Genomic DNA, 72,089 nt, shown 5'->3' with positions numbered 1-72,089 from the left:
ACGTTCACATTGTGCATGTAGCTGGGTGTATTTTTACACCTGTGTGATGTATCCTTTATGATTATACCTCTTTTTATTTTCTATTCTATTGGTGCACATGTGCATTAGTTGAGGTTTCTTTTACATTACAAAAATGATCCGTGTTCATGTGGTTCTCTCCTGTGCCCTGTCCCCTGTGCCAGAGTTTCTCAGGGGTAGACATCCAGGAGTGGGAGTTCTGGGTCATAGGGTATGTGGATATTCGCATTTATGAGACAATGCAAAATTGTTTTCCAAAGTGGGTGCTACCATTCCATAGTCCCACCACTGTTTATAAAACTTTGTGTCTTCCTTAGGGTTTTTGGGCAGGGAGTGACCTAACAAATTGGCTAAAAGAGACTTAAATTGGGAAATCCAATAAGAAGGCTATTAAAGTAGTCCAAGTTTAAATTCAGATCCTAATTTAGAGGGTAAACAATGGCCTTGGTGGACCAATTATTTTGGTCATTGTATTTGGTTATTAAGGGAGAAGAAAACATTAAAAATAATTCCAGCATTATTTTTCTGAGCCAGAATTCATTTATTCACACAGTTAAAATATATGGAGAATGGACTATGTGTCAAGGGCTATGTTAAGCAAGAGGAATGTAAAGATGAAATACAGAGACCGTTTTTACAATTAGGGAGAAACATCAAGTTACCGACAGCTACAGTTCAGTGTCATCAGCGAGATACAGAGGATTAGCACAAAGGTGCTTGGAGGTGCAGAGAAGGGTCACCTCATGTAGTCTGCTGGGGGCCTGCTGGAGGAGGGGATAGCTGAGCATCCCAATTTGGAGAAGCAGGAGTTACCCAGGAGAAGAAACAGTAGAAAAGGTCTTTTTAGGCCAAGAATACAAATGAGGGAACAGCAAGGACGAGTAATGAGTCTGCTGCTGCATCTGAGAGGATGCAATTGCTTCTTTGTGGCCAACGCCTGGTTGGGGGGTAGGGAGATGCTTTATTTTACCTTATTTTATAGAAAGATTGTAGCAGTAGGCACGAGCTGGATCATGCCACGCTGAGGAGTGCAGACCTTTTGATGAGACCGTGAGAAGCCTTTAGGGTTCTCGCTCAGTACCCACACCCAGCTCTCTAGGCAGCTCACCTGCCTTTACTTCTGAATGTGCCTCATCGGCTGACACTTGCAGCTTATGTCTAGTTACATTCTCTAGTTTCTACTGCCAAAGGGATCACAGAAAAGCCTTCCTGGCTGAGGCACAAACTGCTTCATTCCTCAAGGTCTTTGCACCTCCAGGAGCTATACTCCTGGCCGTACTCACCCTGTGTCTAGTTTCCAACCAGCTCCTTAACTAGACCATCTGTGGCTTGTTGAGCCTGCCCACGTTGTGTCTAATGACCGTGGAACTCATCATTCACACTCGGCCTCTTTTGAGAGTGAATTGAGGTGCTTCTAGTAGTTATTCTGGGCAAGAAGGATAAACCAGGGTTGCCTCTGGGGAAAGAGGTGACGTGTGGTCACCCCGGATTTATCTATTGTGCTTTATCTTGTCTTTTGTGTTTGTGTCCTACAAGCAACTTGCCACGCTTCTGACCCTCCAACTCTGTCTTAATAGCTAGATTTTGTACATTTCCCCAGCTGGGCAAATTCTTTGCCCTCGATTCTTCTGTTCTTCTTGGATTGCATTAGATCTTGTTGATCTAATGTCCTTTAAGTCTCTGGGCTCTGCTATCACCTGGTCCTGGCTATCAGACTGGGAGACTGTGGCCAAACCTGGATCGTGAATGTGGTCCTGACAATGTAAATGCCCTCACAAAAGTGGGTGACATTTTTGTATAACTTCCAGATCCAAGGCTCCCTATTTGCTACTTTAAATACCTTATCTCGTAACAAGGTTAGTAGTATTATATCCACTTGGATGCTCAGGGAGGTTAAACAATTGTCCTAAAACCCCTTTGCTAGTAAGGATATGGACCCAAAATTTATCCCACTCACACCCTTTGCACTCTAATGCCCACAGGGATTTGGTTTAAAAGGCAGCTAAGGTGACATAAGGGCATCCAATTCAATAGCAAAGATTGAATCAGGAGAACATGGCGCCAGGAGAGCCTGGGTTCTCTGACAAGTGCTCAGAGGCCCATCCAGTGGGGTGCGTGGAAGGGCATGGACAATCATCCAGACAGAGAGGCAGTTGTGGTCAACTTAGGTTGCACTCCCTCAAGGCTGGGTTTACAACAGACATTAGTGAACAAGTTTACCAAGGTGTAAGGCAACTTAATGTGAATATGAACAGTGTACCACTGGGAAGACATAGCTGAGTAAACAGGTGTGCAACCAAAATTTCCCCAGGCTTCACTATTGTCAGAAAAGACATTAATTATGTCAGATTCAAATCCCTCTGGTGAACTGGCCCCACCTCCTGCAGCACGCTGCCAGTTTCCTCCCCACCAGCCTTTTGGAGGCCCTCAGGGATTCTGCTCGGAGATACGTCTGCTCCCCTGGGACCTGCTGTCTTTCTGGCATGCATCTGCTAGGTGTTGTCGCAGGAGATTCTCCTGAGTGTCAACAACTCTGTGGGCTTCTTGCCAAGCACCACCATTGGTCCTGGAGTCTGATTTCAGAGTGGCCATAGGGGTCTAAAGGGCCCCCAGTGACCACGGCAGGAGCTCCCAGTACCAGCTCAACCAAAGCAGCCCCCTTGTGTCTGGTTCACGAGGGGTTTGTTTCTGGGCTGGATTTCATTAAAGGAGAGCCCAAACTTCTAACAGATGTTTGAAGACTATTCTGGGGCCTCCCTGGTGCCAGGATCCTGCTGTGTTCCAGGGAGAAGTGGGCGAGGGCTCATTTTCTGCTCGATGTAGAACTTTGTCACCCCAGGAACAAAGTCCTGCTGTTCAGACTCCGAATCTCACAAAACTTCTTGTTTAAATCGTTACTGCCGTTCTGGCTTCCAGCGTGTTAGGCCTGCCCCATGGGGTAGACGGGGAACAAACATACGCCTGGCTCTGACAGGGCCTCAGCTGCTGCTAACTGAAATCTAGGGCGAGCAGGAAAGGAACTTAGTAAAGAGTGTAAGATTTCCCAGGAGGCCAGAAACCAGGCTGGGAGGCTCCCCTCGCCTGACCACAGCCCAGGAACTCACTAGAGAGCTGCTCTCTTAGCTGCTCTGTCACCTCTGGTGGGCACATACTCACTGCCATGCTGGGTCTTGGCTGGTGCGTGACCTTGGCCCTCTCCGTCTGTAACTGGATTTACCTGCTGCCATTCTCACCGGAGTGGACCCCAGCTGGCTCTTGTTTCTCTGCAACGCCTACTTCTAATTAAAACCCTGCTCAGGTGTGTGCGATTATTGTGGCCTGTGTCACAGCCCAGCATCCTGGCTGCAAAGGAGGTGGGGAACCACAGTCTCCTTTATCTCCCACTCTTTAAAACCAAAGACTTCATCAGAATTGAACTCCCTGAGGCCTGTCACCACCAACTCACCAAACACACCCAGAATTGACCGAGGCCCGGCAGTGCAAACACCCGGGCTCAAGCGGAAATCCCCTCAGCGTAAACTTTGAAACAACCACCATCCCCACCCCAGAGTCTACACCCCCCAGGGCACGAGGAAAGGATGATCCTTAACTAACAGAGGGCACAGGCCTGTTCTCACGATGGTGAAAGTCCGGGTCAGCTACCCCACCACCAATCAGAAAGGCCATGAAGAGTCTGTTTTCTTTTATTGTTTATTCAATATTCAACACAGCTATTTATTGACTGGACCTAACGCTGCCAATAAAAGCAGTGAACAAAAAGTGTGCCTTGTCTATAAAGCACTTATATTCTAGATGAACAAGGAAGCAACCCATCACCGCCGTGATCTCACAGTGTGGGGCGTGATGAGGACCTTAGGCAGTCTGGGGGGACAGGGGCCGTGATGGTGGGTGGTCTGGGTAGGTGATCTCCGGGAAGAGATCTGAATGGTGGGATGGAGCAGTCTCAAGAGATTTGGGAAGAGAAGGCCTGAGACAAAAACACACCAGCGCTGGAACTGCAGGACGAGGTTGTGTGAGTGCAGCGGAGCGCAGCCCAGGAGGAAGCGAGAGGGGAAACGGGTCAGAATAAGGTCAGACTCGCAGGCCACTGTGAGGCGTCAGGCTTTTATCCTGTGGACGGCCTCGCGTCCACCATGAGAGTCCAGGCTTTTATTCTGTGGACGGCCTTGCATCCACGATGAGAGGCCAGGCTTTTATCCTATGGACGGCCTCATGTCCACCACGAGGCGTCAGGCTTTTATCCTGTGGACGACCTTGCGTCCAGCATGAGAGGCCAGGCTTTTATCCTATGGACAGCCTCACGTCCACCATGAGGCGTCAGGCTTTTATCCTGTGGATGGCCTCACGTCCACCATGAGGCGTCAGGCTTTTATCCTGTGGACGACCTTGCGTCCAGCATGAGAGGCCAGGCTTTTATCCTGTGGATGGCCTCGCGTTCACCACGAGAGGTCACACTTTTATCCTATGTGTGTCACAGGCCCCCAGGAGAGGCCATTCTTTTATTCCTTGGATGGCTTCGATGCCACCATGAGAGGCCAGGCTTTTATTCTCAGGATGCTGGGAAGCCATTGGGTGGTTTTAACTTGAGAGTGTGACCTGATGAGAATTACAGCTAAAAGTTTTCCCTGGGTGCAGGATATATGACAGATTATGGGGGGCCAAATCAGAGGACAGGAAGCCCCTGAGGAGGCTTTCCTGCATCCTAGTGGAGAAACGAGAGGCTTGGACTCGGTGGGGGTGTGGGGGCGAGGTCAGGCTAGACTTGGATCTGTGAAGCCTTGCTGATGCTTTGCCTGTGAAAACGAGAGACAGAAAGAATCCAGTGTGACTTTCCGGGGAACCAGTGTGTAGTTGACTGCTTTTTACAAAAGTGGGTATAAGGATATTTCCCATTCCATATGCTTTTCCAGAACTTCGCCCCTCCCCCATCAGGAGGTAGCATCTATGTCCTGTCCCCTTGAAACTGGGTGGTTTTTGTTACAGCTTTGGTTACTAGAATTTGGCAGAAGCGACGCATGTGGCTTCTGAGGTTAGGTCATAAAAAGTGATGCCACTGCCTGTCCTTCTCTCTGGATGCTCACCCTGGTGACCCAGCCACCACTGTGGGAAAGCCCAGGCCCCAGGCGGAGGGAGCAAAGGCCCCGCCCTCAGCCTCTGCTGAGCTCCCTGCCCACACCCACATGGATTTGCTGACCATGTGAGTGAGCCATCTGTGAGGTGTTCCCAGATGGATGCCTGCATCCTTTTCATTGCTGGACATGCTCCAGTCACTGATTTTCTCTGCACTGGTGTCTTAAACTATTAGTAAGAACAAAACAGCAGGCCATAGGTGGCCCTGAGCGCAGCCTCCGTTTTGCGTGATTCAGAGAAGCCTTCTCCCTGTTTGTTCTCATCAGACAGTACATCTTTGATAACTGATGTGAATCTGGCATCCTGCGCATCTACGTCTGTTCTTATTCCTCTGCTGCCCCCTAGGGGCCGCAAGCCGTATCGCCCCATTTCGATCCTTCGTGTGCCTGGCAAAAGCCAACCAGCCCTTAGGGCCTGGCAGCATCTGCTATTCTCGACGTTTCATACACTGACTCCTTTACTCCCGACTCTCTGAGATGGGTACCTATTTTAGCCTCCTTTTAGAGGTAAGACAACAGAGATACAAGAATCAAGTAACTTGTCCAAGGTCCTTCAATGGCCGACGCTGGACTTTGCACCAAGGCAATCTTGTGCTGGAGTCGATCCCTCTCGGTCAATGTGGCCAAGGAGACCCAATAGCATCCATGGAGGCTTGTTTACTTCCTTAACTTGTAAAAACAGATTTGCTCTGCAGCATGGGTTTTCCCTCCTCTGGTGATGGCACCAGCTGCCTCCCTGGTCTGCCCAGTGCTGGTCTTTCCCCGCAAATCTATTCTCCACGCCGTAACCAGAGGGACCTTTTAAAAAATGATCAGCAAATGCACAAGTGAAAGAGTGCTTTATCTTTTCACCTCTTCCCTCTACAGGAAAAACATAAGAACCAGTCTTATCAAAGGGTAGATCAGTCCGCTAAGCAGACGGGGCTCGAATATCCTAACACCTTGAACCGCAGTCTAACATGGAACCTATTAATCGTGGTTATAATACTTAATATGCAGGGTTTGTCTCTGAGTAACTGTAGCCTCTATCTTGTTCACCATCGCACTTAGCCTGTGAGGAAGCAAGCACATCTTCTCTACTGTACAAGAGAAGAATTCTCCGGTCCAAAATGGTGCTTGGCTTGGATGGGGTCGCACAACCAGGAGGGTGTGGGGTTGGCACTGTTACTTACAGTTGCACAGGGACTCCGGAGACCAAAGTGGTTTCCGCTTCTGGCTGAGATGCCTGCAGTGGAGCCCTTTAAAGCCAGTCTGAGACAGAGGTTAAGGTGTGAAACAGATCAAGCTGCTCAGGTTGAACAGGGGGCAGTAACTGTAGGGGTACGTGACTGGCCGTCTGCAAGGACTCTGGAGCACAGCTGAGAAGCCTCTGGGGCTCAGCTTCGGAAGTGTCCCCGGGAAGCACGTGGGCTGAAGACCCCTTTCTAGCTGTGGAGATAGGGGTTGGGAAGTTGCCATCCCACACCCACCATCAATATTTGTGCTTGTTCCCAGCATCCCCCAGTCCCTTTCTGTATCTCTGGACATTCTAGTTTTCTATGGAACATCAAAGAAAATAAAAATAAGAAATGTTGAAATTCACACCAAGTTACCTTAGGACCTCGCCCGGGAGTAGCTACAGAATGCAGGCCTCCCAGCCGGGGCCTCCAGCCCTGTTCCTCCAGTCCCCACTCTGTGCTGAGCACGAACAGACTCTCCTGGGCTGTAAGTCCCTTTGCGGGTGAATCAGGGTGGGGAGGGGTGGAAATGAGGAGGCAGCTTATTAAGTGTGTGCTCTGGGGGTCTTCTCTGGGATCAGAGTGTGCACCTGCTGACTTATCAGCTGATATATAAAGAAGACGCGAAAGAGGCAACAAGACACACAACACAGGTTCTTGACTCAGAATACTGCTTCTCGAGCTCCTGTCTTCTCAATCCTCATGACAGAGAGCAAAGTCACCGTTTCCAGCTTCACGGTGAATCTACATCTGGGGAGATGATTTTAGAAGATTCCCTATGACTAAGTAGATTTTTGTCTGCTTGTTTCTGTCATTTAAAAATGCCTACAGAGTGAACCTGATACAAACAACGCCGGCATGTAGGTACCAGAGAAAGTGGAACTTATTAAATAGTAGTATTAACATTATTTCCTCCTTTCTTCTTTAATTTGGTTATTTGGATTCCTCCCAAGTTTTTTTTTTTTTTAATTGTAGATCGGCTCCAGACCTGGGGGAGAAACACATGACTGTGATCACGTTGGCCCTGAGGTTTGAGCTCTTTCTGGATCCATCTGTTCTGACGGACACGAGTGATTTGTTCTTGCTCCATTCTGCAGTCCACTGCAAATGCATTCAGCTGCCAGGCCATTTCCTCCTCTTCCTTTTCTACTTGAGCTTTAAAATCCCATCGTTATAAATCTCACACCTCCTGGACTGCTGCTGTGGCTTGTTCCTTCTCTGCCTCCCAGCCCTGGGGGAGAAAAGTGACATCTCTTTACAATCACCCTCCACTCCCCCCCCCCCCCCCCCCGCCCCGCCGCCATCCCTGTTCCATGGTGACATCTGTAAGGAAATAACTCGGAAGAGGAAAAATACACATGTTCTGGGATTAACAGCGTAGCAGGCAGGTACTGACAGTCTCAGAAGATTTGAGACATTGAAGCAGCTGAAGCCACGGTCACTACCTTATGAGTGTGATGCCGTGAGGAAGTTCAAAAGTCTTAAGAAGCAATTGTGCTCTGTGTTCCACCACATTTCTGAATCTGCAGCTCGTCACTGGAAAGTCCGGTCCCCTTGAGCCATGAGGGTGGGCTGCAGTGGGCTGGTGGGTTTTCTCTAAAGACACTTCAGCTCCTCTCACAATGCCCTCTTCCTCCCAGCTACTGCACTTCATTTTTCTAGACCATAGGGTTCCGAGACACCTAGCCTGATTTAGAGGAAGTCCCTCAGGAGGTCACTGAGGCTGAGGAAGTTCAAACAGTAGGACCTAACTGGGAAGCTTTATAGAGAGAAGTCCAGACTTAGTTATCGATAGCAATAGGTGGATCCTTTCATTAACGTCAGCCAACCAATGGACTATAACACACCATGGTCTAAACTTTGAAAATTCTACTCTGTGCTTAATCAAGTTTTCTTCCATCTGGTTAAGTGTGACATAGTCTCCCATCCGGTGCATATCTGCTGTTCCTGTTGGTCACGTGAAGGCTTACCTCAAGACTGGAAGATAGGTCCAGAAAGTTCCAAACCACTCAGAGATGAGTCTCACATTTCCACGCTCATATATTTATGAATCTGTTGTTGGTCCTGTCTCAGCCAATTGGAAGGTGAAATGGAGAAATGTTATCAGCATTCGGGTCAGAAGGCTCACTACAGGGATGTGAGTTCCAGCTCTGGGGAAAGTACGAACAAGGAGACTCCAAGCCTAGAGAAACTACACTCCTGTTTAGATTGTGGAGTCCTTAGACATAAATTGATTTGAAAAATATGTATTTAGTAATTCCACGTGCCAAGGATGAGAGATTAGTTTTAAAGATGTAGAAGAATGACTTTATAACATGGATTAAGAAAGATACAGCTTTGTCCTCTCACTCTGCCTTTCCTCCGGAGGGGCAAGTTTGTGGCAAGTTAGCAAGGATGGCTCCAGAGTGGGACGGACAAACCCCTCCCTATTAAGGGCAGCCTGTGGCAGTTCCTTCTGGGGAACTGTTTAAGCAGTTGACTCCTGTTCTGTGTGGGATCTGCCCCTTTGCTGAATTTGGCTTGGTGGGCCAATCTTAATGTCCCAATTCATAAAATTGGAATAGTAATGCCTACCTTGTCGAGTCAGTGTGAAGATTAGACATGGTTAGGTGTGAGAAAGAGAGCTATGACCAGGATCCCAATCCCCTTTGTCTTAGGTTGGGTTCTCTAGAAGCAGAGCCTGAGACAGATTCAGGCCAGGTGACCCATCGAGAGAGTGTCCTTCAGAAAAAACCTATAACAGAGAGAGGGAGGCAAACCAAATTGCTCTCCCAGGAGACAGTCACAAATGAAGTCTAGTCTTGGCCTGACCAATGGGGCCTCTGCAGCAGCAATGGGGCAGCAGAGTTATCATGGTTTGAGGACAACTGGCCTTCTGTATTCTATGAGTCAGCCATGGGCGGCTGGGGAGCTGGGGGGCAGGTGATGGTAGTGTTGGTGCAGGTGACCTCCCAGGCATATCTAAGGGAAGGGACTTCTGTCAGCCAAGAACCACTCATGTCCTTTTAACCATGCTCCTCAAAGGAAAACTTCTAACCCTCGGGACTGTGTCCATGAGGACTCCACTCTGTCTCCAGTGTTCCCGCCTTTGGTATCCAGTTAGAAGGTACCTTTAGCTCTCCTTAGAGTACTGAGTGTATGAAACAGAAGCCGTGTGCTTCAGGATGCTGGCGCAGTGCCGGCAGACAGCAGGGACTCTGTAGATGCTTGCTTTTCTTTGTTAATCTGCAGTCTCTAAAATGCTCTCATTTTAGAGAATTGTTGGCAAAGTTCCCTCCATGCAAGTCATGCCAGAGGTGAAGACATGGAAGAGACTGGTTGAAGCACCTGGCCCATAGTCCATGCTCCATAAGTGTTGGTACCTTCCCTCCTTCCCTTTCGTTAGCTTTGTCTCAGCATCATTCGTGTGTTTTGAACTTTCTTAGCGTGTAGAAGAACTTATTTCAGTCACTCAATTATGATGGACATTGTTATCAACAATAATCACCGTAAATACTAAGATCCAAATAGGTTTGCAGTCATAATCATTTTGGAGGAATATATTTATAGAAAATAGCCAGATTTTTTCTTTTAAAAGAAATCTTTATTCTATTTCTGATTCTTTTAAAATGCATATAGTAGACACTATCACCCAATTTGGTACTTAAATATCTATATTTTTCTTTACTTTTTTTGAATGGTCCTAAGAATGAGGACTTTCTATCATATCCCTTGGCCATCCCCATACCTCCTGCCCCAGTCCCTAGTTCACCATCAGAAGCAAAGAAAGTGCTCAGTTAATACTTGTTATCTTGATCAAGCATAGTAGTGGGCAAATTAAGACATCCACGAATCAACTGAAAATAATCTCTTAAACAAGAAACCACACGAACAACTTCTGCTAGAATTTTGTGCCAGGAATTTAGCAATAACTAGTACTATTTTAAATGCTCATATCTTTCTGCCTAGTGATTGCACTTCTGTGCATGTCTCCTTAAAAAACTGGAATCCAGCCCTGTGTCCATCAAAAAGATTAGTTACATAGTTAGATTCGAGGGCCATGAAATAAGAATGAGATAGATCTATTTGTGCTGATGCAAAAAGTCCAAGATGCAAGTGAAAAACACACATATATATAACTATATATATAGTTGTATATATACACCTTAGACACATACATATATACTTCATATATATGTCTGTGTGTATATATACTATAAATATAAATTTTTGTATTTAGTTGTGAGCTAGAGATTAAACAATTAAACTTTGTTTCCTTCTGGATGAATCAACAATCGTAACACCATTTATGAAATAGAATGAATGTTCCCTATTGAATTGAAAGCGTTGGTTTTGTCACATATTGAGTCACCATAGATAACTGCGTTCTTTTCTGGATGCTACTGACTTGTCTCTTCCTTCAGCGTTGGACTAATCTGATCACAGTACCTTTGTAGACAGTTTTAATAGCTACATGGCAAGTATGCCACCCTGCCTCGCTCAATTTTCTTCTTCATAAAAATTTACAGGGAATCTCCTACATTTATTTTTATATTAATTTGCAACTTTTATTTGTTTTTTCAAAAACCAAAAATATTTTAATGCAGTTGTAAGTGCCTTAAATATTAGTTAATTTGGGCAGGATTGATACTTTTATACTAATGTCTTTCTGTTCACTCTCCCTGAGGATAGTCTTCTTAGAGGTTTCTATATTCCTATCTCCATTTGGGGGCAACAGGCTATTTCTTCTTTTGTTTTCTAACTAGTTAATGCTACTATAAATGAAGGTATTGATTTTCAGTTGTTTGTTTTATATCAAGTCACTTAATAAACTCTTATTTGTTCTGATTCTTTTTAGTGTGTTGTTGATTTTTCCTTCAAATTTGTTGGAAAATGTCTGTGGTTTCTCTTAACCTTGAGTTTGATACATAAAGGAGATAGTAAATGAAAAACTCTCTTGCAGTCAAGTTCAAATTAGTTTCACTCTTATTCTTTATCATCACCATTCCTAACATACCTTCCCAACCTCTGAGGGAAGAAGGAAAGCATGACGTGAGCACCTGTGTGGCTGGGTCCTCCTGCTCTCACTCTGTCCAGGACAATGTGACTACTAGACCCCTGAACGGGAACTTCCCACAGTCAGTAGAGGAAAAACCCCGGCAGCTGATGCATGGGGATCCACAGACGTGTAAATCCTCCATGTATCCTGCCAGGTGGATAGGAGCTGGCAAGGTAGGTTTATTTCATTTTTCTTTCAGTTTTCCAGGACTGGTTTAAGTAGTCAGATTTGGTCCCTGAAGGCCAGCCTCACTCTCCCCCATATTCCCCACTCCCCAGCTTCACTCAGGATTTTAGTGACCTGAGCCTGATGGTTGTCCAGTCTAGGAAACGTTTTCGCAAGACAGCAGTCTCTAAATAGGTCTTGCAAAAAGAGAGATGTAAATTTATTCAGGGTAGCTGGTTCAACAATTTTGTGAACTAATTTCAAAAGAAGGACCTTGATTTTATTTCTTACATGTTTTATCTAAGCTGGAAAGACAAAAGTAATCTCACTAATGGTATTTAGCCCAAGGAATGAGCTAGCCCATGGAGTTTTCTGTGATCATTCATGATACTGCTCTTCCCCAACCCCCATGCTGAACTTCTTGGCCGTTGTTCTCCTCAGCACATTGTAGTCACCATTTATCATTCTATCCATCATCCACAGAGGTTCCAGGGAGCTGTCAAGAATCACCCCCGCGACACCCTCCCCCCACCACCTCCAACAACAAATCTTGTAGAGGTGGAGTTATTTTATAAGTACTTAAAACAATACTGAAATGAATTCAAACGCCTCCATGAACTTCCTTTTTAAAGAAAAGAGAAATGGATGATAAACTTTTCTGCAGCTCTTCTCACACTATCCCCCTCCAGGCAAAGCCCCTGGGAATTTGGTCACACTGTTTCATCCCTCGCAGTGCCTAGAATTCTGCAGCACATCTTTCTGCTGGATATGCATGTTTTGGTTATTTGTAGGTTCTTTTCTATAAAAAAATCATCCTGGCGGTGACTCATGATGTCTGTATAACAACGCCTGTTTTGTTATTAAGCGTTTCGAGCTGAGAGACCTGGTGTTTCTCTGCTCCGTTGCCTCATCAGATGCTGACAGATGGGGGGCCTTCTTCACGGAGAGGTCCTGTTGTCTCAAGCAGACTCTTCAACAACAGGCCGTGGGAGTTCTAATGCCTGTTGGCCCAGAGTATAGGATTATAAATTTACCCTAATTTGGGGAAGATATTTTTCTTAATTATTGTTGGTACATGTTGTCACATTTTTTCAATTATAAAGGTAATAAGTCATCATTAAAGACATTTTTAAAAGATCAAGAAGAGAAAAGTAATGACTGCCCCATTATCCAAACACAAATCTCCATTGTACCATCTCTGCATCTGCACTGAATATATTTAGTTAGAAAAATACGGTTCATATCAGCAAAACAATGATATCTCAGAGTGGTTTTCTTTTGTGTTCCTATTACTAATAATGGATATGTTTTGTATGTTTATTGATTTGTTATAATAAAGACAATTATTTTTAATTTCCCTTTTGTATTTCATTAATTTTGTATTTATTTGTATTTCCCCCTTTTTTTTCCTGTGGAGTTTTTGGTCAATTAATACAGGCCCATAATACAGTAAAGATATTAATGTTTTTAGTATTTTCTGCACCTCCACAATTTGATGCCAGTCTCATGATTTTCAGAGTTTCTGTATTGAAGTTTTATATTTTCATACAGTGTAATCTTTAATTTTCTCTCATCTTCTATCATTTCTAAGTGTAGTAAATCCTCCTGCCTCTAGACATTTGATATTCATTTTACTCTTTTTTTTCAATTAATTTCTTTTGTTTGATATTTTATGTTTACTTCCTTATCTAAACTTTATTTTGGTGGGTGAAATGAAGTGAGGTTCTAAGTAGACTTTTTTCCAAATTGCTAACTGATAACTCAGACAGCACTTATTGACCAAACTCTCACTTTCTTATTGATTAATGGCATCTCCTTTATTGAATACTATGGTGCTACATATAATAGGTACTAGTTCTAAGCTCTACATTCTGTTTATTTTTAGCGTAGTAATAAATTGTTTTTATTTCAGAGGCTATAGAACAGATTATAATAAGTTATATCTGATAGGATTAGTGCAGTCTTAGTTTGTGTACTAGTTTCTGTATTTTCTCATCTCTATTACTGTCCTGATTTATTTTGGAACAGTTTACTCGTGTGTGTGTATGTGTGTCACTGAAATTTTGACAGGAATTATTTTGAATATATACGTTATTTTGAAAGAAGGAATATTTTTATAAAAGTCAAAGATGAAAACCACCTTTAATCTTTCAGCTTGAAAAATAGCTGTGATATATGCTAGTACTTTCTCAGAGTACACTGAAGGGTTTGGAAGTGGAAAATGCAAGCAGGTGGATTAATATGGTAAGTAACTGTTTAGGACGGCTGCATGGACACCCAGGTCAAGTTCCACAGCAAGATCCTATTTTGTCACTATTATCACCATCATAAGTTCATAATAAGCATAAAATGATCACATCATTTTTAACCACAACCGTGAGGTCGACAGGCTAAAATTCCTTACTGTTGAGGTGGTAAGATACGGGGCACCAGAGGCAGGAGCCTTCCTCGGTGTGGCATCAGGCTTCACGTGCTCCCTTATCCTTCCAGGCTTGCTTCCTTCTCCTGAAATGGCACTTTCTGCTTCTCCCCTTCATGAATTCTTGCCAATCCATCAAGATCCAGGGCATATGGAACTTTCTCTGTTGGTCTTCAAAGACCCTGGCGATGGTCTCTTCCTTCTCTTTAACCCCCAGAACTTTGTTGTCACCTCTCTGATGAGCTTGTCGCTTTGAATTGCAGCTACTTGCATATGATTCTTTCCTTCGCTAAACTGAGTCCTTGAGTGCAGCACCTGGGTTTTTCATCATTATAAACTGAGTGCTAAGTATTGAGGATAGACTTCAATGCATGTTTACTGAATGAAAATATAAACAAAGAAAACATTTCTATTTCACAAATGTTTCTATAGTAAAAATATTAAAAATTTTTTGGAAATTTTTGATGTGTTTCAAACATTCCGAAGCCATTTAATACAACGTGGTGAAACTCAAAAATATTAAAAACTGGTCGTGTGTGTGTGTGTACACGTGTTTTGTAGGCAGTAATTTCCTCCTAAGTTCTCAATACGACATGCGTGGGTTAGTTGGCTCATCATTTTTGTTTTCCAAATAATGCTCAGCTTTAGAAAATATCGATCTAAAGCACACAGCAGCCAGTAGGTAACCGATGACTGAAATGTCATCGCCAAGCTGGACTTTCCCAGGTGGAAGGCCTGTGTGCTAAATAGAAACTGCAGAGTCTGCCTGTGAAAACCTTGACACGTCAGCAGAGCTGACTTTAGATGTGGATGAGGCTGGCAATTCTCTACGTGGTGTTTACTTCCTCCAACAAAACCTTCCCTGTCCGCCTGCAAAGGGACCTAACACTCTACCATTGTGCCGCTCTTTGAGGAGTGTTAAACAGATTAAATCCTTATGATCTAGAACACTAAGTTATGCATGTGTTGGATCACGTGCATTTTTTAAACCACTCAGTACAAATGGCCACCCCGCCCCCAAGCATATTCCAAATCCTTTGTAAAAGGAAACTCTGTTGTGTATTCCACATCCACAACCTTGCCCACGAACATGGGCCTGATTCCATGCTCCCGGACGTGGGCTTGTTACCTTCAGGTGCTTCACATCTTGGGCTTGACCCTTGGTTCGAGTTACCAGGTTTACGTTTGTCTTGGCTCTTTTCTCAGCGTTTCTGGCTCTCCACCGCCTGGAAGCTTAAAGTTGTCTTCACCATTGTAGATAAACGTCATTTCTAATATCTTTAGGTCCTTGGAACGTATTGCCCTCTTGTGTCCAGTAGTGGATGGAGATTCTTCTGGCTTACTCTGGCACAAGGAGGAATTAAACCCTGCAAGGGGTCTCTGATCCCATCAGTCAGGGGGACAGTGACTGCGGGTGGCTGCTTCAAGGGAGACCAGCTCTTTGGAAAAATGTTAAATATTGTGTCATTCTGGCATCACAATCAAGTCAGGACCAAGCACATCACCTTGACAAACGCCATATTATTCTAGGGTCCTGCCGTTCACCATGACATTTTCTTTCTGACAATAAAACTGAGGGACATTTAATAAAAGGGTTTAGTGAACTCCACTGTACTTCAATGATCTCCACAGCCAAGCAGGGTTCCCCGCATTCCTCTGGGTGCCCTCTCCACCAAAACGTATTTTATCAAAAGACTTCCTTGTAAGAAGCCTGTGTAGAGCAGCTTGTCAGAAATGCTGCACTAAGAAATGACTAAGAAAATGACTGTTAGTGCATATTTGATTAGTTATTAATACTGGCTTGTTTATAATTTACAGAATACTTTACATCTTATGATTTCATCTCCCTGATTTTAACCTTACTCTACTAAAATATGTTCTCAACAAATAGGTTGTTAAAACCCAGTCAGATGATAAAATATCACTCCTCTGCACAAACCCTGTAACGACGTCCCAGGTATCCCACTCAGGTTACAAGTCCAAGCCCTTACCATGAGGTTGACAATTCTCTCAGTGGTATTCACTCTTCCCAAATCTTCCCTGTCTGCTTAGAAACGGGTCTAAATTCTCACCCTGTTTAGTTTGGGGTCATAGGAACCAATTAAGTCAGATGATCTGGAATCCATCTCTGGCCCTCATGGTCTAGCTCCCTCTACTTCTGAGATCTCATCCCGCTTCCCAGCTCTTCCCATCGAGCCATCCCAGCCTCCATACTCTCCTTCCAACAAGCACTCGTGGGATAAACCCCACCTGGTTCTGAGCTATTACCCTTCTTATATATTGTCACATTCAATTGCTAAAGTCTTGTTGAGAATGTTACATGTGTACTCAGAAGGGACGTTGGTCTTCAATTTTCATTACCATCTTTGTATGGTCTTGATGTCAGAGTAATGCTAGCTTCACAGAGTGAGTTGGGAAGTATTCCCTCCTCGCCAGTTTTCTAGAAGAGTTTGTTTAGAACAGGCATTACATCTTGCTTAAATGTTTGGTAGAATTCACCAGAGAAATCATCTGGTCCTAGAATTTTCTTTGTGGAAAGGATTTCATTCAACTTCTTTAACAGATTGCATTTAAAAAATAGATTTAATTTCTTAATAGATACAGGGCTATTCAACATCTATCTATTCTTTCTAGAAACAGCGAAGGTAGTTCATGCTATTCAAGAAATTTGTACATTTCATTCACGATTGTTGAGTTTATTGACATAAAGTTCATAATATTTCTTTATTTTTCTTTTAATGTTAATAGAATTTGTAGTGTCACTTCTCTCATTCCTGGCTTTGGTAATTTGTGTCTTCTCTCATTTTGTGGTCTCTCTTGTGAGAGGTTTATCAGTTTTATCAATTTTCTCAAGAACAAGTTTTTTATTTAGTTTATTTTCTGTAGTATTTTTCTATTTCATCGTTTTCCACTCTGATCTTTGTCATATATTTTCTTCTCCTTATTTTGGGGTTTATTTGCTCTTCTCTAGTTTCTTAAGGTAGAAGCTGAAGTCATTAATTCCAAACCTTTGTTCCTTTATAATATACATGTCTTAGTTCTATAAATTTAAATTGCATCTTACGAATTTTGGTATCTTGTGTTTTCAATTTCATTCAGTTTAAAACACTTTCTAATTCCTATTTTGATTTCTTCTCTGATCCATGGGTTGTTTAAAAGTGTCATTTAGTTTCCAAATATTTGGGGATTACCAGAGATGCGTTCTTCTTTATTTATTAAATTTATTTTCATTTAATTCGGTTGTGGTCCAAGAGCATACTTTGTATGATTTGAATCCTTTTAAATTTACTGAGAATTATATGACGGCCTGGAATACAGTCTTGAACACTATGGCTTCAGGGCCTCAGGGCCTTTGTACCTGCTGCCCGTCTGACTGGAATGTTCTTCCCCCAGATCGCCACATGGCTCGTTCCCTCAACAATTTCACATCTCTGTTCGAATATCATCATCTCTGTGAGGCCACCTGACCACCGAAGATGAAATGTGTGTACATGTCACACCAGACACTCTGCAGCCTCCTTTCTTGACTTGGTTCTCACTACGGTACTTATGACCTGTGTGAGTGTGTAATTAAACATCTTTCCTTCACTAGAGCATAAATTTGGTGAAGGCTGGAATCTTTGTCTCTTATACTCACTTATAAATTCCCAGCACCCGGGACAGTGCCAAGCACATAGTAGGCACTTTAAAATATTAAATGAAGTTGATTAAAAAACCACTAAACCTGTGAGATGGGTAGGAACTGGTAGAGTTGACTTAACTTGCTAGTGGGCTGGACCTGAGGTGTGAAGAAAAGAGGAATCTTAGGTGATTCCTGAGGTTTTGGCCTAAGCAACTGGTCAATGGTGGTGCCGCTTCCTGAAATGGGGGAGGTTGTGAAAGGAGTTGTTATGGACTCAATGGTCTCTCTCCCTGCCCTTCAATTCCTTTGTTGCAGCCCTAACCCCCAGTGTGACTGTATTTGGAGACAGGGCCTTTAAGGAGGTGATGAAGGTTAAATGAGGTCGTAAGAGTGAGTCTCTAACCCAATATGGCTGGTGTCCTTACAAGAAGAGAGAGACAGCAGGGATGCGAGCACATAGAGAAAAGGCACGTGAGGACCTAGCAGCCAAGGAGAGAGGCTTCAGGAGAAACCAACAGTGCCGGCACCTTGATCTTAGACTTCTCGCCTCCAAAACTGTGAGAAAATAAATTTCCGTTGTTTAAACCTCCCAGCCTCTGGTATTATAGCAGCCTTGGCAAACTAATGCAGAAGAGAAGAGGAGAGTGGTAAAAATCGAGAGTTCTCTGCTAGACATGCTGAGTTGGAAATGCCTGTTAGACTTCCAAGCAGAGAGGATGAATAGGCAGGTGGATGTATAAGCTGAAGCTCCGGGAAGGGGGTGAAGCTGGAGATATAATGGAAAGCCATCACCATAAAATGGATTTGTTATAGGGGAGCACATATGCCTTGAGCTTTGTGCTCCTGGAAGGAGCCTCCATCCGCACTACAGTCCTGACTCCTCACTGTGATTGTCAGTTTGGGAGAAAGAACCCAGCCTTCACGGTTCGTTAACTTTCTTGTGATATTTCGGGATGTCTGCCTTCAGAGAAGATACATTTTCTAACCCTCCATGCTGTGAGTTTTTCAGGAGTCAGCGTGCATTGGGAGAGGCCTGTGGTTGTCCAAATAGTCCTACAATTGAATGAGTTAGTCAGCAAAATATTAGCAAGTCCAGCTACCCTCTGCCCTCTGACTCAGCTATGTTCTCGAATATAAATATTTTAAAAATCCGCAATAAAGGTTATATTTTGATCTCTCTGTGACTCTATGTCTACCCTGCTGAACTTGAGGGTTCACTGGGTCAGGTCACCTGTCCAGTGGGTACCGAGAGAAAATCTTAGGGTCAAATACAGAAACCTGGGGCTTTCCCACATCAAGAGAGGAGAGAGAGGAGTCATCAAAGGAGACTGAGAAATTGAGGTCGGAGGAAAGCCAGGACAGTGTGATGGCTGCAAACCAAGTGAAGAAAGTATTTCAAAAAGGAAGGGACAGTCGTCTGTTTCAAGAGATGCTGGCAGGTTGACTTAAACAAAGGGTATATGAAGTTGGTGGTATGACCACCTCTCTTTCTGGTTAATTTTGTGGAAGGAAGAGAAGGGCCAGGATTCCAGCTGGCTTCCGTGGAGGCAGAGCACCAGCAGAGCCTCCCTCCCGCCTCAATCTTAGTTAAACGTCTCCCTCGAGAAGGGCGACCGGTCCTCCTGGTTTGCCTGCGAGTGAGATGTTTCTTGGGATGCAGGACATTTTGTGCTAAAATAGGGAAAGTCTGGAGCAAACTAGGAGGAGTTGGCCATCCTGTTCTCAAGCAACACTTACTCCCTACAACCCCCCCCCATAGACAGTGATCATAATCATATCACTGTGACTAATTATCTGGCACCACTCACGGTAAGCTACTCTGTTGACAATCGATGTATACCCTTCTTAGTAGTGAAGTGGACATGGATCAGGAGAAGGGAAAAAGTAAAGAGGAAAAGGGACTGACCCATCCAATCAGATAGGGGACCAGCAACAAGCCTGTGTGCAATTGTTTAAGGTGAAGATAACGATGTCCTGATGTAAGACAATGATAATGAGGTGGATGAGAGAGTGTGGGTTCCAGCTGGTGTGGTTCCTCATCAAGTGTTGGGGGATTTCTCCTTTGGGCCTGTAAGTAAATGGTAATCATTCATCAAAGTAGAGAATATAAGGAATATGAGGTTTGTGCGAGAAAACAATGAGTTTGGTTTTGAGCATGAAAAGTTTGGAGTGTCTGGAGGTCACGTAGAGAGCATAGCACAGCAGTTTTTAAGGGCGTGGACTTGAGCCTTCCTGCCTGGATTCAAATCTAGTCCATCCGCTATTGTCAGCTCTGTGGCTCTGAGCAGACTTAATCTACCACACCTCAGCCTTCTCATATGTGACATGAGCAGAGGGATGAGGTGATGGCGAGGAAGAGCCTCTGGCACGTAATAAGTGACAGCTACTCTTCCTAGACGGGAGGAGCTGGATGTTTGGAATGGGGCTAGTTAAAAGGACTGAGCTGGAAACATAGCAATATGGACACTGAGAAATGAAAAGCCCCAAACTCACATGAGCAGAGCAGGTGGGAGATTGAAGACTGTGTGTGTGTGTGTGTAGTGGTGGTGGTGGGAGGGCAGTTAGACATTATAGAAAGCTTTAATGGTGACTGTTAAGAAGATGATATGTTTGTATCATGGTAATATAAGAGGTATGGAGTTTCTTGTCTCAGTTTGCATTTGGGGTTTTTATCAGTTAGCTATTTCTTCATAACAAATCTTGCCAGAGTCTGATTTAAGAAATGACAATTTATCTGCTCAATAAGTTGCTGTGGTTTAGCAATTTGGGTGGGCCTCAGCTGGGTAGTCCTTTTGCTGGTCTTGCCTGGGGTCACTGAATGGCTGCAGTCATCTGGCAGCACAGCTGAGGCTGGTGGGCCTCACTCACGTGTCTGGAAGCTGGTTCTCCCTGTTGGCTGGAGTGGTCTCTCACCCTCGTGGAGGCTGGCCCAGGCTTCCCAATGTGGTGGTCTCAGGACAGCAAGAGCCTGACAGCAGAAGCTGAAAGGCCTTTTGAAGCTAAGGCTCTGAAGTCATATAATGTCCCTTCTGCTGCCTCTGCTGGTTAAGGCAAGTCACAGGGCCAGCTCTGATTTAAGGGGAAGGGAAATAGACTCTATGTCTTAATGGGAGGAGTGGCAAAGTAGCATTGCACAGAGGCACAAGAATCCGAAGAATTGTTGTAGCCATCTTTGTAAACTGTGAACAATGGTCTGACGGCACATTTCTCATGTCATTACTGAAGGCCCACTAAACAGGACCTCAGTGTCTAACAATCTCCCTACCCCCAGTTATGCCCAGAGTCAGCCTTGTGCATGATATGTGATGGGTATGGAAGGGTAGGAATGAGTAAGGGGGCAGGTTGGTCCAGAGTTTGTACTCTAATGTGAGTACAGACTGTCCCTTTATGAGAATAAGGGTAGCTGGCCAAGTGGACCAAGTGGTCAGAGGCACAGAACAAGAGAAGCGAGTATTCTGAGACCTGAGAGCTGGAGAGGAGAAGCCAAGGCAAAGCTATATGGTGGAGAAACTGAAGTTGAAACACAATGAGTAGACCCCCTAGAAACATAAATCCTCAGAAACCAGAATGGCGATAGTACCTGTGGCGTCCACCGCTCAGCTCTGCTTTCCAGTGGAGTGTGCTGTGCTGGCTTAGCAGGCCCAGAGGAAGGCAGGTACTTACTGTGGTGGTTGACAGGGAGCCTTGGTACCAAAGGACGGTGCTAGTCCTGATGATGCCCTGTTTTTGCTCTGAATTCCTCTGGAGCCATTGAGGTTGTTCCTCCTCCCTTTGTCACATGCCAATCACAGCCATTAGCTAACCAGAAAGTGAGAATAGTTCACGGTCTCAGTGAGGAGGGGACGTGTTTTCTGTTTGAGCTGCTGCTTCTGCTTCCTCCACCAGCTCTGCTTTACTCACCTTTATGCTCAGGTCCCGGGCAGGGCAGCACATGAGGTCGGGGCAGTGCGGTGGATGCAGAGGGCTGGGAAGCCTATTTCCTTTGGTGTCCATGTCAAAGATGACCCTGTGCTGTCATGGGCCACAAAAGCTTGCAGAGGCCATGGGAAGACTGTTTCTCAATTTTTTAAAAGCCAAACCTTACTTGATTCTAAATCTTGTCTGCAGTTTCTAGCTCAGGACTCTGATTTTCAACTCTGTTTTCCTTTTGGAATTTGACTTCGGGGAAAAAAATATATTAAAGGGTCATTGGGGCAAAGCTCAGGTGTCAGACTGCCTAAGATCATACCCTTACTGGCCGTGTGACTGGGGCAAAGATGATCAATGTTCTGTGCCTCAGTTTCCTCAAGTATAAACTGAGGGCCATAACAGCATCTACCTCACGTAGTTGTTGCAATGATTCAATGAGTTAAAACATATACAGCTCTTGAAACTGTGCCGAACACATAATTAGCATTCAAAAAGTCTGAGCTATTATTATTACCACTATTCTGTTGTCTTTTTACATGACACGTAAGGTATGATGAAGAAATTACAGAAATATACCCAATGTTCACATTTTTAAAATGTCTACAGTTAAATTGAGGAAACAGACTATATATACATAAAATATTTAAAGAACAGTTAAAAGGTGATGTTTGAGAAAAACAGATACTTGGACTAATTACCCATGAGTACTGAGGATGATCAATATGGGGTAAGATATTCGCTGCGGGGACATATCACTCAGAAGGAGAGTCTTGGGAAGGACCTTGAAGAAATGGTATTTGGTTTTGGATTAAGTGGGAGAACCAAGAACCGGTGTGGACGACCACGTTCCATTCCCCAGGCTCCCACTCCACCACAGTCAAACGTGCATGGTGGGGGAGTGGTCTGCCACGTTCTATTACTCAAACCTGATTCTGCTGAAACACTCTCTCCCTCCACTTTTGGGGGCTGTGGGTGAGAAGTTCAGCAACTTGACACTTTGCCATAATACCGCTTTACTCATATAGGGTTGCAGTTTTCGTTGTGACTTCAATAGTTGAATTTTCCACAACACTGTCACCTTCTCTTCAAGAGAACGAGAGAGCTGATTCAAAAAAACAGCATTGGCCCCTCTTGGGGGAGAAGCAAGCCCTTCTTAAGCTTTGAACACTGTTTACCACTTTGCTTACTTCACCCACTCTGTCCAGATTCCGGTCTCTGGTGGAAATATGTGCGTAATTTTACAATTACATTTCTTTGCTTGTCTGAAATTTTATGTGGTGGTTCTGCCAACAGCTACAATTTCTTAGTTTAATCTTCCTTAGAGATTATAACAATTTCTTTCTACTTTTAGTGGAGTGACAAATAACTTTTGGCCTTTCTCTCTCAAGACTTTATCATATTGGCATAATTTGGGGTACATGGTAGTATATTGGTGTAAAAGAAAACCAAATGGTCCCTTATACCCTCTGCCTCCAAACCAGTCTTCCTGAGAGCCCTGCTCTGCTCTCATCCTCACACAACCTGTCCTGCGCAGACCGTCCTACGAAAGCACAGCTCTGACAGTGCCCTTCCTCCAAAAGCGCTTGGTGGCTCCCTCCAGCACACGGAACGAGCCCACATGCACTGCGTGCCCTCCGAGGCCCTTCAGAGCCTTCTCCCAGTGCAGCCTCCTCCTCTCGCTGTCACCCAGTGCCTGCCCTCCCCCGTGTGAAGTGAGTTCCCGGGCCCCGGGCTCTGATCCCGCAGACGCCTCTGATTACCCTGGCCTTCCCCTTCTTGCCTGGAAATGTTCTGATGGCCTCCAAGGGCTTTTCTAACTGGCCCCTCCAGGTCTGAAGAATTGGTCTCCCTCTGGGTCCTCCTGGCTTTTGACTTGTACCACCAGCTGGTTGTTACCTGTGGATGGGCTTCTGTTTGGGAACAAAAGCTAGAGTCATTCGGAAGTATTGTGATAGCTGGCTTCATACACTAAGACTGCCTTCTGGATCAGTTAGAGTGTCTGAAAAGCACATTTTGAAGCTTCCAGTTTGTCCAGATCACCCACATATTTGCTGTTCTTGGGCACTATAGACACCCCAGAATTTTATTCGAATTCTGACAGTACACCATGAGTGTACAAGTTGAAAATTAAAGGCACTTACCCTAGTCTGGGCACCCCTGTGGTGTGGATGGGTCTCCTTACATCACCTCCTTCAGGCCTCACGGAGGTTGGCCTCATTATACCCGCTTTACAGACAAGGAACCTCAGATTCCGAAAGTCAGCCCACATGCGGCTGAGGCCCCTGGGAGCAGGCAAGGCAATGGATGCGGGCACGGCTGTCTGGAGGCAGACGTCATGATTTCAATCCCATGTCATGTCACCTGGGTTTGCATCCTGGCTGTGCTGTCAACTAGCTTGTCCCAGCTACTAAACCTCTTTGCACCTCAATGTCCTTCACTGTAGAATAGGAGAGTAGTGTCTTCCTCATGAATTTTATTTTTCTTAAGACTAAAATAAGCTGATATATGTAAAACACTTAGAACCAAGTCTAGCATGTAGTAAACCCATAGAAGTGAGCTGCTATTATCATCATCGTCATTATCAATTTTGATGAGCACACAACTCAACTAAAAGGTGAAGGAGTCAGCATTGGGACACAGGTCTGTTTGGTTCCAAAAGCTGTCTGTGTGTGCTGGTCAGACTGCCCCCTCTACGCTCAGTTGCCTTGGGATGAAGAATAGAGTGAAAACTCCTTTTCACCTTTTCCCCCAGAGATCCAAACCCTTCATCAAATTACTTTAATTTAAAATGCATGACAGTACCTTCTGCATTCTTTCTGGAGATCAAAGGCTCCAGAAGCCTTAACATGAGCGAGATCAAATTCTGAAATTGTTTTGGTTTGAAATCATGGCCAGGATGTCATGCGCACTTTCTGGATGTCGAAGGCTTCAGAAGCATCGGCGTGAAAGAGATGGAGCTCTGCTGCCACACAAAGGCATGGTGCCAGGGCATGGTGCAAGGGCGTGGTACAAGCCATGGGCCCTATCATAGAGGTGGATCGGGGGTTGGCTACACCTGTGATATTGTCGGTATTTGCCCTCTGGTGTTTGGACTGCCTGTCCCAGGCCGCATGGTTCGAAAGGACCTAAACCAACCTGAGCACGCTTGTTCCAGCACGTAGAGCAGCTCTCTCCACCTTCCTTCCCCCGTTCAGGGCTGAAGTTGTAGGAGTGTGTCTCTTCCTCCGCAACCCCTCCCGCTTCTTCTGTTCCTCAGAAAGGCATGGGCCCCACAGTGCTCAGTAAGAACAAAGCAGAGGTGAGAGGCAGATAAGAAAGGTGTGATGTTTGGCATGACTGGTTTAGGCTTAAAGTTGGGCCTAAATAGCCATTTAGGGTGAATGTTTTTCTATCACTTGGGTGTAACCTGCTGTGTCTGCATCCATACGATAGCACGTAGTTAAACAAGAGACTGTGTTAGTGAGATGCGTTCCCGCAGGCTATCATGCTTTCAATTTAGCTAAAGTCAATTAAATCCAACAAATCCACATGGGTCTTTAAGCTACGACATCAGACTAAGTTCTGTGGATATAAATTTGTGTAAGATGTGGCCAGCTACTTCTGGGAGTTCCAAGTCTTGTCCAAGAGACAGACAAATAAATCAGTAACTCTGACATATGTGTTAAGTTCTACAATTACATAAGCAGGAGAAATGGCCTGGATGATTGGCTGCGGTGAGTGGTGGTGGGGGAGTCGTCAGGGAAAGCCACCTCTGAAGAGAGGACAGGAAATCACATGGAAAAAGGGGAGATGAACCCATCAAGCAAAGGGCAAGGCTAGGGGTTTGAGATGTTAAAGCACCTGTTTACTGAACTGACCGTCTAAACACGGTAGCTTTCAAGAGTTCCGAAAGTTGGGTAAGATTAACACCTGACAACCTCCCTGTGAGGCAGGGTCTATTGTTACTTCCATTTCACAGATGAGGAAACCAACTTGCCCAGTGACGGAGTGATGGAGCCAGTATGTGGCGAGATTTGAACAAGGCAGGCTACCTCCAGAGAAAGATAGAATCATTAGCCATTAAACTTAACAACTATGCTCCATACCACCTCTCTGGGTTACCTCTCCCTGTGACTGTTAGCCATCAGAATCACCTGGGAGAGTTCTAGAAATATACAGACCCTGGATCTCCCCCCACCCCTCCAAGCATGCCTTAGGGCCTCTGCTTGGTACACAGCTCTACTGTCCAGCCAGTTGCTCACTTGACCTTGGGAATTCAGGGCATCTCTTCCTTCTCTATTTTCAAATGCAATTCGTCTCCAAATTCTCTCCATTCTCCACCAAAAATTTATCTCAAATTCTTCTACTTGTGTGTCCACCTGCACTTTCAGCACCCAAATCCAAGCTCCCCAAACCAACTGATCTCTCAACTTCTCTTCTCCATCTTCCCATCTCAGCCACAGTGATAGTATCACCCTCTGGCTCAGTCTTCCCATGGCCCCAGGTTGCCCTTGGAGTTCAGTCTGAACCTTCATCATGTTCACAGGCTCCACGTGGCTCAGCCCACGCCTGTTCTCCCAGTTCATTTCACCCACCCTTCCTCTTGTCCAGCCACGTGGAGGTTCTTTCACTTCCTTCAATGTGACGAGCTCTTTTCTACTTCAGGGTCTTCTCATATGCTGCTGCTCTTCCTGTGGGCATGACTTCTTCCACACTTGGCTCCTTCCCGGGTCTCAGACCTTCCCAGATGTTCTTTAAGAAAATATCCCTCTGTCATTCTCTTTTAGAGCACACTGTTCTGTTCTTTCATAGCACAATTAGAAAAGAGGAAATAAAGTTAATGTCATGTGAAGGAAATAATAATAATTACTATGTTCCAGACTTTGAATTTGGCACTAAACATTCATTATTTAATCACTGTGGCAACCTTATGAGGTTCTCTTATCTCCATGTTTTGGATAAAGTAAAGAATCTGAGAGAGGTTATGTAATATGCCCGAGGTCACATATCTAGAATATAACCAAGCCAGGGGCTGACTTCAGAGTCCATGCTCCCAACCAATAAGCCAATGGTTCTTGAATGCACAGAGGAATCATGGCAGAGATGACTTATCATCTTGACGACTCATCAAGAGATTGAAATCAAGCAGTCTGGGTGAGGGTCCAGGAATCTTCAGTTCCAATAAGCATCGTGAGTGAGTCTAAGGCTGGTTGACCCAAGGGTCTGGCTCTGTGGAGCATCACTCACGCTATGCTTCACAAGAGAGCAGGTCGTAGGCCACTTGTAGCCTCTGATCTAAGCCTTAGGCCCTCTAGGACTCCATTTCGTCCATATGTGGATAAAAATGTTTCCTCACTCGTTTATGGTGACTAAATGAGATAACCTGTAGAGTGCTGACATATAGTAGTTGCACAGTAACTGTTGGCTTTCCCTTTCTCCCCTAGACTTTCTTTCACAAACTTTCACTAGATTAGGAAGGAGAAAAATAGCCAATGATTTGAAGATGTGTTAATTCCTGGGAAAGTTTTGTTTTCCCCTCCCATCATCTCTATTTTATAGATAGAGAAACAGAGGCACAGAGCAGTTGAGTAAGGTCACCGCAGTAAACAGCAGCCCTCTTGGCCTCCATGATGGCTGGGGAAGAAATGAGATTCGGAAAGAAGTCTGTAGTAATGCTCGTTGAGTTGGATTTCAGACTTTGCTCTTCTTTCTATTGCTTTTCTCTTAAAATAGAATATTATCTTCCCTTTCCCCTGTGTTTGTTGACCTTTGTCTTTGACTCCTTTTTAATGTATGTTCTTGTGTTTTTATTATAAATACCAAATTCTTCTTAGGAGATCATATAGTATTAAAATCAGACAAATATAGTCAACGTGTCCGGTACTGGGTAGCCCAGAAGCACAGTTAAGGAGAATCGTGGTGTTTCACATACTGAGAAATTGCTAATAAGCTGGAAGAACTCTAGAGGTTCCAAGTAGCAGGCTTGGGGAGGAGGTGACCTCTGCCTTGAAGGGAGGGACGATGTGCTCCTGGCACCTTGTCTCGCGCTGGAGGAAAGGTCAGCAGAGGACCCGGGACCTTGCCTTGGGCCTTTCTCTGACCCAGCTCCATGTTCCATCCCTCCAGTTCTTCTCTGGCTGTCCCTTCATCGTGCAGAAGCACGTGGCCCCACATCCCTTGTTCTGTGGCTTTACTTCTGGAGCATGAACACGCGAGCTGGCCCTGAGCCGAAGCTCTGCTGCCTGTCAGCCGAGAGCCTCCGTCTCCATGGCCGGCCTTAGACAGGCCCTCACAGAGGGTCCAGGAGTCTTTTCATTGGGTGTTTTGACCCCTTAGTTCTTCTGTTGGTGCTTTTGCTTTTAAGATCTGCTTTGTTCTGACATGTTTCATATTTGATCTCAGTGCCCGAGTTTTTAACTGTCCTTTATCTCAAAATCCGTTTGGATGGCACATCAGATATAGGTATGTTCCTATTGCTCTTTTACCATGAATAACAATTAAGTTGACTACCTGGAAATGGACTTCGTTCTGTTTTCCAAATTTACATTAACTTAGTGTATTAGTCAGAGTTCCCCAGAGAAACAGAACCAATAGGACGTGTGTGTACGACCCCACATCCCTCTTCTGTGGCTTCTATAAATACATATAAAGACATTTGCTTTAAGAAAACAGCTCATGTGATTGTAGAGGCTTGGTGAGTCAAAAGTCTGATGGGAAAGTTCAGCAGGCTGGAGACGGAAGGAAAAGGTGCAGTTCGAGTCCAAAGGCTGTCTGCTGGTGAACCAGGAAGTGCCGATGGTGCGGATGAAGTGTGAAGGTTGTCCCCTGCGGAATTCCCTCTTGCTCACGGGAGGTCAGCCCTTAGTTTTATTCAGACCCTCAAATGGTTGAATGAGGCCCACCCCGCACACACACTAAGGAGGGCTATCTACTTTACTCAAAGTCTGTGATTTAAATGTAACTCTCATCCAAAAACATGCTCACAGAAACATTCAGTGGTTAAATATATTTGTGACATGTCACCTCTCATCCCTCCCTCTCGCAGTGTCATATTGCACATTCATCTCTTAGAGACTTTGAGAGTTCCTGAGGTCAAGACAAGTGCTTGCTCTGTGTAACTCCTGCCCAAGGAAGGCAGGACAGCCCTGTGTGGTGCTCGCTCGTGGCCCTTCCCCCACAGCACGCTGGGAGGAAGTGGGGCTGGGCTTGTTTTGCTGTAGATCCCAAATCCGGACCCCTGGTTCTCAGACCTAAATTGCACAGAAATGTTGGTCTAACGGCTAAAAATACATGCTACCAAAAAATCCAATAAAGTAGGACAACCCTTCCACATGCAGCTGTCCACGGGCTTTTGAACAGGTCCCAGCAGAACCGTTACAAATCTGTGCTGTGCGGAGGCTGAGACATCGCGGCCAATGCTTGGCCATTCGAGTCCTGTCCCTTTTCGCCCTTGATGATTCCTTTCCATTTGTTTTCTGTTCTCTGCCCCACGCCATTTCATCTCCTTCTTTTGCTCTTCACGTTTCTTCTTTCTCCCTAAGGGAGATCTAATCAAAACCAAGATAAGTATATATCATGGAAAGAGGAAAGCTCTCGTTGCTTTTATATAATGTGTGCTTTTTGCTTTTGCACTTGATGGCAAAGACTTCCCACCCTGTGCTATGCACCATCAGTGTTGTCCTTCCGTAGTTAAACGACCCGCAGGCTGGAACTATGTTGTGCATGTGAAGTGATGATAACAGATATTGTGAGTGGTGTATAAACATATGCTTGTTGAATTTAATTGCGTTTGTAGAAGTTAAACCAACGCAGGGAGCCAGACTCTCTACCTCTTCAAACCGCTGACGCGGGTTAGGTCCATGGCTCTGACATGACTTCCCTTGAAACGCTTTCAGGAGGAGAATGCTGATTGTGTACGCTCTTCTCATTCCTGTCCTCCCCTCCACTTCAGGAGACGAAGCAGAGGCAGCATTCCCTTGAATGAATATCGTCTCTTCCACCCTCTTAATAGTAACCTCCCCGCTGAGGCTGGCACATCTGCATGTACTCGTTTCATCTCCCCATCCGGTAGCTGTCGTGTACCAAACTCAAGGTGACTCCTCTGAATGCAGAGGACCTTGACGTCTCTCATGAGGGACCTTCCATCCCAGCTCTGCCCATTGTCCTGGACATTTCAGTATCCATGTGCATAAGTCGCCCGGCCCTGTGGTTTCTGACGGCTCCCATCTCTACACCGCAGCAACCCACTCCTATGAGCAGATCCTGTATCTGGAAACCACCGGGAACCCTTCCATCCCAGAAATTTAAAATCCTTCTCACTCATTGTGTGTTATTTTTCTTGTATTTATTTTTCTTTTAAAAATGTAGATTCTACTCTTAAATGATTTAACATTTCAAGCTGTTCTCAGAGGATTACTATTGATCTTTCACTCTCCCTAATTCCAACCGGCCCCCGCCCCCCATCCTGCCTGGATAGGTGAAGAAATAACCATCAATGCCTTACAATGGACATCAGGACCAAAATCCTCTCTGCACTGGAGCCTGTTGTTGGTAGCAGGCCAGGAAGACCAGGCTCCCACCTCGCTCTTTTTTCTCTTCCTCTGCTCGATCCTCCTCCATGCTAGGAAGAGAGTGGTAGAGGCGGATGCTGTCAGAGAACTGAGGGTTGTAAGTAGCAGATGCCAGAAGGGGGTGAAGTCTCCTGAGGCTTTGGGTGGAGAAAGCCTCCACCCAAAAGATCCTTTGAGGAGCCAGTTTGGGCCAGATCTAGGGCTGGTGCTGGTTGGTGCCAGGCCCAGGGTGGAGCAGGCAGCCCTGACACCGGAGGCTAAGGGTGTGGTACTGACAAGAGGAAGGGGGGCTTGTTGCTGGTTGTTAGTTCTTGGCTCAGGACTTTAAGGGAGAGCTAGAGGCCCAGCAGGTTTCCTTCTGGGTCATTTTCTATAATTCACTAGAGCAGAACAAAAGGCAAGGGTTCAAGATCAATGCCCTGCCCTGGACTCAAGAGTGTGCTAACTCTGGAAGATTCTGGAGACACCCTGGCATGGTGCTTATGGTATGGACTCCAAAGCCAGGCAATCCTGCGTGACTTTGGGCAAAAGCCTTTGCCTCTCCTGGCCTCAGGCTCCTCCTTTGTAAAACCGGAATACAAATAGTAACAAGTTGGGAAGGGTTAAAACACGTCAAGGGCCATGGCCTCTGTTGCTCTGCATTCTTTTTATTCTCTTACGGTGGTGATACATCCAAATCAGGCAGGTGGTAAATATCTGCTAAATGAATCAAGCGATCGTATTTGATTGAAAAGATGGACACAGACACAAAAAAGCATTTGTTTTGTTTTTTTATTAACATTGACGTGGAGCATCTAACATTTCCAAAATGTCAATTTCTCTCGCATCTTCAATGGGCAGACAAAGTGCTCAGGGCCGCAGGTAGAGGTAATTGCCAGGGGGACATGGCCAGAGTCGAAGCTTCAAAGCCTGATATGTCAGGCGCTCCTGGGATCCCTACTGTTCGTTTCTACAAGGGTCAGAAAAGATGAGTCTGGGAAGGCAGACTTTCCCTCAGGGGTAAGCAGGAGGCAGTGGATTGAACCTCTGAGATCAGGGAACTGGAGCCATTGAGGTGGAGAAATTGCATGGAAATCCACCCCCCAGGAGTGTCGGTAAGAGGCCTTGCATGAGGCGAAGCAGGAAGGTGGAGCATTCGCAAACCCGGCTGCCCAGTCCTCATGGGAGGCCGATGCCAGATTTGCCTGTTACTTAAAATATATTGGATCTGTAGTTAATATGACTGAAGATACTTGGCATGAAGAGCATAACCAATTAGAAAGAGAGAAAAAGCAAAACAACCTGGAAACCACAATCTAGCAACCGGGGCTAAGGAGGCAGGAGAGAAATGTCAGAGTAGGATGTGCCAGTTTCCACGCTGCAGTACCGAGAGTGGAGGCTGGCCCTCATTCTGAAGAAGTGAACACCCCCACACCGAGGGACGCCAAGCCTTTCCAAACTCAAAACAGAGCAGCTGAAGGAGCCCGTGAAGCCAGGCAGGAGCAGGAAGGCAGCATCCCCCTCTTCACTGGGATCTCTCTATTTGACATGCCTCTCCACTGTAAGGCTGGGCAGGGGAATGGCCGGCAGGGCAGGTGTGGTCTTGGCTCCCAGAAGATTGGGCCACCTCTTATCTTCTCGCTTCGGCTACATAGTACCAGGAGCAGGGAGCAACAGCCAATAGGTGTCACTTGCTGGGATCTGACTGTCCTCTTGGTACCAGCACTCCTGGGTTCAGTCTGCTTTTCTCTCCACTTGAGCTTGGCCACCCCTTAAATGGGAAGTAAACAATATAGACTATTATTGAGCAAAATCGAGACTCCAAGGCCTCCAACAGTCAGATGCAGACAAGAAACTAAGGATGACTTTTAGGGCTGGAATTAACCACGGTGTCATCTCAAGATCTATTCTGTGATCCCTCTCAAAATCCCCATTTGAAATATGGTGTCTGTGGGGACGTAGCTCCCTGTGCGTTTGCAGTTGTTGGAGAGGAGGCCAGTGTTTACCTGGCAGTGAGAAACAGCAATGTTAGTTTCTGAGAGAGACCACAAGAGAAAGACTGTGTTTATGGTGGTGGTTAAAAACTTTAAATTCCCAGTAATCAATTGTTGAATATTCAAACCACAAGCCACATTTTGATTAAACTAGGTCAAATGTGAGTTTGTGTTACTTGACTTTTGGTAAAGCAGGCTGGTGCAGCAAAGAACCACCAGAGACGCGTGGCTAAATGCAGCACACGACGAGACTGTGGTGTCTGTTCCAAATGTGCTCTGTCATCACAGTTTCTGTTGTCACTGTATTTAGGAGGCAAGTCCATCAGCTGAGTCACTAGCACCTGGCAACTCTAAAGCTGCAGGGACTATGGCCCAGCTGAGCGAGCCGCTTTCCCTGCCTTAGCTTTAATTTTGACATCTGAAAATACGGGCAGGTGAATAAGGCTTACGTCCCGGGGATGTTAGGAGGATTACATGAGAAAACACCTTCAACACTTGGCAGAAAACCAGGCACATAGTAAGGACCTAAATAAACAGTGGCTGTTAGTTGAGGCTAGGAAATTGTTACCATCCCCATTTTGCAGAGATGGAAAAGGAAGCTGAAACGCTCAAGTAATTTCCCAAGGACACCAGCGTAACAGATGAAACGGCGCCATGAGGCCTGGCACATGGAAGGTAGCCCAAATGTCCTTCCCTAGTGTGCGGTCTAGCCAAGGCCAGAACTCAGACGCAGGGAGCCCACTGACGTGAGAACGTGGACTGCCACGTTGTGAATGAAGCACAGGACAGCGTGGGGCGCGGGGGACAGCTCCCACAGGTTATCAGGTCCGCGAGAGTTCCTCAAACTCGAAGGAGGCCTGAGAGATGAATTTGCATGGAATCAGGGAAGTCGGATGGAAGGAGACAGGTTCTGAGATGCTAACTGCACAAAACAGCTAACAGCACAAAAGGTGCGTGCGAGTGCCACGGGGGAGGGGAAATGGGGTTGGAAATCAGGAAAGCCGGAAAATGGTGGAGAAACCACAAGACGAGGCATGCAAGGACATATTTTGCTCTTAGTTATTTTATTTTTTAGTAATTGGGACTAGGGATGTAGTCCTCAAATTGGAATCTGAAGACAGAAAACTGTGGATATATTCTTACAGCTTAGTGGAAACTATTGCAAAAGAAGTCTGCACAGAACTCAGCTCTGAGAAACACTGAACAAGGGCCCCACTCTGCCTCTGATAGAAAACTGCATTGATTAGACTGCGTCCTCACACTAATCCAGACGTCACGTCACTGTGTAAATTAATCCTTTCAGCTGTACAGAATTCAGCTCATCCTTGACGGTGTCACTCGCTTCCAATGATAAGCACTGCACAGCTCAGGTCCACTTCTGGACTCGAGTGTTCACAGAGTTCCTTAGGTAGAGTGGTACACATCTATTTGTATTTGGCAAAAGTTAAATCTAAAGATAGATCAGATTCCATGAATACGATAATCAGATTGTTGTATATCTCAGCTTGAGAACTACACCACTAACTAAGGGGTTGTAAACCCCTTCATATTTTAAGATTGCTCTCAATTTATTTTAAATTAGAGTAATTTTTCTCTCTGAGAACTTCAAATATTCTAATACTGAGACACCCATTCCTAGCTCAGACCACAGCACATACTACCTCCACAGCGTATCTCTGCACACTGGGTGAGATGATGATAAAGCCCTCGGCTCTGGGGGAGCCCCCAGATGGAACACGACTGGACCTCTGAGTGACCGCCTGGAGGAGGTCTGCCTGCTACCTTGAACACTTGCCCAGGAAATCTTAAGCGAGCAAGAAACCAACTTCTACTGTGTTAAGATTCTACTTTCTAAAATCTTCTCAATCCAATAACTCAGTCGGAATAATATATTTATTCTGATATTGACACTTCCGATTTCTTAGCTCAAATAGCAGAACATCTTATTTCCTTTTCTTTCCAAACCAACAGTACGGTTAGACTAAAGTGCTTATGACTGTTAACTAAGTGCTGGTTATTATTCTAATGATTTTAAACATATTATCTCACATCAGTCTCACAAGAATCTTAAGATGTAGAATTTTTAAAACTCATTTAAAAGATCAGGGAGTGGGGAGATTGAGGCACAGAGAGAGGAAATATTTTGCCTAAAATCAGACAGCTGTCAAGTGGCTAAATTTGGAACTAGATTATTTTCACTCAAAAGTTATATTTTCACCTGTAAATTTTCAACATGCACAGTTCTACACCGAGATCGCACGGTGTGCTTATGGCAAGGACTGCTTCTTGTTCCCTGAAATCTACTTCTGCTTCTGAAGGGCACAACAGCTACACTGTGTTTCCCTCCCTCCCTCCTCGCGGATGGGGTGGCCATGAGACCGATTCCTCCTTGACAGAATGAAAGCAAAAGGGAAAAGGCATGTTACTTTGTCTGGCCCACTACAACTTCCCACATGTGCTCCTCCATGCCGTTTCCCCTCCATCAGGTGGAAGCGGTAACAACGAAACCCTGGGGTCCCGGGGAGACACAAGATGGAAGCAGTCTTGTTCCCGACTGACTGCGTGAGGAGGAGCCTCCCTACCAACCCCACTCTGAACCATTTTGTGATCAAGAAATCAATTTCTATTGTGTTAATCTACTGGCATTTTGGAATCTGTTACCACAGGCTGCCTTTTCTTAAATAATACAGAGAAAAATACAGTTTTCTGATCTGTGCTCCAGACCTCGTAGGTCAGAGCTCTGAGATGAAGCCTAAGTAGCTGTAATTTCTTAACCTTCTCCCAGGGGAGTGTGCTGGAGCCGGTCTTTGACAGTTACATGCTTCATTCTACAGCTGACTTATTCCTTTAACCAGCTAAATCCTTCTACTTGGATATTTTAGGGAAAGAGTTTCTTCATTTTTAGTTTTGCCTGAATTTTAAAAAATTTATAGACCAACAATTTTTATTGATTCAGAAAAAGCTTCACTTATTTTTTGATACTTTCTTTAAAATTCAACCCATTTGACCCAGGGAATTCAAGATGTGGATTCCAGGTCACTATTTCCTTCCTTCCTTCCTTGCTTCCTTCCTTCCATTTATCCATCCATCTATTGATCTATCTACCTACCTTCTATCCATCTATCTTCCTACCTATCACAGCTAAATAGCTTTCCCTGAAGTATTTTCCATCAATTTTATTTTATAGATAGAATGTTTGCATTGTGTCATTCCTCAGAAATAACACACAATTACAACACAAGAGTTCAGCCGCTGTTCATGCATCTTAGTGATTACTTTGGAACTGTGAGTGTTCTCCAAATCTTCAGGGAAGGGGAGCATTAGGAGATTTTCAGATGTGGTAAGGCCTCCTCCAGCTTTTTTTTTTTTTTTTTTTGCTTAGGAAGATTCACCCTGAGTTAACATCTGTGCCAGTCTTCCTCTATTTAGTATATGGGACACGGCCACAGCATGGCTGATGAGTGATGTAAGTCCATGCCCAGGAGCCGAACCCACGAACTCTTGCTGCCAAAGTGAAGGGGACCAAACTTAACCACTAGGCTATGGGGCTGGCACCTCCCCCAGCTATTTTTGTAGTTTAAAATGGAGATCCTGTTTTCTTACATTATTTTATTCTTTACTTTGGTTTTTTTTTTCTGATTGAAATTGATTATGGAAACCACGCAATGATAAGTTTGATTTTTTTGTCAAAGGCCTTGAGTGTTTATAATAGGATGTCACTAATCTGTTAAGAGGCTATATGAGGAGAGCCTTTACTCTATCTAGAGCCATTGATAATTAGTAGAGAAGCTTCGTGTAAGGATAGCTAATGCGTTATAGTGTGCTTACTGCATGCCCAGGTGCCTAGGGACTTTGCATAAATTGAGTCCTTTAATCCTCAGAGTAATCCTAGAGTTAAGCCCTCTGCTTATCCTCACCTCAGAGTGAGGACATTGAGGCATGGGAGCATGAGGGAGCGCGCCCAAGTTACAGAGTGAGTAGGTGGTGGTGGTGGGATATGAACCCACACAGCCTGGCGTGAGGCTCTGTGCCTTTAACCGTCATCCACACTGCCTGTTGTAGGAGGTCAGTATCGAGTCCATGTGATTTTCCTTACCATTCTATAGGTATATTAGTTTTCTATCGCTTCATAACAAATTACCAAATTTGGGAGCTTAAAACAACATACACTTATTATCTCACAGTTTCCATGGGTCAAGAGTCCAGACTCAGCTTAGCTGCATCCTCTGCTTAGGATATCACAAAGCTGCAGTCAAGACATTGGCCAGGTCTCGGGGTGCATCTGAGTTTCAGATTCCTCTTCGAAGCTCACATAATTGTTGGGAGAATTAATTTCCTTGTAGCTGTAGAATTTATTATGGCAACTTATTTCTTCGAAGTCAACAAGAGAATCTGTTTCTGACCTCTGTGAATTCTGAAATCCTCTTTTAAAGGGCTTCCAACTGATTAAGTTGGGTTCACCTGGGATAATCTCCTTTTAGATGAACTTTTCAGTTAATTTGGGATTTTAATTACATCTGCAAAATCCCTTCACTCTTGCCATATAATGTAACCTAATCGAAGATGTAACCTAATTATGTGTGTAAGACCAGGGACAGAGATCATGGGGCCATGATAGAATTCTGCCCACAATGGCACAGTGGGTGTGTCTGGTCCCTCCTTGCACGGGTGAAGGAGATGGGTAAATACGATCATCCTTACAAAGTGAGATGGTGTTTCCATTAGGACTTCACTCATCAACCTCAGCTTAAAAAAATATCAATATTTGTTAAAAGAAGTTTTATACATAAAATTTCCTTTTCACACTGATGGAAGGTTGATGGTATAAATAAATTACTTTTATGAAATTATTGCAAATTTACTCTGCTGATTAGCTTTCCAGGACATTTTTTAAAATCACCTAGTCACTTTTGTCCTATGATCCCCCACTGGGTAAAAATCAAACTCCATAGTGTGGACAACCAAGACCCCTCATACACTAAGCAAACATACCATGTTGCCCTCAGCTCTTGTCACTGCCTTCTCCTCCAATCATTTTAATCTAAGTCCCTTTCATTCCTCTGGGTCTCTGTGCATGATGTGCCTACATACATGCTTAATTTTATCTGGCACACCCTTTATACCTCACTGCCACCCTGACACTGGTCGTCTCCTGATAGATGCCCTGGTTCTTCAAGACTGGGCTCAGATGTCATTTCTTTTGTGAAACTTTCCCCAATTTCCAAGATGAAAGATAAGAGTAGAAGCTGCAGAAAAGGAATTTGAGTTCTAGGTTCAGCTGGAGGGTGGAAATGGGAGACGACACTGGCCTGAGCCCTCCTGAAGAGCCCTGTTTCATTCAGATATAAGTATGTTGTAGGAAAAAAAACACTTTCGAAGAAAATAAAATGGATTCAGGAAATCAAAGCTAAACTAAAAATGTAAATGTGGGCTTTTAACCTGTTCCGTCACTACAGAGGTTGAACCATAAGACAGTGTCAAATGCGCTCTCTAATGTCTACGACTTTGCTCCCTCTCCAAATCTCCACTAAAAGGTGCCAGGCTTTTTTGAAGACAAGATGAGCATTTCACTCTTGTCTGAGTGCAAGGAGGCTTTAAAAATACCTGGGGTAATGCTGAAAGGACAATGGAGTCAGCTTTGAGGAATTTCCACTATCCAACTTGGAACCGTTTGAGCATTAAATGGTTACGCACTTATATTATTCATAAACAAGTTGAGTTCATAATTCCATGAATCCACAATGCTATTCAAAATGGGAAAAGGTAAAGTTCACAAAAGACATTATAGTACAAAAGAAAATTCAACATAAATAAGTATGCTTAAATTTTACTAATTTTTAAAAGAATGGTGGTGTTGACATATGTGAGTGTTCTGTTTCTTCTATTGAGTATATGGCTCTTTATAAAACATAGATATATACTTTTCTTCGCCTGTATATGTAGACCAGGTAAAGAGAATAATGAGTAACCAAGAGTTCTGAAAAAGTAAGTATACCCAAAATAGGAAGGATTGTGACCAGTAGTGTAGGCATACATATGTAGAAAGAATGTGTTGAAAGAAGATTGATTCCCTGTATTTCCCAAGAGTAAATGCAATCTCTCATCTGCTAGGAAACAAAACTTCTCGTTTAGTTGGACAATTATCAAGAGACAATGCTAACTAGGTATCATAAGTTCTAATAATGCTAACACATTATGCCAAAATGATTTCTAATAAGGAAAGGACAACAATATGTTTTACTGGCCAAGTAAATCTTTAAGAATGTATCATTTCAGGAAAAAAGCCAGATTGCCAGAAGCCAAAACTCTGTGAAAGGTGTGGGCTTGAAAAGATGCATTGACGAGATCAGTGCCTGTGGCTCTCAAGGGAAAGAAGGAGGTGGAGAAGGCAGAAAGATGGCCCTGGATTGAGTCTGAATCACTCTGGAGGTTTCAACCTGGCCCCAGGACCTGACCAAGAGTTAATTGCCCAGAAACCTGGAATCTGCAACCTTAGCTGGTCTGAGACAATAGTTATTTTCTTGGTTACTTTAGCACTGGGAAGGTATGAACTAAATAGAGAAATATGAATAAATGAGTCAATAATTTTTAATATGCTAAGTGAAGGCACAACAATAACTACTTTAATCGTTATAATAATTTGAGTTCCACTTCTCCTGTTATTCTGCTTGTCTGCTTTAAGGTACAATTTTATTTAGTTACTTATTTAGTATACTGCTTATTCTCTGCTTCCCTTTTTCTCACCCTTTTCCATCCTTCTCAATTATTAGAGCAAATGTCGTAGTCTATTTTTTTAGTCACTTTATTGAGGTATGATTGACATACAAAAGTTGTCGATATTTAACGTGTATAGAAGTTGATGGGTTTGGAGATGGATAAGCAGCTGTGAAACCATCACCACCACCTATCCCATAGACTTGCCCATCGTGTCCAACAGTGTCCTCCTGCCCCATTGTTTGTTGTGGCTTTTTGGCCTATTTTGATCACTGATGTGTCCAAGAACCCAAGACAATACCATCACATAGCAGATGCTCAAAAAACACTCATTGAATGAATAAATATATAATTGTTGTCTTTTAAAGGTTTTTGCGTTTGTAAGTTGTGTGTTTAAGGCTTTTGAATCATTTAAGAAAAGTCAACACATTAGACTTGTAACTATGTTGAAATTTTAATGATCGGTATCTTGCTGTTTGAGCCTAAGACAGATTGAAGGACATTTCCAGGGAGGAGGAGGGGCAAGTGGCGAATGGTTCTGAGTATGCGTGTCCGTGGGTGTGTGTGTCCTTGTGTGCATGCACGAGCACATTTTTATGTGCTGGCTTGTGGCTAAGTTGGCAGGCAGGATTGGGTGCTAGTATAGACCTTGTGAGAGTGCAAACCCTCTCTGACACAGGTGCCTCCATGAAATTCCACTTTCTAGGCTTTTTATTCAGACTGATTTGAAGAGGGAGACAGAGCTCTCTGTCCCTGGAGGGTAGGTCCAGGCATTATGAACTCCAGGTTTTTGGCTGAGGAAACTGAGACCTACACAAGTTAGGGGTGGCAGGGATGATATTTTTGGAATCTCTCCGGATGCACCTTTCTTTGCAGGTGAACTAGCTTTTCTCTCTGCAAGCTGTCTACTGCTATGGCTTTAGGAAAAGAGACTACAAAACACCACCTCACAAAGGAAATAAAAAGAGGGTATGTAAGGAGGATATACAGAGAAGTTCCCCACGGGTATTAAAACGAGAGGGAGGTTACCCTTCCGTACCCATGGGCTGCAGAGCGGGAGTGGAAGGAGAGTCAGGGAAGCGGGTTTTCAGTACATGCACCCTGCTCAGAAAGTTCAAGGAACGGTTCAATATTTTCCCTCTCAGTGCTTGGAACTCTGGGAGGAAAAGGCCGTATTGGAAGGCTCTTTGTCCATGAGTGAGGTGATGGAGTAGTGGTGGCCTTGGCAAGTGGCCAGAGGAAGGAGGCAGCACTTTGACTCCTGGGGTTCTGGAAGGTCCCTTCTGCCTCAATGAGTGCATATGTTGGTGCTGAGAAGACCAGAGCCCTGGCAGAGGCCTCAGGATGCCTTAAGAGGCTGCGGTGTGGGAAGGCAAACCAGAGGCCAGCGGTTAGGACCCAAGTGTGTGCCAGCAAAATGTTCCAGAGACCCGTGTGGACCCAGTGACACAGCGGCTGGGAGGGGGCGAGGCCCTCACTGAGCATGCAGAGGCTCTACCATGCTTGCCCTCTGCCCTACCATCCAATCAGTCCGAGCCTCCCCCTCTCTGGGAAGAACAGGGGAAGAGAGAGGATGCTGGAGAGACTCAGCATTTACCTCAAAGGGTATGCCTCACAGAAGAGCCCGCTTATAAAAGAAGAGACTTGAATACCTAGTATCGGCAAGTTTAAAAGCGTGCCTTCCACCTCTGGTACCTGGGGAGGTGGACGTTTCTGAGGAAGGGTAGGGCTATGAGAGAAAATGGAGATGCAGCCTTTCTTCATACATGTAGGCAGCATTTGAAGTTTCCACCCCTGTCACCCGGGGGACATGTCCAAGCGCAGCCAGGTGCGAGGGGCGTGACCTCAATCTCCATCCCCATCCCTCGGGCAGGGCGCTTCCCCGTAAACCCCAGCCTCCTGTTCTTGGTTGTCAGGAGAGCCTGGCTTCCCTACAAACTGTTAGCCACTTATAAACTAATGTGGACCCAGACATTCCCCCAAACAATAGAATTCTGTGAGCGTCGGAGCAAGGGAGGCACGTGAGTTTGAGAAAGGAGGATCTCCATCTGACCTGAGCAGGAAGGGGAGGCCTTCCTGTGATGGGGGCCCCTGAGGGGCACCCGATAAGTGCCTGGGGTGGCAAGTGAACTCTGCTGAGCTCGTGGCCTGCTCTTTTTCTCTGCATCGTTTCCAATACCGATTCATGGAGGTTAGTCAGACGCTCATTGCAAAAGAACAGGATTGGCTTCTGTGGGTCCATGCGGAGCAGGTCCTGATGCGTGGGCCAAAAGGCAATGCAGGCAGGTGTTTCCTCTGAAACCTGCTCAACGCCGTTAACGAACAATTTGACTCCCAAATGTATCACAGCAACATGAACAGTCAGATTCAAAAGATGGTTTTCATAGATCAGTTAGACACCGTGGGGCTCAACGACACCCATATCCGAAGAGGAAAACTAAACCTTACAGTGAAAGACTGACTAAAGAGCAGGAGGTGAGGAAGCAGAAATGAAATACTGAGCTGTATTAGGCAAAAAGAGACTTTAGTAATTTCAAGACAATGCAGAACATTTATATAATACAATGATTTCTGGGACTACTCTGAAAAAGTGAAAAAGAAATATTGCTGTTATCTCAAACATATGAGAATAATGTAAATAGGCACTCTAATAACGCACCCCCTCCTTCCTGACCCTTCGCCCTTACATCCGGGATTGTTACAGAGCACGCTGGCTAAGATGTCAGGATGATCATCTCAGCTCCCTGCCTTACTCGGGAAACACGCAGCGCCCTGGTCCTCCCGCTGCGCAGACGCGGTGTAGTCAGGACCATCCTCAGACCAGCGAGGACTGCTTTGGATACAGAAAGGTCGGGTTGATTGTAACCAATATGCAGTTTCCCTGAAAATTCCTCATTTATGAAAAGAGGACTAGCGATTCTTACGCACAGGGGAGGAGGTGATCTCGCTGTAACGGGCGAGGAGCCACCTCGTGCAGAGGGTGGGGATAAATCAGGCAGGTTCAAGAACAGGCCTAGGATCACCTTCGCATTCCAGCTGTTTCAGCAAAACTATTGGCAGAATTGAAATAGTTTTTAAACCATTAAAATCAATAACTCACACCTTTTCCATGAAAGAAAGAAAAGCGTTGGGGCTTAGGTGAGAAGGGAAATAGAAATGAGAAAGGGGGCTTTGGGAAATGATGGCGGGAGGAAGAGAAGTTTGAATTGCTTTCCTCCAAGTGATTTCTAATCTCAAGTTCAAAACACCATCCACTTGTGAGGAGGTGACCTCCTCAAGCCCGCCTCAGTGGACTGTGCGCTCTGATTCAGCTCTGCAGCGCGGTGCCGCATGCGTGCCTGTGCACAGGCTCCCTCACCATCCCAGCCACCCTCGATGTGCATCTGCTGGTCACGGGGAGGGGTGGCCCTGATTTAGAGAGATGTTCGCTGATCCAAACACAAATTGAACTCAAGACCTTGGCCTCATTGATTCGGGACCAGCTCATTCCTCATTTTTGAGATACGATTGCATTGATCAGGCAATATTTTTCTCAAACTTCACCAGGAGAGGAAGCACCACAATTTATCACCGCCAACCTCTTTCAGCGTTTAATTGAATGCTTAACCTAAATCAATAATATAATTAATAAACGTATGTGGGTGAGCACTTTTTAGAACGCAGTTGAAGATTTCATTCTTATGAAAAATGGGAGTTTCCCCCTGCGAACCTCTTCCTGTCCTCATTTGTACCTATCTTATTTGTCTTCCGAATGAGTTTATTTCTGGAAGCAGTGACCTTGAGACTTCAAACCACGGAAGCCGAGAATCTCAGAAGGGCAGCTAGACCTGTTTCTGAATGTCTCACGCCCTCTGGTGGTCAACCCAGAGGACCTGCTGTTTCCACTCGAATTCCCCAAAGCGAAACATTTCACTAAAGTCGTATAAAGGAAGCATTTATCATAGTCAGCTACTTACTGTAAATAAATCTGTTTTAAGGAAATAAAGTGCTTCAACATAGTTTATTTGATACGAAGGATGTGAAGGAACCGCAGAGTAGTGAAGAGTTTGTGGTTGGCAAAACTGACTGCAGTCTTCTACAGCCCCCCTTTCTGCACCTTTCTTTTGAAAATAGAGAAGAAAACGTCATAATTGCACCTGAGTGCTTGTTACATGTGGGCCGAGTCTTCTTTGCTGCTGGATTCCATCTAATGGCTTGGGCAGAGGTGGAGCTCCCTGAAACTTTTTGCCTAGGACAATCTAGACACAAAGTGAGGCAGCAAGGGGCTCGACATCCACTGGGTTAAATTATCACTAGGAGTTAATTCACAGAAACGTTACATTGTTTCCTGGATCATATCCTTCGAAAATATGAGCAAGAGTTGGAAAATTAAAAAATGAGTCAGAAAGAGAGAACATACTGATCTGATCTGGGGTAGAACTTAAGCAAAATATGTATCTTTCCATGTATATTTTTTAGCTTTTCATAAAGCAAAATGTATTTAACATTTCTATTTGAGAAGAAAATATCCTTTTATTTTGAGGGGGTGTTAAGCTGTCTCTTTTAAATTAAATTTTATAACCATAGATGGAACGATTTTTAAATGCCGTTTCTTTCTTTTTAATACTTTTTAAGCTTTTTACTTTGAAATAATTTCAGATTAGCAAAAAATTGCAAAAATTGTACAAAATATAGCATAAAATTCCCATGTACCCTTTACCCAATTTCCTCAAATGTTACCATCTTACTTAACTACAGTACAATTTTCAAAATCAGGAAATTAACATTGATACTATAGTACCAACTAATCTACAGACATTATTCAATTTTTGTGAATTATCCCATTAATGCCCATTTATGGTCCAGGATCCAGATTATGATTAAATTCATAGTTATTAAATTCGTATTATACATATACGGTAGGAACACCACAGAAGTGATATTGCGGGTTTCCCAGTACATCATATTGGGAGTCCATGATGTGGGTGTGTCTGTTATTGGCGATGTCAGCATCGATCACTTGGTTAGGGTAGGGTCTGCTGGATTTCTCCGCTGTAAACTATTTTCCCTTTGTACGTTAGTATCTTATGGAGAGATACTTTAAGACTACGTAAATGTCCTGTTTCTTATCTTCTGTTGGCCCACTAATTGCCAACTGGTGGTCTTCTATTTCAATCATTACTTTGACATTTGTTAATTGGAATTCTACTGTAAAGAAGAGAGCTTTCCCTTCTTTCCCTTTTATTGGTTATTCAATGTTTTATGTATATCGGTATGGAGTCAAGCATATTTATTTTATGCTCTGCTATAATCCATTACTATCATTTACTTTGTTCTTCAGATTGCCCCAGATTGACCATTGGGAGCCTCCCTCAAGTTGACTTCTATGTGCTTTCAACATGTGCCCAACATTTTTTTTTGAGCACTTCTTTTCTTTCCTGCACCATAACATGTTCCAGGCTAATTTTATACTTTTCCTGCCCCAGCCCTGGGATCAGTCATTTCTTCAAGGATCCCTGGTTTCTTTGATTGGAGAATGGCGTCTAGAAACCAAAATCTGGGTACTTGCTGCGTTCATTACTACTGGCGTCCTCACTTCTAGACCCTTTCAGCGGACAAAGCTAAGCAAATCGACGTGTATGTAAACATGCACAAATACACGTCCTCTAGATTCCCGTCTGTCCCTCTGTCATCTCTCTCTCTGTCGTCTATCAATCATCTATCTATCTCTATCTATCTTCCATGTCTATCTATCCATCTACCTGTCATCTCTCTCTTTTTAAAATTCTTTTATTTTGTGAGGAAGATTGGCCCTGAGTTAACATCTGTTGCCAATCTTCCTCTATTTTGTATGTAGGATGCTGCCACAGCATGGCTTGATTAGTGGTGCTAGGTCCACACCCAGGATCCCAACTTGTGAACCCTGGGCTGCCGAAGAGGAGTGCCCAAACTTAAACTGCTATGCCACCAAGCGACCCCTCTCTCTCTTTGGTATCACCTATCTATCTGTCTATCATCTCTCCCTCTCTCTCTCTCTCTCTCTCTCTCTCTCTATCATCTCTCACCTGATCTATCATCTCTCTGTACTGATACATTTAATTCAAATCCAACACCACAAGGGTCATTTGAGCCTTCCTCTTTTTCTTATTTGTAACTCCTTCCTCTGACAGTGGAAATCCATCATTAGTCAGAGTTTATTTACTTATTCGCACAACCTAACGTATGCGCAAACTAGTTTCAGAGTTACGAACCTATGCCACCCTAGGGGTGTGGAGGAACTTACTAACTAGTATAAAATGTCTGTATACATTTCTTTTTGTCGTCAGGCTTAGAGTGTATAGTCAAAATACTGTTTTTCAAACTTGTTTAGGTTTGTTCTTTGCTTCCCCACCCCCTTCAGTGTAGTTTTAAATCGAGTTAGGCTCATTTGCTATTGCTTGTACTGTATTTTGGATTCTCCCCTCATCCTGCTTGATTTGAATCATTTATTTATATTTTTGGTCTGTGAAACATTCTCACAGTTTCTAAAAGTCAGAGCTGTACAAGGAGTTCCACTCCGAGAACTCTTCCTTCCCGGCCCCGCCTCCTCCTCATCCCTGGATGGAAGCTATTGTATTAGTTTCTGGGGTATCCTTTCTGTGTTTCTTTTGATACGAATGAGCAGATACATGTATATTTTATTTTCTGTCTTTTTTTTTCATGAAAGGTGGCACATATAGATACTCTTTTGCATTTTGTCTTCTTTTACTTGCTGTATCTTGGAAAACAATCCGGATTAGTTCATAGAAATCTTCTTCTAATTTTTTTCCTCTTACAGCTTGCAGCTATGTGGATGTACAGATTTAATCACTCTCCTATGTTTAGACATTTACATTGTTTCCAATATTTTGCAACAACAAACAACGCTGCTATTAATATCACTGTGCAAATGTATTTTTGTATTATTGGAGGTGTGCCTTCTGGGTAAATTCCTAGAAGTGGACTCGCTGCTTTAAAAGGTAAGTGTAAGTGTAGTTTTCTTAGGTATTGCCAAATTTCCCTCCAAAAACCTTGTACCAGTTTATATTCCTACCAGCAATGCATGAGAGTACCTGTTCCATTACAGAATGTGCTGTCATACTTTTTAATTGTTGCCAATCTGATAATAGTCTCCCAGTATACTTTTAATTTGTGTGTCTCTAATTATGAGTGAGGTTAAACATCTCCTCCTATCTTTACGGTCATTTTTATAACTCTTTTTGTGAATTGTCTGCTTAAATCTTTTCCCAATTTCAATAGGTTTTTAAAAATCCTTTTCCCCTCAATTTTTAAGAGTTCTTTATATGTTAGCAACACTACTGCTTTATCTATGGTTAAATCTATGTGGCAAACATTTTTTCAAAGTTTCTTATTGTCTTTGACTTCATTTTTTTTTGACATGCTGAAAAATTTTTATTTTTATATAGCCAGTCATCATTATTTTTATATTGTCCCTGAATTTTGAGTCACAGTTAGGAAATCCTTCCTTATACCAAGGTTAAAGAGGAATTCGCCCATGTTTTCTTCTAATACTTTAAAAAAATTTTTTTTACATTTATATCACTGTTGCATTTGGAGTTTATGCTTATGTATGGTGTGAGGTATGGATCTAAATTTATTTTATTCCAAATGGTTATCTCTCTGTCCCAGAAATCTATTAAAATTACCATACTTTTCCTACTAATTAGTGATGCCACCTTTATCATATACTAAATTTCCATATATACTTGGGTCTATTTCCGGTCTTTCTGATCTGTTCTCTTCTTCTGTTTGCTTATTCATGCATCAGTGCCACACTGTTTTAATCATAAAGACTTTATAGTATGTTTTATGTCTGATAGAGCTGCTTCTTCCTCATAGTCTTTCTTTTTTACTGTGTTCTTATCTATTCTTGTGTGTTTGTCCACATGATTTTTAATATCAATTTGTCTACCTCTGTAAAAAAGCTTATTCATGTTTTTATTGGGATCATGTTAAATTTTACATTAACCTAGAGAGAATTGACAATTTCTGATACTGAGTCATGCTATCCCAAAACTGGAAGTATCTTTTCAAGTGTCCTTTTATAGCTTTCAGGAACATTTTCATCAGATAGTTTGTGCACCTTTTAAGTTTATTCCAAAGTTTTTAATCTTCTTGGTGGTAATTATAAATGAAAATTTTTCTATTATCATTCTTCTAATTATTATTTATATATATGAAAAATAATTCCTGTATGTAGTGTTGTTATCTTGCTATTTTAACTTATTTTATCATTTTAATTAATGCTTTTTCTTGACTTGAACAGGAAATAAGTTTTTATTGTGTTAAGCCTTTGAGATTTGGTTTATTTTTGATAGTAATTAGCCAATTCTAACACAAGACAGACATAATTTATCCCCATCTTAAAATAAAGAAATGGAGACCAGTGATGTTGACAGAGTCACCCAAGGTCACAGAGAGAACAATGGGTAAACTTGTCTTTTTAATCAGGATCCTGCACTATTAACCAGTGCATAACACTCCCTATTCAAGATATGGATTCCCTGACAGTCTCTGGGAGTTTCTATCTGAAAAAGAGACGAAGTGAGTTGCTTCCTCATCCTCCTCTTCTTTGTCTCCTTGGCAGCCGTGTTCTTGGCCGTCGGGAGCTGAGTGGTGTGTACGCAGACTCTGGATGGGTGACGCCCTGCAGTGGAGCATCGCTTACATCCATCCACAGGTGTAAGAGAGAGCGAGTTCACTGCACGTTCTGGACACAGAAAACTACGCAGGTTTTGTAGCTACGAAATTCATAAAAGCTCAGCTCTGGCCCAACGTCCAATTTGTTCGTGGTGTGCAGCCGGAGTGATCTTTCAAAAATGAGAATAGTTCAATGTCACCTGCCTTCTTTAAATCTTTCAATGAATTCGTGTGGGTCTCAGCGTAAAGGCAGAACTCCTTCACCTGGCCTCTGCTTCGCTCTGCAGGCTCAGCTCCACCCCCGCTTTCCACACTGCACTCCAGCTGCGCTGAAGTACCTTCAGTCCTTCATCCTTCTGCATCCCGTTCAGACAGCATCCCCTCCAGGACGCCTTTCCTGATCCCCTGCCTCGTATACCCTCCAACCCTTCTGTAGCGCCTTGTCCCAACTTTTACCACACTGCATTTTGATCACTTATGTATTGTCTGTCTTATAAACTCAGGAGGGCACAGACTGTGTCTTTTCATTTTGCATTCCAGATCCCACCTCCATGCCTCACACGTGGTAGGCACTTAATATATATTTGTTGAATGAGTGAGTGAGTGAATGAATATTGTTTTCTTTCTTTTTTTATTTCATGGCATACTCTTACCTCTTCTTTAGAATATTTTCTTCTTTCCTACATGGCAAATGATTTTCCTACATCCTTAGGATTGTCACCATCATAAGCTGTGGGCTGTGATGAACTTTACAAACTTGAGAGAGAAACCTTAAATCAGTGATCTAAGATTTGTTTTTTAAATAATCAACTGACATGTTTTTTCTTACTACTTCCTTTCTTTTCCCTATGGGAATGATTTGCAGTTGTCATTGGGATGAATAATCCCTGGTCTTTTATAAAATGCAAACCTGAAAACGTTCTTTGAAAACGTTCTAAAAGGCATCACTTTCTGTCAAAGGCCTGGTCTGACTCTGGCAATCAGTATTTTCCAAGGATCAGTTGTATTCTCTGAACTATTTTTCTTGGCATTTGGCAGGAATAAAAGGTATTGTTTATGGAGCTCCATCTGTATGTTAGACACTCTTCTGAGCGTATACACGCAGATTATTTCCTGAAGCAGATTTAATTTCAACGTTCTACAGATGAAGAAAATGAGACATACAGGTGTTAAGGAACTTGCCCAAGGTGCCTTAGACCCAGCCAGAAATAAAAGGAACTGAGACTGGATTTCAGGGGAGCTGAATCCAGAGCCCACAGTCTAAGGCTGCAGTGCACCACTTTCTTCATCGCTACCTCACCCCACTGGCCCTCTTGGAATATGTAATGTTGTTTGTGCCACATGTGTGTCTATTTTATCTCCCAAATAAGATCGTAAGATCCTTCTTTAGAGGGAGTCTTATCTCTTTAGCCTCCACATTATCTAGCATAGTGTAGACACCTACATTGTGGGTCCATTTCATAAACATGTGCTCAATTGTTTTGAAAGTTTGTTTAAATTCTCCCCCTGCTCTTAGGAAGTTGTATGTAGGGGTTTTAGGAAGTTAGGATAAAGAAGCATATTTTAAAAATTCTCAAAATTTGTTGATCCAGGAAATGAATTTATGATGGTGATTATAACAGACATAATAGGAACTCCAGAAGGGGAGGCGACCCCCTGACGTCAGCCATCCCATGCTCTCTTCCCTGCTTCCAGATGGATGGAATGATGCTTCGACAGGTGCTAATAAAACGGGCTGCCTTGTGAGCTATTTGCTATGCACGAACACTGGCCAGTAACGCCTTCGTTTAACTCATTCTCTTTCATAGCTTCTCCCGAATGTCATGGTTTATCTTTGAAGGGGGAGCAGGAAGCTTGCTGTCACACCCCCATCTCAGCTTGTGTACCACAACTCTCCTATAACAATGCATGCCTTCCTTAGCAGGAATGCCTCCCAATGCTCAGGGCATTAAAAGACTCCCCCCATGCCACAATAGATGGGGTTTTGGGAAGACACAGTGGAACCAACCATGAGCCCCAAGAAAATAGTCACTTTTCATTGCCAAGACCCTCTGTCTTTCATGCAAATAGATCCCAGAAGTCTACCAACCTTGACTGGACATATCCAAATTCACTGAACGTATATTTACAAAATATATCTGGAAACAATTCCATTATTATTCTCCCAAATCTATGTCAAACTCAAGGAAGCAAAAAGAAAATAATTGTATATATTAAATTTCTTCATCAAAGCTTCTATAGCATAAGACCAAGTCTTCCTAGAACTTTTGTCACATTATATTTTTTAATTAATAAGTACTTTTTGTCCTAATCATTTTGGATTACAAAAATAATACACGTTCGCGGTAAAACTACTGAAAACCAGAAATACATTTTTCAGTGTTTAATAATTCTCAGTTTCTTCACTTAAAGATGCCAACTGTTAATATTTTGGTATATTTCCTTTGTCTAGACAGACAGATGGATAACTAGATTGCAAAATAGAAACATAACTGCTCTTGATATGTATATATATATCTCTATATATACTCTTGCATATATAGAGATATATAGTTTATTTCCACTGACTGAACCTATCTCGTGAACATTTTTCAGACCAATTAAGATTCTTCAATGAACTTTTTAAAAAGGCTTTATAATATCTATTGGACAACTACATGATGTTCTATTTAATGATCTGACATTGTTGGCTATTTTGATGCTTTCCCTGGGATAAACACCAGACTGCTCTTCCAAATCTGTGTGAGTAAGAGAGGACAGTGCATCACGAACTGCTTAAAGACAGAGGGAGATTTGCTAAAGGAATGAAGCAACTTTTATCTCCCCAGTAAAGTCCTGGAATTAAAAAATAAAGAAAAAGAAATTCTTTTTTTAAAAGGCCGCAGAGTCTAGCTGCTTATCTGAGCTTTATCAACGTGATTCAAGTACACCAGCGGGCTCCTGGCTGTGTCTGAAATCCCTCAGCACCATACGAGGCAGAGAAGTGACAAGAGTACGTCTCCATAGAGCCTCGGCTGCTTCGTTTTCTTATGCCAAGCTGCTAACATCACACGTATGAAGTTACATGCAGTATGTTGGCTGTTTGCAATGGTTATTAACTATTGGGAGGACTAAAGGGAAAGAAAATTGGAGAGAAAAATCAAGAGATGTTTTCTGAACCTTAAAATTTGCACAGCAATATTACCTCTACTTATGCAAATAATTTACCTTTTCTCTGTTACTGTGCAAAGTCAACACCTCCTTAGACATATATTTACTCAGAGAAAAATGATGACTAATTTGTCAGCCAAAATATCAACTAAAAGGAATAAAATTAGTCCTAAAAGACTAGATTGGGGGATGTAACAAGAGAAATAAAGGAAAAACTTCACTTTAGTATTCTGTAAAATGGAGAGTGCAAGGCTTTTATAGCATGAAAATACAAATTAAAATATTATATACTCTTTATACCTATCAACTTAAAAAGGATTCAAGTGCTGAGTGCAGACAAGGATGTGGAGAAATGGACGCTCACGCGGTGCTGGGCAGCACAGAGCAGTTTTGTAGTGTCTCGTAAAGCTGGAAGTACAGATGCCTTCCTATGGAGCCCGGGGAAAGCCAGAAAAAAACTAAGGTGTTTTGGTTTGTTTTGATTTGTTTTTTAACATAATGAGATATAAATGATGATAAAACTTCAAGGTCAAAACGTCCTGCGTGCTTGCTAAGGCTGGGGAGAGAGAAAGACTAGAGCGCTGGTGTACAAGGGAGGGGCAGGGGGCCTCTCCATCGGGCACAGATAATAAGGGCTGCATTGTCTGCAGGGAATTTAAAAACAGAAATAGAACCAATGGAAAGTCAGTCTGCTTTCTTATTATCACCACATGCCGACATTTCTAAACAGTATTCCTCCCTGAAAAACAGTCTCTTGTTTGTCTAAGAGCACCTGGACGATTGCTGCGGTTGTTGCATGTTTTTAAACTACTTTATCCTTTAATTGCCGTTGTTTTCTACGTGGAAGTTACTTCAGAGAGTTTTCGGTTATGTGGTCAAAATCTCCGACACGCATGGACTCGGCTACATAATAGCTCAGGGGTAATTGGGTTGAAGGGAGGTTTTCTAGAACAAAGTAGATTTCACCAAATTGGTAGGTAAAGGGAAGGAGTCAGTGGAAAGGGAAGGATCGAAGAGAAGGGGTGGTGTGTAATTCACGCGTCAAATTCTTAGGCTTTTGCAGTTGTAGCTCCCTTTTGTTCACACCCTTGGGAGACTCTGGGCCTGCCTGTGACTCTGCCTGACCGATGGGACAATAACAGGTGTGATGCAGACAGACACTTGTGAAGTGCTTGCTGTGTGCAAGGGGCTTGCTCTCTTTTGTAGCCTGTGAGGGATCCTGCAGTTACTACCACATGAACAGGCCCACGCTAGACTTTCGGTTGATGAGTGGCACAAGGCTTAGCCACCTTTGTCACCCCAGCTGACATCAGGATAATTGCCAGATATGTGAGTAAGGCCCAGACAAGCCTTCAGCTGGTCATTGAAGTACGAGTGAGTACAGCTGAGGTTAGCCAATCCTGGCCCATATGAGCAGAACCATCCAGCTTTCCTATAAACTTGAAAGCAATGATACATGGTTGTTGTTTGAAGCCACTAAGGTTTGGGATGGTTTGTTACACAGCAAAAGTTAACTGATACAAGGTCCTTGAGTAGGTGGATGAGATTGGGATGGAAGGCAGAGGTAAAAGGGACAGATTAATCTTAGATAGCAGATAATATACATATATCTATGCTCCAATTTCCCCCACACACTCCTCCCCCACTTCCCCTAGGGTCAGGAGAAGGAATGCAGGCTCTGAAGTGAGACTATCTAAATTCAAATCCTGGCTTTGTTCTTTACTGGCTGAGTGATCTTGGGTACACATCTCATTCATCTGTAAAATAGGGATTTACCTGATAAAGTTGTTGAAGAGATCAAGTGGCATGTATGTAAGGGCCTGGTTCATAATAAACACCTTTTAAATGCTAGCTAAGTGGGTGCCTGAGTGAAGATACATTTGAGATGAAGTGATAGGGAAAGTTGAGGGCATGTGTATTGGCCAACATCAAAATCCTCAAGAATGTAGGATGTACAATATCTGCAGAGAGCAAAAGAGCAATAAAAATTTGAAGATAAAGAAAATGAATGGTGGTGAAAATATTGAGGTGATTATAGAGGAATTTCAAAAAATGGTTAAGGAGCAGTGATAGTCCAGTTGAGGTTAAAAAGAGCAATTTTGGGGGGACACGCTTAGCACAGTTCTGATTTCTACTACTGTGTTCAGTAGCTCAGGAGTGTAAGTCGGGAGAGCAAACAATGAGATTGTTGAATGGCACGGGATGTGGCAGATCAACAAAGAAAAGGTGGGATCTAGGGAGCTGGTGCTAGGAGTGGTTGGCTGTGGGGTCTGAGTGGGCCTGGATGAAAGAGAGGGACCGTCAAGGAACTGAATGACTGAGAGAACAGAATGGGGTCAAAGGGCAAGGAGCAGGAGTCCTACAGACCTACTTGGAGGTGGGAAGCTGCGCTTTCTTAGTCGGTGGATCGTATCATTCTCTCCTTAGTGACTTGTTCCAGTGCCTAGAGCCAATGGTCTTGTTAGCCTCTGATTTTGTGTAGTTTTCTTTCAGGAGAACTTATTTTCTGAACTTCATTAAGGGACAACAAACTAGTTAAAAGAGACCTCTGGGTTTAGAATCCAGCCCATCTTGATGGCTCTCCTCTGAGGATGCTGTGCCTATTGGATCACCTGTCTTAGCTACTAAAACTTTTCCACACATGATCGGTATTAACTGCATGTCAAGGCAACAGGAAACGGGATTTTCTCTAGCACTCAGGTGTGCATCCAGTGGTCGGTCTGAATCTAGCATAGTCGAGCATCCTCTGGTGTCCCGAGTGAGCCTGTGAACTCCTGCCCCTCCTCTTTGCCTTCTTAGAATCTTAGATTTTTCCAGATCTGGCCCCATCTCTCAGCCCCATGGGGTCATTCCCAGTGCACCCAGCCTTACGTAACGTCTTCCTTCTCAGAACCACTGGAGCAGCTCATTTGACACTTAGCACGTGATACCTTTATTCCAGTTTTCTTAAAACCTAAGGGTCAATACATTTTCAAGCTAGAAGAGGTTTCAGAGATCACCTAATCCAACTCCCTGAGAAAATTGAAGCCCACAGACACTTAGTAAGTGACAGAACCAAGACTGGAATCCACCCTGCCCGTGTCGTTATTGGGTGATCTTTCTACTGTGTTAGGTGTAGATCCTGAGAGCACATCAGGTGCTTCAGGAGAAGGACCCCGAATCTCTAGCATTTACGTGTTGGGATTCTCAACAGATCTCCATCCACAGTGACCTGGCGCATTCCCAAACCACATGAGACAGCTGAAAGAGGAATCAATTCTTGCGTAGAGCAGATTTTCCAGTTAAAAAAATCATTAATGATTTCAAACCCTTCAATGTATAAAGTTTTCCAAATAAAATGTATCAAAGTTTTCATTTGTTATATAAGATGTTCAGGAGTTTCCATCTTTGTTCCTACAAGCAAAATGAAGTGAATCACTCAGCTTTGTTCCCTTAATTCACTGCTAAGGGTGGTCTTCTCTAAGATGTGCATGGACCACTTCTCATCAGTGTAGCTTATAGGGGCTTGTTTGAATCCCACAAAGGAAAATTCTCCCATCTGGCCCTTTTGCCAGTTAACTGGAAGAAGCTTACCTTTGTGGTTATTCATTTTAATTTCATTTCAGAAAAGAAAAAGCATCAAGGAGTCCATTTAATAAACAACAACATTTATGCAATTTAACTTAATTTGGCAATACGGATTGGGAAAAATTGGAAGAAAACAAGGGAAAATAAAAGAACACATATTGGGAGATGAACAAGTAGTGTTACCAGAAATACCAATTTTCCCTGTTTTGAATTTGATATCATAAAAACATCAATCTACTATCCAAGATTATCCAGCACCTATGATGTATGGCCCGGTACTCATCACCTCCAACAACTTCTTCTCTGAACCCATTTGAAAGGCGAGCACAGAGCCTGGCATTCTCATTCCAGCTAGTCCGCCTGTGACCGTGTTAAGAAGACATTCCCCAGAATAGTTCAGTCGACGGTTACTGTGAACATCGCCACAATTTCACCAATGCTCTATGTGTTCATTTCAGGGTGGTGGTTCTGAAATCTCAGGAAAGGCTTGTGAGCTTCCTGAAACAGAAGAATTCTTCCAGTAATTCTACCCCTGGGCTCAGTTTGGGCATTCCAGCCATACAGACCTCCTTCCTGCTCTCCACCTCAGCCTTCCTCCTTGCTCTCCTTCCCTCAAGTCAAAGAAATGACAACCACCACCCACTTGTAGCCAGTTCTCCTAATTCCACCCATGAGAGCCAAAAACCTAAAGAAAACACATTAATTTGTTTAAAAATGTCACTTGCGAACAGCAATTTTCACAGAAAGAATGTTCTCACCCTCTCGGTGCTGGTCCGCCGTGTATTTTCCTTCCAGACCTGTTCTTCCCCAAATGACTACAGCGTTTGCTGGCATTTCTGTGAAAGTATGTTCAAGCCCTCTTTAAGAGTCAGAAAATCTCCCTGAATTTGCAGGCAGCTTCCTGTGGGCTCACATTTTGCAGAATGCGTGCTTGGTGTGAGAAGGTGGGCAAGGTGTTTGAAAACAGGAAGCAGCTGTGAATGTGCGACTTCGTTCCTGGAAGCAGAGGTCTCCCCCTGAGATGGCTGTAGAGGTTTCCTGCCGTTTCACCTGGGAGCTCTTCTGCAAGGACTTTAAGGGCTTCCAATGGGCAGGATGGTGCATCCGTGGGCGTGGTGCAAATCCACAGCTTTTCTATTTTTTCCATGCAGGTTTCTCTTTTTGCTGAACATATTGCTATGCATGATGGTGAAGGTAGGCTTTTTAAAATTATTATTATTGTGCTAAAAATCACATGACATGAACTCTACCTTTTTAACAAATTTTTAAGTGTACTGTATAGTCCTGTTAACTACAGATATGATAGTGTACAGCAGATCTCTGGAATTTTTCATCTTGCGTCACTGAAACTTTATACCCATTTAACAACAACTTCTGATTTCCCCCGCCCTTCGCCCCTGGTAACCACCATTCTACTTTCTGCTTCAACGAGTGTGACTACTCTGGATATCTCATATGAGTAGAACCATGCAGTGTTTGTCCTTCTGTGACTGGCTTATTTCACTTAGCGTAATATCTTCAAGATTCATCCATGTTATAACATATGACAGGATGTCTGTCTGTTTTATGGCTGAATAATATTCCATTATATGTATATTCCATTTCCTTTACCCATCTATCTGTCAGTGAACATTTGGTCTGTTCCCACCTCTTGGCTATTGTTAATAATGCCACAATGAACATGGGAAGTGCAAATATCTCTTTGAGATACTGATTTCAATTATGTTGGATATGTACCTAGAAGTGGGATCCCTGGATCATATGATAGTTCTACTTTTGAATTTATGAGGAATCTCCATGTTGTTTTCCATAGTGGCTGCATCATTTTACATGCCCACCAACAGTGCACAAGGGTTCCAATTTCTCCATAGCCTCACCAACACTTATTATTTTCTGTTTTTTGGATAAAGGCTGTCTTCATCAGTTTGGGCTGCTATAACAAAAATACCATAGACTGAGTGGCTTAAACAACAAACACGTTTCTCACAGTTCTGAAGGTTTAGAAATCCAAGATCAAGACACTGACAGATGTGGTGGCTGGTGAGGGCCCGTTTCCTGATTCATTGAAGGCTGTCTGGTCACTGTGTCCTCACATAGCTTTGGGTTCTTCATCCCCTTCCAACGGCACCAATTCCATCATAGGGGCTCCACCCCCATGACCTACTCCAAACCTGATTACCTCCGAAAGGCCCTGCCTTCAAATACCATCACAGCAGGGGTTACACTTCAACATGTGAATTTTGGAGGCACAGGAACTTTCAGTCCATAGTAGGGATCATCCGGACAGGTGTGGTGATATTTCATTGTGGTTTTGATTTCCATTTCCCTGATGATTAGTGATCTTGAGCGTCTTTTCATGTACCTACTGGCCATTTACAGGTCTTCTTGGGAGAAATGTCTATTCAAGTCCTTTGCCCAATTTTTAATTGGGTTATTAGGTTTTTTTTGCTATTGGGTTGTAGGAGTTCCTTATATATGTTGGAGATTAACCCGTTATCAGATATATGGTTGGCAAATATTTTCTCCCATTCTGTAGGTTGTCTTTTCAGTCTGTTGATTGTTTCCTCTGCTGTTCAAATGCTTTTTACTTTGGTGTAATCCAACTTTTCCATTTTTGCTTTTATTGCATGTGCTTTTGGTGTATATCCAAGAAATCATTGTCAAGATCAATTTCATAAAGTTTTCCCCCTATGTTTTATTCTAGGAGTTTTATAGTTTCAGGGCTTATGTTTAAGTCTTTAACACGTTTTGAGTATATTTTTGTGAATGGTGTAAGATAGTGGTCCAGTTTCATTCCTTTGCGTGTGGCTGTCCAGTTTGCCCAGCACCATATATGGAAGAAGCTATTCCTCCTTTGTGTATTCTTAGCACCCCTGTTGAAGATCAGTTGAACTTATATGCATGAGTTGATTTCTCAGCTCTCTCTTCTGTTCCATTGGTCTATAGGCCTGTCTTTATGCCGGCATTATACTGTTTTGATTACTGTAGCTTTGTAACATGTTTTGAAATCAGCAAGTGTGATGCCATCTTTGTTTCTTCTCAAGATTGTTTTGCCTATTTAGGGTCCTTTGTGGTTCTATATGAATTTCAGGATTATTTTTTCTGTATCTGTAAAAAATGCCATTGGGATTTTGATAGGGATTGCATTGAATCTGTAGATTGCTTTGAGCAGTGTGGACATTTTAACAATAAGTCTTCCAATCCATGAACACAGAATGTTTTTCCATTTATTTATATCTGCTTTCATTTTTTTAAGCAATGTTTTATAGTTTTCAGCGTACGAGTCTTTAGTCTTCTTGATTAAATTTGTTTCTAAGTACTTCCCTCTTTTTGATGCTATCATAGATGGGATTGTTTTCTCAATTTCCTTTTTGGATTGTTCGTGGTTAGTGTGTAGAAATGCAACTGAGTTTTGTATGTTTATGTTTTATCCCACAAGTTTGCTGAACTCGTTTATTAGTTCTAGCAGTTTTTTGTGCAATCTTTAAAGTTTTCTATACGTAAGATCATGTCATCTGTGAACAGAGATAATTTTATTTTTCCTTTCCAAGTTGAATGCCTTTTAATTCTTTTTCTTGCCTAATTGCTCTGGCTAGGCCTATCAGTACTATGTTGAATAAAAGTGTCAAGAGTGGGCATCCTTGCCTTGCACCTGATCTTAGAGGAAAAGCTTTCGGTTTTTCAACTGTGAATATGATGTTGGCGATGGGCTATTTATACATGGCACTTTTTATGTTGAAGTAATTTCCTGCTATTCATACGTTTTTACTGTTTTTATCATGAAAGAGTGTTGAATCAGTCAAATGCTTTTTCTGCATCTATTGAGATATCTTGTGATTTTTAACCTTTGTTCTGTTAATGTGGTGCATCACATTGATTGATTTGTGGATGTCAAACCATCTTTGCATTCTAGGGGTAAATCCCACTTGGTCATGGTATATAGTACTTTTTATGTGTTGTTGAGTTCAATTTGCTAGTATTTTGAGGGATTTTGCATCTATATTCATTAGGGATATTGGTCTGTAGTTTTCTTTTCTTTTAGTGTCTTCTTCTGGCTTTGGTATCAGAGTAATGCTGGCTTCATAAAATGAGATTGAAAGTGTTCTCTCCTCTTCAATTTTTTGGGAGAGTTTGAGAAGGATTGGTGTTAATTTTCCTGTAAATGTTTGGGTAGAATTCACCAGTGAACCCATCTGGCCCTGGGTTTTTCTTTGTTGGAAGATTTTTGATTACAGATTCAATCTCTTTACTAGCTGTATATATACTCAGATTTTCTATTTATTCATGATTCAGTCTTGGTACATTATATGTCTACGTATTTATCCATTTCTCCTAGGTTATTCAACTTGTTGGCATATAACTGTAAATAGTAGTCTCAGAATCCTTTTTATTTCTGTGGCGTCAGTTGTAATGTCTCCTCTTTCATTTCTGATTTTATTTATTTGAGTCTTCTCTCTTTTATCCATAGTGAGTTTAGCTAAAGTTTTATCAATTTTGTTGATCTTTTCATAAAACTGACTCTTAGTTTTATTGTTTTTTCTGTTTTCTATGCATTTATTTCTGCTGTAATCATTATTATTTCCTTCCTTCTGCTAACTTTAGACTTATTTTGTTCTTATTTTTCTAGTTCTTTGATATACAGAGCTAGGTGGTTTATTTGAGATCTTTCTTCTTTTTTTAATGTAAGTATGTATCACTATTAAAAAATCCCCCTTAGTACTGCTTTTGCTGCATTCCATAACTTTCGGTGTGTTGCATTTTCATTTTCATTTGTCTCAAGATATTTTCTAATTTTTTAATTTCTTCTTGATCCATTGGTTGTTCAAGAATATGTTGTTTAGTTTCCAAATATGTATGAATTTTCCAGTGTTCCTTCTGCTATTGATTGCATTTCATTTCATTGTGATTGGAAAAGATACTTGGTATGATTTCCATCTTCTTAAATTTGTGAAGATTTGTTTGGTGACCTCATGTGATCTATCCTGGAGAACACTCTGTGTGCACTTGAGAAGATGTATATTTTGCTGTTATTAGGTAGAATGTTCTGTATTTGTTTGTTAGGTCCATTTGGCCTATAGTGTTGTTCATGTCCTCTATTTCCTTATTGATCTTCTGTCTGGATGTTCTATCCATTATTGAAAGCGAGATATTGAAATCTCCTTCTATTATTGTGTTGCTATCTATTTCTCCCATCGGTTCTTTCAATATTTACTTTATATTTTTTTTTTTGCAGCCTTCTCTTCTTTTTTTTTTTTATTGAGTTAATGATAGGTTACAATCTTGTGTGATTTCAGTTGTACATTAATGTTTGTCATTTGTGTTGTAGGTGCACCACTTCACCCTTTGTGCCCACTTCTCACCCCACCTTTCCCCTGGTAGCCACTAATCTGTTCTCTTTGTCCACATTTTTAAATTCTTCATGTGAGTGGAGTCATACAGAGATTATCCTTCTCTAACTGGCTTGTTTCACTTAACATAATTCCCTCAAGGTCCATCCATGTTATTGCAAATGGAATGATTTTGTTCTCTTTTGCAGCTGAGTAGTATTCCATTGTGTATATATACACCACATCTTCTTTATCCATTCATCTGTTGATGGGCACTTAGGTTGCTTCCACGTCTTGGCTATTGTAAATAATGCTGCAATGAACATAGGGGTGCATAGGACTTTTGGAATTGCCGACTTCAAGCTCTTTGGATAGATACCCAGTAGTGGGATAGCTGGATCGTATGGTAGTTCTATTTTTAATTTTTTGAGGAATCTTCATACTGTTTTCCATAGTGGCTGCACCAGTTTGCATTCCCACCAGCAGTGGATGAGGGTTCCTTTTTCTCCACACCCTCTCCAACATTGGTTACTATTAGATTTAGATATTTTTGTCATTCTAACGGGTGTTGCTTCATATATTTAAGTGCTCTGATGTTGGGTGTGTATATATTTATTATTGTTGCATCTTCCTGCTGATTTGACCCTTTTATCATTATATGATGTCTTTTTTGTCTCTTGTGACAGTTTTTGACTTAAAGTCTCTTTTGTCTGCTATAAAGATGGCCACCTCTGCTCTCTTTTAGTTGGCATTTCCATGGGATATCTTTTTCCATCTTTCACTTTCAGCCTATGTGTGTCTTTAAATCTTAAATAAGTCTCTTGTAGACAGCATAGTTTTTTTTATCCATTCAGCCACTCTATGTCTTTTGATTGGAGAGTTTAATCCGTTTACATTTTGTGTAATCATTGATAAAGAAGGACTTATTATTAACATTAAAAAATTATTTTCTGTCTGTTTTGTAGTTCTTTTGACCATCTTTTCCTCTCTTTCTGTTTCCTTTGTGTTTCATTGATTTTTTGTAATGACATGCTTTGATTCATTTCTCATTTTCTCCTGTGTATCTTTTTTAGGTATTTTCTTTGTGGTTACTATGATTTACATAAATATCTTATAGGTATAACAACATATTTTAAGCTGATAACAACTTAAAACTTTACTCACTTAGAAAAACTCTGTTCTTTTACTTCTCCTCCCAACACTTTATGTTATTGATTTCAAAATTACATCTTTTTATATTGTTTATTCACTAACAATTTTTATAGTTTTTTTTTAGACTTTTCACTGCTAATCAAAGTGATTTATGTATCACCATTACAGTGTTGTATATTTGTATAGATATATAGATATTTGTATATGTGCACAGTGTTCCATATTCTGTATTCTATATTTGTCTATATATTTACCTTTACCAATGAACTTTATACTTTCACATGCTTTCGTGTTGTTGTTTAGCATCTTCATTTCAATTTGAAGGACTTTCTTTAGCATTTCTTGTAAGAGAAGTATAGTGATGATGAACTCACTCAGGTTTTGTTTATCTGGGAAAGTTTTTATGTCTCCTTCATTTCTGAAGCACAGTTTTGCTAGATATAGCACTCTTGGTTGGCAGTTTTTCCCTTCACCAGTTTGAATATATATCCCACTCCCTTCTGGCCTGCAAGCTTTCTGCTGAGAAATCTGCTGATAGTCTTACAGGGTTCTCTTGTATACAATGAGTTGCTTTCTTCTTGCTGCTTTCAAAATTCTCTCTGTCTTTGACTTTTGACAATTTGATCATAAGGTATCCCAGTGTGGACTTATGTTCATCGTATTTGGGTTCTGTTGGCGTCTTGAGTGTGGATGTCCCTCAGATTTGGGAAATTCTTTAGATTACCTTTTTCTGCTTTCTCTTGGTCTTCTTCTGAGACTCCCATGTGTGTATATTGGTTTACTTTATGGTGTCCCAAAAGTCCTTTAAGCTTTCTTCATTTTCTTAAATTCTGTTTTTCTTCCTGCTCTTCTAACTGGATAATTTCAAATGATCTGTCTTTGAGTTTGCTGATTCTTTTGCTTGATCATGTCTGCTGTTGAACCCCTCTAGTGAATTTTTCAGTCCAATTACTGTATTCATCAGCTCCAACATTTCTGCTTTGATCTTTTAAAAATATTTCTTATATCATTGTTGAAGTTGTCATTTTGTTCATGCTTTGTTTTCCTGAGCTCATTAAGCATCTTTATGATGGTTAACTTGAAATCTTTTTCAGGTAATTCATATATGTCTGTCTCTTTAGGTTTGGTTACTGGAGATTTATTTTGTCCCTTTCATTGGACCATTTTCTCCTGTTTCTTTATTTTTCTTGTAACCTTTTGTTGGTATCCATGCATTTAAAAACATGCCACATCTCCCAGTCTTTATAGACTAGCGTTATACAGGAAAAAACTTCCACAAATTAACCCTGCTACAGATTCTCGGGGCTTCTCAAATCCTTTCTGTGGATTCATCTTCCCTGGACTTGGACATATAAACTCTTAATTAGAGAGATGTGCCAGTTTCTTTTTTCTCAGGAGCTCGTAACCTCTTGCTTCCTCTGATGTCTGTCTGCTGTACTGTGGGTTCTCTGGATAGCAACATCCCCCACCCCCAGCTCTTTCTTGTTGTAAGCAGCCCCTATGCATCTGGACAATCCTGGGCATTATCAGTGCCCTGAATTGGGCCAGACAAAAACCAGTCCCTCAGGCGGCTCCCTGAAAAGCCAGAGCACTGGATGCATGCACCATTCTTCTCTTTCCCCCTGAGGGATAGGCCACCAAGCTGTATTGGCCTCTTTGTGCTGTACTGTGAGTCCTCTAGAGCATCAGCACACCACCATCTCTTTTTGTTCTCAGTGGCCCCTGGGTGTCTAGAGTATGTCCAGTCCTGTCAGCACTCTGAGAAAGGTGAGACAGAAGCCAGTCTTTTGAGCAGCCCCCCTGAAAAGTCAAAAGTTGAACATATGGTCTAGTCTTCACTTTCCTTCCTCAGGCAGAAACGAGGAGCTGGGGTAGATCTTGGAAAGGTCACCCCAGCCATCTACACCCTAGAAACCTCTAGCATAGATATTATACATGGTCTACATGTCATTCCTATATATTTACTGAGCACTCCATATGTGGCAGCCAAGAGTCAGAGGCCACTGACACAGAAATAGGTTTCATGGTTCCTGCCCTTGAAACAAATGAGATTCCTCTATTTTACATAAGTTATTAGAAAAGGGAAAGGAAGATTTTCTAAGGTTAGAATGCAATTCTACAGTAATTAACTGACTGCCAATCACTCTTAATGGACACAATCCCCGTTGTGTAGTCGTCAAGAGCACAGGTAGGGATGGGCAGATCAAGGTTCAGGATTGACTCTTCCACTTATTAGATGAGTGACTTTGTACAAGATACTTCACTTTGCTAAGTCTCAGTGTTCTTTTCATAAAGTGTGAGCTAGAGTAGCATCTCTCTCCCAGGGTTCTTGGGAAGATTAATTGAATTAATAGGGGAGAAAGAGAGACAGAGAGATTAGGAAATTGGAAACAAAAAATATATTGATTAGTACATGAATATTATAAGAGAAGCCTGGAAGAGGTCTCAGAAATCAAGAGAAGAAATTCTAATATTCTATCTGGAAGAGATTAAATGTTAGGAATGAATGATTATTAGTGTTCATAACGGTGGACCTCAGAGGCCAAAAAAACGGTCATCAAGCCATCCTCTTATTTCTTATCCCATAGGAAATACTGGGACTGAAGAGGTGGGACTTTGGGGACATGATCTCATAAACAATGACATCTGGAGTTTTCTCAGGTACGGTAATAGCAGTAGTAGCTGTAGCAGCAGATACGCTTTCTGAGACAAAGCAGGCACCCTTGGAGCTGGACAGACCTAGTGTTTTATGAACTGTGAGTTGGACAATTTCTCTAACGTGTCTTGGTTTCAGGTTCCTCACACACAAATAGGGCAGGGTAGAGCCAGCCTTGCAGGTAATAGTGAGGAAATGAGACAATGCCGTATCTATCACACAGTAAGTACTCAGTATGTGATAGTGAATGTCTTTTTGAAGATAAAATTCCCCCCTTAGAGAGTATAACAGCCTTAGGTTGTTACTGTTGTTTTATTTCTGTTTTCATTTATTAAGATAATCTCTTCACCAATGGATTTCATTCTACCTCCTCTTATCTCCTTTGGAACCCACTATGCAAACATTTCCCGTCTTTTATATTTAGCTAGGCTCCCGGCTGGTATGTACTGGGTGTCTGCCAATTAGAAAAAGGCCCTCCCTCTGGGCTGGTGAAGCCCCACCCTGGGCACAAGGCTTGGTGGGTGGAGCACAGCCTGGACTGCAGGCCCCACAAGCACTTGCCTGGCCAGGTGCCCAGGAGCAGAGTAAAACCTGCACATTTAGACACAGTGATCCTGCCGTTACTTTCCTTCCACCATCTCCTTCCCTTCACACTTCAAAAATAACTGAGGTGTCATGGGTTGAATTGTGTTGCCCCTTCCCCAAATTCATATGTTGAAGTCCTAATCCAAGTGCCTCAGAATGGCCCTTATTTGGAAATAGGTTTGTTGCAGATATAATTAGGATGCAGTCATACTGGTGTAGGGTTGGCCCCTAATTCAATATGACTGGTTTCCTTATAAAAATGGGTAATTTGGACACAGACATGCACACAAGGAGAACGTCACGTGAAGATGAAGGCAGAGGTTGAGACGAGGCATCTACATGCCAAGGAGCACCAAAGATTGCCTGCAAACCACCAAAATCTAGAGGAGAGGTGTGGGATGGATTCTTCTTCCCAGTGCTTAGAGGGCACCAACCCTGCTGACACCTTCATCTCAGGCGTCCAGCCTCCAGGACCGCGAGACAATACATTTCTGATATTTAAGCCCCTGATTTGTACTTCGTTACGGCAGCCCTAGCAAACTAGTATAGGGATCTAACTGGACCAAGCTCAGTGGAAGTCAGGATCTTGCAGGTCTGGGAATCTGAGTTATTGGGGTAGATCAATCAGCAGACGCAATTTTTCATCTCTTCCTGAACCCGTGCCCCTTGCCACGTAACTGCAGCTCGTCCTGCTAGTGGCAGGGTGTCTCTCTGCCTCTTGACTTTGTGACTTGCTTTGGCCCAATGGTGTGTGCTGACATGACATGGACCCAGTTCCAGGCCTTGGCCTCAAGCTTTGTCTGTGTCTCCTTTCCCGCTCTTCATAGCCAACAGAGAAGCAAGCTTCATTTTGCCCGCTGGGCCAGAGGAAGCAAACGAATCTAACGGAGCAGAATCGCCCATCAGCAGTATCTCCACCAACTCCCAAATTTATGAGAGAAATAAGTATTTTTTTAAGCCAGTGAGATTTTGAGGTTTGTTATGTAGCAATCATTGACTAATATAGCTACTTTCACTTTCTTCTTTTCGTCTAGTCTCATTTTGCCTATAGACTATTACTTTTATTATTAATTTTATGTCTTGTTTTCCAAGAAGACAATACAAAGTATTAATTATAAAAAGGGGGACCTGGATCAGATAGAGATAAGAACTAATGTACTAGATGATCTCCAAGAGTTCCTACCAATATTTATGCATCTTGTGCTCTTAAAGGCTGAGAACAATCAGAATTTTAGCATTTTAAATTTCGTTTTGTGTGGAAAGGGAGCTGGCTATTTGAACACTTTCAATAGCCTACCCCAATGTGAACATGACCATGTTATTTAATTTTCGGAAACTTGGTTTCCTCCTTTATAACATGGAAATAATAATATCAATTTCTAAGGATTCCTGTGGATGTAAAATTCATTATCATGGGAAGTTGGCATGATGGTGAGTAAGCTGAGCCCAGTTCTCAAAGATGGCTCAGGCTGGAATGGCAGGAAAGCTAACAAGATCTATGGTGAGGACAAAGCTGTGTGTTTCCCATACCGTTTCCTCTTTCTGGAAATTCATGGAAGTCTACTGTTTTGACCAATAAAATATAGAAGCTACTTCTGGACTTGGCCCTTAAGATCAGAATGCCTCTCTGGTCCTGACTTCCAAGCTGCAGTGACCCTGGAGCCACCTTGACCTGACGGCTAAGCTGCACGGTGAAGGATGGCGTCCAGACCCTCAGCCAACTGTGAGGGGAACAAGTCAGCTCTCACTGTGGTTGAGATTAGGGGGCTTGTTTGTTTGGCCAACAACAAACTGATACAACATCTTTTTCTAGCCCGTACAACATCTTAGACCACAGTAACAGGACAGTTTCTGCTTTACGGATGTGATCAGCTCCCCTCTCCCCTGAGTATTCAGATCACCAGTTCGGTTTGGGGACCTACACCTTCAGAGAGGGAATTTTGTCAGAGAATAAAAACCCCAGTATGATGAAGGAAGGGAAGACCTGCAAATTACGATATTATAGGAAAGGTTGAAAGCACTGAGGATTCTTTTTACCTGGAGAAAAGAGTATTTGTGGAATGTTAGAATTGTCTTCAAATAATTTGGGGAGAAATTTTATTTTTCTTACCTGGTTGGAAATGAGCTGAATAAAAAGGGATCTGATGTTGGTTTAATATATGGAGAAATTTCATTATCCCTCGAAAATGGCAGACCTACTTCTTGAGAGAATATGTTCTTTATCACTGGATGCTTTAAATATTATCTTGAGAGCTGCTTATAGGAGATTTTGTAAGAAGGAATTGTATTTTAGATAAAGGGTTGAATGAAGTGGTTTCTCAGTTTCCCTTTATCTCAAAGATTATGCATCTAAGAACCATCACCTTCGATTTTTCAGTGTCCTAAATTATGCTTTTGCACACTCCGGTTTATTCAAATCAAGGCACACTTGTGACATGGAGCAACATGCGTGTATCGGCTCCATTGCAAGTTCTGCAAACCCCAGCAGAGTGAGCGTGGAGTCAGGCTGACGCCGTGCTCCTCTTCTGCAATGGAGTTCAAATGCGGGCAGCAGTGAGCTGACAAAGGAGCAGCACGTGGTTTTTCAGCTCTTCTCGGGGAATAGAGGACATGCCACCAAACAGGTGGCTTCAATTAAGAGCGCTGCAGCTGCCAGCGGAAAACAGAGGGAAATGATCCAACCACCAAGGCCACCACGGCAGGTAGATGGGGTCAGCCTTGAAGCGTCGCCACAGAATACGGTCCCACTAGGCCAGCACAGCGAAGATTAATTGGAAAGAAAAGCAATAAAGCACCGCGTATTCTGTAGGGGCATCTGTCTGTGACAAAACTGACTTCGTTTTCTGAGCTTTAAAGCACAGGGGGAAAAGAAAGGAATACAGACGAAGAGGTTGCTACTTAATGAGATGACAACAGAGACGTGCTTGAGATAATGACTTTCAAATCGTGAATGAGCCTGTACAAGCCAGAGCCCATCACCACCCTTGGACTCTTCCCACGTGTCCGGAGCCTTCCTGCCCCGCGCCTGCTGGAGCACTCGCGCCCTGATCACTCGCTCAAGTCAGCCTCCGACACCGCCTTCCTCTCCTTTGAAGTGCAATAACGAAGGGAATGTCCTCATAGCACAAGGCCAGGAGCAGGCTGTTTCAAAAGCACCGTGAGTTGATTTTAATAGAAAGGGAGGAAGACAGCTCAGACATCTTCCATCGGCAGCTGCTGTAATTTATTTCATATTAATACAATCCTCTTCCGAGCCTCTTCCTGATCCCAGCAGCATTTCCAAAAACCACTTCTTCCTCCCGGCAGATCCTATACAACCAGAGCACAGGGGGGCGTTGTCTGGGTCCGTTTGGGCTGCCATAGCGAGATATTGTAGACTGGGTGGCTCGTAAATGACAGAAATTTATTTCTCAGTCTTCTGGAGGCTGGAGTCCAAGATCAGGGTGCCAGTGTGGTCAGGCTGCAGGGGGGACTCTCTTCCTGGTTCACAGCTGGTGGCTTCCTGCTGTGTGGAAGAAGGCTGGCGATCTCCCACATGGAGGAAAGGGCAGGGGCCTCTCCAGAGCCTCTTTCATAAGGCGCTCATCTCATTCATGAGAGCTCCACTCTCTGACTTAAGTACAACCCAAAGGCCCCTCTCCTGATGCCATCGCATGGGGAGTTCAGATCTCAACACAGGAATTTTGGGGGGACACAAACATTCAGACCACAGCAGGGGTGGTGACTTAGGTGCTAAATCAGGCAATTCTCTCTTGAAAAATAAGAATTAAGTAACTAACAACCTATGACTCTCCAAGCCTGGTATGGTAGATAAATACTTTCTCTATTATTTGTGATTAATACAAAAAGTCAGTGAACCTGGAGTAAAATGCTTAGTCATCATCCGCTTCAGATGGCTCCTCGCTTACTCTCAGCGGTCACCAGAGTGCGTGGGCTGCAGAGGAAATGTGGACAGGTTCTGACGCCGTTTGGTTCGAGTGGCCATGAAGCCGTGAAGCCCCCCATGTTCTCAAGGGGTCTCACACAGAGGTCCATTCCTGTCAAATTTTCTCTTCATGGAGCTCTGTTACTCAGGACTATCCCTTTGTAAAACTTGATTGGCAAGCACAATTTCAGTTCCAGGATGCAAGAATTTCTGATCACTGTATTGGGATAATCAGAAAAAGTAGAACAGAAGGATTGAGAATAGAAAAGAAGGAAAAGCAGGAAAGTTATTGAGCAGAATCAGAAGTTGATGTGGGAGATTCAGGAAGATGAGAAAACGTGACAAGTCCTGAGCTGCGTGTAGTCTAGAACCTCCTGCGAGAACAGAGGGAGGATGAACGTTGGCCTGCGAGATATGGCCAACGCTAGAGATGCCTCGCCTCTCAGACATGAAACGCACTTCTTGAATTCTAATCACAGTGAAAGGGAAGATTTGGGACTCCACGAGACAGCAACCAACAGGTTTTGTTTGTCCTTCTGGCTTACTTCCCTTCTTTCTTATGAAATGTGATGCTGAGCCAAAGTCAGATGTTGTGCCCATTGCTTCCATCCCTCTGCTAGAGAAAGAACTCATGCCTGTCAAAGGAGCCTGGGTTCCTGTGCTGGACCTGGCTTTCTTCTCAGAGAGGCGGACCCCATGGCCCTGCCCACTCCCCACAGTGAAGCCCTGTGGACACGGTGGGGCGTTGATTTCAGAAGGGGAGATTTTCTGCCCGGCAGAACCTACAGACCCTCGGTTACGTCACAACATCCTCACCTCATTCGCTCTAGCTTCAAAGGTCACATCTAGCCGCCATTTTTTTTTTCCGTTTTGCTAATAGACTCCCAGGAGGCAAACAAGCACAAGTTCCAGAAGGGCTTGGTCCTAGAGATTCTGTCTGAATGTGTTATTTTCTCCTCCCTCAATATGACCCATCTTCTCAGAAAGAGGCGCTCAGATCTTGGGTATTTTCCTTAAGGATAACAGATGATACTCACACTCTACTAATTTGATGAGCTTCTCAGGAAAAAACATTACACACAGAATATGAGGAGATCTCTAAGATCATAACATAATGCTGTTTTATTTTTTGATTATAGAAATGTACTATGTGCCTACAGTGTAATGTTTTGAAAATGTAGAAGAGCATAGAAGAAGAAAATAAAAACTACGGATAACTCCATCATTTAAGAGGAGTCAGCCACCGACTCACACCCTGCTCATGGCCTGTTTTCATATGTCCTTGAACTAAGAATGCTTTTTACATTTGATTTTTTGAGGAAGATTAGCCCTGAGCTAACATCTGCTGCCAATCCTCCTCTTTATGCAGAGGAAGACTGGCCCTGAGCTAACATCCGTGCCCATCTTCCTCTACTTTATATGTGGGACACCTACCACAGTGTGGCATGCCAAGTGGTGCCATGTCCACACCTGGGATCTGAACTAGCGAACCCCGGGCCACCAAAGTGGAACGTTCGAACCCAACTGCTGTGCCACTGGGCTGGCCCCTGGTTTCTATGTTTTTAAAGAGTTGTAAACTCAGCCACACATGCACGCACATGCACACGCACACACACACACACACACAGACATACACACATAGAGGCACACGCAGCAAAGACCTTATGTGGCCCGCAAAGCCTAAAATATTTGCTATCTCGCCTTTTACAGAAGAATTTGCTGACCCTTGGTCCAGATGTAATCGCTACTATTTTGACACCTCTTTCTCCAATCTCTATTGAGCACCTGTGAAAATTTTTAAGAAAATAAACTGTGCTATTATTCTGTTTGGTTTTATTTCTTGATTTTTCCCCCACTTTAATATTATGTCATGAGCATTTTCCTACATCATTAAATTTTTTAATCTAAGTCCACTCTAATGACACAAGTCAGATGTCAACAGCCACCTTTACGGGACACGACTCTTACTAATATTTCCTCTAGAGTTCAAAATTTTCAAAGGATGCACATCTGTTCATCTTTTTAAAGTTGTTGTTGTGTTAAATTGCACACGATGTAAAGTTTGCCGTCTTAAGGATGTTTAAGTGTGCCGCTCAGTGGCATTAAGTACCTTAAGTCCTGTCACATTGTTGTGCGACCGTCACCACCATCCGTCGCCAGAACTTGTTCATCTTGCAAAACTGAAACTCTGTCCCCATTAAACAATGACTCCTCATTTTCTTCTTCCTCCTAAAAACATGATTTTCATAGCTATGAAATATTTATTTTGGTTTTATACTTTCTGGCACTTTTCATTCGGTATTTCTATATTAACATGGGGGAATAAAAGGTTTTTTTGAGCCTTGCATTTTGAGGTAATGAAGAGAGAGTGACACAAGAATTGCAGAAGAACCGCCAACGATGCTTATGACAGCAAATTGTAAAAATTTTGTTTATGTTAAAAGATCATTCATAATTCAACGAGAGGCCAGGTTGCGGTTTAATAGAAAATTTTGGAAATGTGGTTAAAATTCTGGCCCTGTGATATATTGACTTAAGATTCAGAATTAGTTGGCCACTCTGAGTCTCAATGTTCTTATCTGAAACCCAAGAGTAATAATACTGATAGGGCTGATGTGATGTTTAGATGAGATAAAGTATGTGAAAATTATTTTAAAAAACATAATGTGATGCAAATATTAGTTATTGTTATGCTGTGAAGACATTTGATATCAAAGCAATCACTTATCAGAGAAAAATATTTCAATGGATATTTTTCTGAGTAGCAAGGTCATCACATTGAAATAATAAGGAAGAGAGGACAATGTCAGAAATGACTTTTTAGCAGCTCAGTTTTCCCTGGAAATTTACTAGTGTCCTGGGAATATTGTATAGTTCAAAAGCTGAGCACTTCTGCGTGGCGTTTAATTAAAATGCAGCCTGAACACGCTCCATGAAGAATTTTAAATAGTCTTACTCAATATAAAATATGCTCAATGTCAGCACATTATGTCTTTTTTTCCTAGTACTTTCCTCATCGGGACGTATTTGACAGTCAGTCAGTGAAATACATAGATTGGAATTTTGTAACTTTTGAAATATTTCTTAAAATAGTATCTTGTTTTGTGATAAATTTATAATTATTGCTGATCTCATTTGCAATGGCTTATAAGATAAATGTTTTTAAAAATGTTATTAATCTCTATAAACTTGTTTTCAAGTTTCCAATGACATAAAATAGGATAAAATAACTTAAAAAGCATTTTTTTCATAAGTGATGTTCTTTGAAAGCCTCTTCCACATAGACAAGGTAAAGTGGACGGGTATAAAGAATTTTTTGTGAAATAGCAAGCATTTTCTAAATTGTCAATTATCCACATCAATCTCCACTGTCAATAAAGTACACCAGATAATTACACAACTCAACTCTCTGTGTTCTCTGTGGCTTCTTGTTTCTCACAGCAATGCAAAAATTAGAATTCAGGAATCAGTTGGTGACGAAGGCCATTCAGGGTTGCCAGGACTCCCCAATAGGAGAGATGAAATCCAGTTTGTGGGTCCTCAAGTTTATATCATTTCCTTTAGAAAAAATCTCAAAAATATTATGAATACAAACCTCTAGGAAAGTGAATATTTACTTATGAGAGGTCCCAGCAAATGAGGAGCCCCTGAAGTTTCAGCCTCACAGTCAAGCCATCTCTGTCCAAGTAGACTGAAAGGAGGGGCTTCCTCTTCTGGGGGGCCTCCACTTTCTGTCTGTCTTCCGCCTGCCTCTTGCCTTAGCATAAAGAGTCCAGATGGGCGATACTGGAGAGACAAGCGTCATGTTCTTGATTGGAAAGCTCAAGAGCGTGCTCGCTGAAGAGCTAGCTGTCCTGCTGAAGCAAGTGTTGCTGAGATTTCAGGCTATGGTTGGACAACAGAGAGCCAACTAGAAATTCACACCAATCGTTCTGCACAACTAGAGCTTGGATCCAAGAGACATGGTTTCTTTCAAGGCAGATAGGAGAATCTGGCAGCCTATAGATTTATCACCAATTCTTGAGCTAATTCCTTGTATCTCATGCAAATGTGACAGTGCTGGAAACGTATCAAGGTGACTGCTGGTAACTTGCGGCATATGTGCCTGTGTTCTCTGTTAGGAGCGTATCAAGCTGACCTTTTTAGGAAAACGATGTCTGGCTTGTTGGGCGAATTGACTTCTACCCTAGCTGTGAAGCAAGGGAGTTTCCGAGAGCTATTTGGGTGACGAATTGCACAGATAAGATGGCATTTCTTTTCTGAGTGACAACATGCTGAGTGGCGGTCTGATTGCGTGGTAATGGCTAGGGAGCTCT

General features: G+C 42.8%; 1 long non-coding RNA gene across 1 annotated transcript; it reads right to left on the bottom strand.

The window, feature by feature from the left end:
• Positions 1-30,823: 30,823 nt before the first annotated feature.
• LOC103559409 (uncharacterized) lies at positions 30,824-55,066 on the bottom strand. The gene is made up of 2 exons (XR_546970.2): positions 54,887-55,066; positions 30,824-31,816 (listed from the first exon to the last, which is right to left on the bottom strand). It is a non-coding gene; the product is annotated as an uncharacterized lncRNA (long non-coding RNA).
• Positions 55,067-72,089: the final 17,023 nt, after the last annotated feature.

This window comes from Equus przewalskii, chromosome 5, assembly GCF_037783145.1.
Source record: "Equus przewalskii isolate Varuska chromosome 5, EquPr2, whole genome shotgun sequence".
Taxonomy (NCBI): Eukaryota; Metazoa; Chordata; class Mammalia; order Perissodactyla; family Equidae; genus Equus; species Equus przewalskii.
This window is presented reverse-complemented; position numbering and strand designations above follow the sequence as displayed.